The 72089-nt window shown below is 38.2% G+C and overlaps 3 protein-coding genes and 1 pseudogene across 3 annotated transcripts; 2 read left to right on the plus strand and 2 right to left on the minus strand.

Moving 5' to 3' along the window:
* Nucleotides 1-20709: 20709 nt before the first annotated feature.
* On the minus strand, nucleotides 20710-25226 carry LOC129527191 (unconventional myosin-Vb-like). The gene is given in 2 exon segments (XM_063697651.1): nucleotides 20710-21987; nucleotides 25173-25226. Coding segments are annotated over 2 exon segments (1332 nt in total).
* An 8718-nt stretch (nucleotides 25227-33944) lies between these two features.
* On the minus strand, nucleotides 33945-34565 carry LOC134757038 (cyclin-dependent kinase 2-associated protein 2-like). The gene has a single exon (XM_063697635.1). The coding sequence runs from the start codon at nucleotides 34383-34385 to the stop codon at nucleotides 34056-34058; it is 330 nt and encodes a 109-aa protein (XP_063553705.1). The 5' UTR covers nucleotides 34386-34565; the 3' UTR covers nucleotides 33945-34055.
* A 6553-nt stretch (nucleotides 34566-41118) lies between these two features.
* On the plus strand, nucleotides 41119-41926 carry LOC134757039 (uncharacterized). Its single transcript, XM_063697636.1, has one exon. The coding sequence runs from the start codon at nucleotides 41181-41183 to the stop codon at nucleotides 41901-41903; it is 723 nt and encodes a 240-aa protein (XP_063553706.1). The 5' UTR covers nucleotides 41119-41180; the 3' UTR covers nucleotides 41904-41926.
* A 3007-nt stretch (nucleotides 41927-44933) lies between these two features.
* On the plus strand, nucleotides 44934-48230 carry LOC134757057 (mucin-19-like; annotated as a pseudogene).
* The last annotated feature ends 23859 nt before the right edge of the window (nucleotides 48231-72089 follow it).

Consider the following 72089-nt stretch of genomic DNA (forward strand, 5'->3'; position numbering starts at 1 on the left):
GTCCATTCAGTATGATATTGGCTGTGGGTTTGTCATAGATAGCTCTTATTATTTTGAGATATGTCCCATCGACACCTAATTTATTGAGAGTTTTTAGCATGAAGCGTTGTTGAATTTTGTCAAAGGCCTTTTCTGCATCTATTGAGATAATCATGTGGTTTTTGTCTTTGGATCTGTTTATGTGCTGGATTATGTTTATCGATTTTATGCAAGAATAATCTAAATTTCTCTGGTGAAAGAACCTAAACATGCCTTTTAAAAATTTATATATCATTTGTTTTGTAAAACCTAATGAAAATAACAATTTTGTCTATTGTAAAAGGCAAGTGATTGCAACAGATGGAAATCACTTTATTTCCTATATCTTTGTAAAGATAATGACTGCTAATAAACAACATGAAGAATTTTCAGGTATAATTTTGATAAAAATTTAATGGTTTTGGGCTTCTAGGCCAAATCTGCAATACAATCCTTCATAAGATTGTACTTTGAAACTCTCGTTGTCATCTGACATATGCAGATAATATAGAAATATAATCCCCTTTCTAAATGTTTACATTGTCTCCCTGGTATGAATTAGCTTGCTGGAAACATCAGTAATCACTGACATAAAGATCCCACTATTAAATAAAACTGATACTTTTTAAAAACATGCAGCAAATAAGCAACATTTCATAAAGCAACACAGGATTTTATATGTTCCCCACTCCATTAGAGGCTATTATGCTGAATTGGATCCTCATTCCAACCTGTGTCCATATTTTAGGGTTGAAATAGTCTAAAACATAACATTTACTGTTCTCCTGTTGTGATATCTATATATCTAAGATGTTCACATTCTCTGTATTCATCTATGTTAATAATTTTAAAAAGGAAAAGAAAGGGGGCTTTAGGAAGAACTTTACATCACACGTCAGAGTAAACATCAAATCAAGTTGTCATCAATTTACTAATAAACCCATTTAAGAAAAAGTATTCAGCTACAGAGCAATGAACCTTATTGTCTTTGTGTCTGATCCATATTCCTCCACCTGATACATGGAAATAACCAGAGAGTTACTATAAAATACCTCAGGTGCATTGTTGAAAGTAATTTCCTGCTTTTGTGGGATAACTGAAACATAAACGTAAATAAGATAGTTTGAAAGTTCACTTTCCCATCAATGCTCAAATAATTTGTTCTAATAAAGCCCAGTAAAACTTAGCTTGTAATGCCATCAAGGTAAATATATTCATGAAGTACTCACTTGCTAAATTTTTAAACACAATACATTATCTCATCTTTAATCTTTAGTTGTTATTTCAATTATCCATTGCTGTGTAATTAGCAGTCATCAAACTTAGTTGCTTAAAACACAAACTCACAATTTGTTAACTTTGGTTGAGCTCAGGAGGATAATATTTGGAGTCTTGCCTAGGTTTCCTTATATGACTGACAAGGCCTACATAGTCCAAAGTGACATCACTCAAATATCTGGCAGTTCATTGGTGCTATCAGCTGGGTTCTCCTCCACTTAGTCTCTCTGGTAGAGTAGATCAGGTTCTCATTTGGCATTGGTGCCATTTTAATTTGGCAAGCCTAAATTTACTATCATTTATCAAGTGTCTATTAAGTCAGTGTCAGAGAGGGCTATATAAGGATATGGCTATGAGGAGACTTAATAAATCGAGGGTTCTTTGATATAGCAGGCTACCCAGTTACAATTCTTGTTCTAAAGATTTTTTCAGATACAACAAACAATATTTTACAATTTAACTTGTAGATGAATGAGCTTCCTGGGATATAATTTAACTAAGCAAACTCTTTCATACTAAAAATCTTATGACCTCTTTACCCATCTTAGGTTTTAAGACTGATATGAGAGGTATTCTGGAATAGAAATCCAAATTTAAGGCTAGAGTCAAGAGTGCCAAAGATAAGACTCTTATCCAAAGGAAAATCAAGCAATTGCTATGTCTTGCAAAGGCCAGTGAGCAGACAGAGGGGAGAGAATACAATTGCCCCAAATAAAGACTCACTTTGGAACTCAGTGATTATATGTGTGCATATATGTGTATATATATGTATATTATACATGTGTATGCATGTATATATGCATATTATACATGTGTATGCATGTATATATGTATATTATACATGTGTATGCATGTATATATGTATATTATACATATATATGCATGTATATATATGAATATATATAAAACTGAAAACTGCACACATCCCATATACACCATATACATGAAAGTGAACACACACACATACATAAACATATATATTCAGTTTCAAACAATTGTTAGGGAACCTGAAGAAGAAACTAAATGGAATATAATGGTTGCATCTATGATAGCCATGGTACTAGAACTAGTAGTAGTTCTACTAAGGTGAGAATTGACATAGTAAAAGAAATAAGATACAAAGCAGTAAGAGAGAGCTACATTTTCCTTAAGGCCAGGCTGAATATTCACTAACAAGGAAATTTCTACAGTCATTGTTTTAATCTGATTCATTCTGTTGGTGGGATATTGCAGAGTTACCACCTACAGAAATTCCACTTTTCCTTACCGAGGTTTTCTTTTTTTCTTTTCAGTCCAAATATTAGTCATTTTGGTAGAGAAGGTAGAAACAATTAACAATTGAGTAAGTCCTCAGGAATCATGTTAAAAGGTTTTCAAATCATGAATGTATAGTTATCTTTTGTTCACTAGATTTTAACCCACATACCTCACTTGTATAGAAGTTATGCTTATTTGGATATTCAGTATATTTCTTCACATAAAGACAAAATCTATAAAATGTACACACACACAGATGCTATGGATACATGCACACATGTGCACACACAAATATGTATACATGGTTTACCATTATTTTCTAGATCATTCAGAGGTCAGTATTAATTAAAACATCATAGATCTATGGCAAATTTTGGGCCACTTCTCCTAAGACAGGAATTTAAAAAACCTTCAATTGTCATAACAATGGGAAGAAGTCTGAGAGCTGGAGTAAGGGAAGTTGGTGCTCAGAAATATTAACTACCATTTATATAGGATATCCTTATGAGATAATCTTAAAGCCAAATGAGGCTAAAATATTAATATGAGTTATTTAGCCAAGTTTTCCAGCAGGAAGAAGGAAATAAGCAGTGAACTAAAAAGCATACAAGATACAGAGGAGCAGGTTAATTGAAGCCATTGCAGCAGAAATTGAGAAGAATAAACAGGAGTTAGAAGATGAGAGCAAGCAATTGCAAGTGGAGTGGGCTGAGCTGGAATTATGGTGTAGAAAATGACTGGTTGAGAAAAACCCAAACAAATATTTCTATAATGTCATGTGCATAAGGTACCTGTAGATGTTTTCAAGGTATATACATAAACTACCTGTCATTAGAGCTAATTTCTTAGCAAATTATTCATAAAAGTTTATAACTTTGTGAGGCATTACAGACACCAAAACTAACGATCTGGCATTTCCGTGGCCCAATTTGTCTAAAGAACTATCTTTTACACTTTACTGTTTTTTAATAGGCAATACAGAGCTCAAAAAGTCTTTTATACCAAGTCCAGTAGGTTGATAACATTGAGTATAACTGAGCATTGCTTTGTGTCTACCCACAGGCATATCTGGAGATTTTCTCAAGCCTCTTTGTGAAAATAGAGAGACCTCACAAGAGATGCTAATGGACAGCTGACCCTGCTCCCTGCTCCATCACAGGTTGTAGAGTATTAATTCCCAAGTTACCCAGACATTTAGTTCTGAATGTGCAAAAATGGTTTAGGTTCAAATGTTTTCAACTACTGACAAGCTCAAGAATTCAGAGGAGGTAGTACTAAGGGAAATGTAATTAATATATAATATCAAAACTTAAGCATAGCACCATAACACCTAATTTTTGATGATGTCAAATACTTAAAGTTCTCCCTTTATATTTTCTGGTGAAGGATGCATAGTATACAAACCTCTACTAACTTCTTGGGCTTCTGAATAAAGGAAAGGACTACCTAATGACAGCAATAGCTTGACTGCTGAAGAATTATGTCAATTAACAAAAATTGCTTCATAGGAAAAAGATGAATTGTCTCTTCAAAGTTTTTTTAAGCATGGGTGACCAAAGCCATCCCATACTTAGAAGAAAATATTGCATTGTTTTATACAAGATATGCTGTACACATTACAGAAGATTCATGTTTAATAATGCATCTTGTAAAAATCTTAGAGAGCTATAACCTTACAACATGACTTAACCCAAATACATTGAAAACCCCTTGGATTTAGACCTACAGGGAGGTGGTTTTGCTTTCTGTACCATACCACGCATAGTTGAAGCAAACATATTCCTTCAAACATAATACTCTTACATAATAGAAAGTGTTCTCTGTTTTCTGGATGAAAAGGCATGAGGTCTTTTGTATTAGCAAACTGAAATTGTTAACTATAAAAAGTCAAAAATCAAAGGTGCTCTCACATATTTATAAGGACCTTGAATGGCTCAGATTCATCAGGAAAAAAAAAAACATTCCTCAGAGAGTCTGATCTCAAGCTGATGTTTCTTTATTGAATTTGATTCTAAACCATCATTTTTGTTGAATCCTCTGTGCTTTCAGAATGCTGAAATGTAAAATATTTTTAACTTATGAAAGAGATAATTTATTTTTATTTTCTCCTATACATTTTTAAGTAGCACCTTAAAAAGTAGACAAATCTATCCAGGGTCAAAAGAACTCAACTCAATTCTCTATCACTGTGAAAATAGACTTCGTTCTTCATTACAAAAGCACTACAATAACTACAAAAATTATACCTCCTGGAGTATATATTTACATATCCATGCAAAAGGGGAATAGAATAAAAGATGTTTATGAATGTCTAAAACCTTAAGTCAGTTTAACGTAGTATTAAAAATCAGGTTTGTGGGTGATATTTTGTCTGCTTCTAGACTTGTGAGCAAGTTATTTTTAGGTTACTTATATTTAAAATTCAAAAAGGAAATGATTGTGATTGCATTCAAAAAAGAGAGGACATTTTGAAGCTTCTTTTTTTTACTAATATCAAAACATAATATCACATTTGTAAAACACATTGATGGCTTACAACCAAGTAAAATACCTCAATACCCCACTTTTCAAGATCAGTAATATTGGCCTAAGAGTATCACTCTATAGGAATTATAAAAAGTTGTATTTATGCCCTGAGATTATACCCTATAATGTGCAAACATTATAGGATAGACAAGTGGATATAAGGTTTCTTTCTAGGTTTCCTTATATACTCCAAATGGTAAAACTAGATGGAAGATTAAAATTCTAAATGTTGTTAATTTTAGAACCTTCAATGTCAGAGTTACTTTGTATGAATGAGTTTAGCTAATTTTCCACACTAGGCATATCTAATAGATATTACTATTGCACAGGTGAGAAAACTGCATCTCTGATTATTATTATTCACTCTAGTCACAGAGATAAGAAAGGGCAAAATATCATAATAGGAGCCCAAATAGGTCTTATTTTAATGGAATATTTTTCCACTGGACTTCAACTGGTTTATCTTATTTATCCATCCATCTAAGATCAGTTGAAAAAAGAGACTTGCAGATGCAATATTTTAGCTAATATATCCAATCTCCTATTTGAAATCTCCTGCGTATCTAACAGAAAACTCAAATTTAGTATGTCGGAAATCAAGCTGACTGCTGCACGTGTTCACACTGAAACAAAGCAAAACAAAATTCCTTCAACAGCTTTTCTCATCTCAATACATGGTACTACACTGTGCCTGTATGACTCATGCCCAAAGCCTAGAGGTCGACCTAGGTTCTTTTTTTCCCCATGACTCTCCATTTCCAAGATTTCCATTTCTTCCGTGAACACTTCTCAAAGCCACACCCATCTCTCTGTCAGAATACCACAATGCATTGCAAATCTGCCTCCCCACTTGTCATCTCCTCCCTAAATGCCCTATTTTCACAGTAGTCAGAGTGGCTTTTTTTTTTTTTTAAAGCACACAAGATCTTGACTCTTCATTCCCTACTTTCTGCTTTAACTCCTTGTTTGGCTTTCCTCTGCTAATATGAAGAAAAATTTCCAACTTCTTTTTAATGACCATAGATCCTGGCTTGATGTTTTCTACCTACCTCTCCAACCACATGTCATACACTTCCCTTCTTTTCTTATCACACCCAAAACATTCTTAATTATTTCCACTGTCTTTGTATATGCCAACCCTTTTTCTGCCTCTAGAATTTTGTGCGTGTTTCTCTTTCTTTCTAAAATAAGCTTTCTGTGGCTTTTTGTAAAATTAGATCATTGTTCTTTGAAATCTCGGCTAAGAAGTTTTCTGAAATACCTTAATTAAAGTTCCTTCCCTGGTTACTAGCAGTCTCCTCACTTTGTTTATTTTTATTGTAATCTTTAATGATTGCTTTCTATTTGTTTGACTTCTTGATCAACTCAAATTTGTATCCTCAGCTCTTATCAAAATACTAGGTAACTACACACCTATTAAAACAACTAAACATAAAAATAGTGACAACAAAAGCTGGCAATGATGAAGAAACTGTATCACTCATACATTATTTGAATTGTAAAATGTTATAATACTCTGGAAATAATTTATCAGTTTCTTTAAAAACTAAACATATATTTATAATAAGATCCAACAATTGCAGCCCTGGAAATTTATCTAAGAGAAACGAAAACCTATATGTGATCTTTAATATCTTTCATAGCACCTTTAATTCTAACAGAGAAAAACTGGAAACATCCAAGATGTTGGACAGGTGAATGGTTGAATAAACTGTGGTATATCCATATGATTAAATACTACCCAGAAATAAAAAAGAATATACTTTTGACACATGCAATAACTTGCATAGATCTGAAGGGCATTATGCTTAGTAAAAAAAAAGCAAATATCAAAAGGACACATGGCATATTATTTCATGTATATAACTTTAATAAAATAACATACATATAGAAAACAGATTAGTGATTTCCAGAGGTTAGTGATGGTATGGGAATGTGAGATGAATATGGCTATAAAATGTGAGGAAGACACTTCTAGTGATGGAAGAGTTCTGTAACTTAATTTTAATAATGGTCACATTAATCAACACGTGATAAAATTGGCATAGACCTATGAATTCACATTGTATAAATGTCAATGCCTGGTCTTGATATTGTACTAAATTATGCAAGATGTAACTCTTGAAATAAATTGTGTAGAATAGTACACGAGACCTCTCTGTATTTGAAACTCCCTGTGGATCTATGATCTTTTCAAAATAAAAAGCTAAAAAATGCTAAGTGTTCAATAAATAAAATAGTAACTGTATTTTATCCAATTCTTACCATATAAAAATGCTTCACATACATTAACTCATACAATTCAATCTATAGCAGGATCATATTGATGCCATTATTAGTCCTAATTTATAGCCTAGTAGCTTGTTCAAGGTCACATAGCTAATAGGAGGAAGGGTTATGATTTTAATCCAAGCAACCAGCTCCAGAGAATGTGCTACCAACTGACACATCACAGCGTTTCTCAAAAATAATTCTGGATGGAAGGAAAGAATGGAGTTAAGGAAGGAGAGAGAGAAGGAAGGAAGGAAGGAACGAACGAACGAAGGAAGGAAGGGAGGGAGGGAGGAAGGAAAGAAGGAAGGAAAGAAGGAAGGCTGGAAGGGAGGGAGGGAGGGAAGAAACAGGGAAAGAAGGAGGGAAGGAAGGAAGGAAGATACAATAAAGGAAGGAAGGAAGGAAGGGAGGAAGGAAGGAAGGAAGGAAAGAAGAAAGATACAATAGCCAGTGTATTTACTCAAAGAGAAGACATCATAAAACCCTTTTAACAAACACAGCCTGACGTCTCAAATTCCCTCTCCATTCAACTTCCTTGACTGTAGAGTCCTATTCAGGGTCAAGGGAAGGAGAAATCAAACTAAAGATCATAACGCTGCATGTATGTGGCATTGTATTGCCAGAGTTCTCTGAGTAAACCTTTCTAGAGATGCACATTTTGCACTCTATTGGAAAAGTTATCTTAGTTATAATGTTTCTGAAGATGCATTTGCCATATTGAAAGCAAGCAGTCACATACAATTTGATAGACACCAGCAAAAATGACAAGAAAAACTTGGTAAAGTTGAAGAGACTGCCTTTGTTATATCTAATATTCTATCACCCCAGATCTATCTTCTCAAATCTCCACATTACTTAGCCTAACCTGATTTTTCTATTTTCTAGAGGAACCCACCACATTGATCAGGTTGATTTATTCACATTTTCCCAAAAATGCTAGGTAGATTCCTTCCTAAATCCATTAGTAAGTTATAGTCTGTATTCCCCATGGATGAACTGTGTTCACCAGTTATGACTCTTAGGAGGAACTTCATAGAAGATCTTCAGTGGCATCTATTGGTACATGTTGGACATTAACTAAAAATGTATAGTTTTAGCAACCAACAGATTCTATTCTTATACCTGTTGGTCATGTCCAGGCAGTTATGTGTAAAATAATTACACAATGTTTCAAAATTTCAAGATGTTTGCCTACCTATATAGTGTCCTTCACTCTCCTCTCCAGCTCTGCAAATAATATCCATAATTCAAAGACCAGTTAAATCCTACAGGCATATTCACAGAATAACTGCCCTGAAAACATTGCTTAAATTAATGAAGACCATCTATGGGCAATGCATCTTCAAGAGTTCAAGATCTGGTGAAAAAACGGAAACAAAGAAGAAATTTCAATATAATGTGATGAAAATTTTAAATTATTTCTCTCTTGCAAATTTCCATTGCTTGTTTGAACATTCAGGAGAATAGTACTGCTTTCCCATTGAATATATAAATAAATTTAAGAATGAAGGTTGGCCCTCCCTCCAAATTCATTAAACATTAAATTTTTTAAGTAAAAGATAAGAGGGCTGTATGAAAATTAAAATTCATAATTACTTCCAATATAAAAAATAATTGAAATAGACAAAAACACAACCAAATAGAAATGGATATTGCTAAAAATCACCTTCTCAATTAAATTAGTAACAAAAGTGAAATTATTGTTCTATCCATATTGGTGACATTGCTTCTTAAATTATTCAAATTAAAATATATTCTACTGGTGAGTTCAGGAAAAATTGACAATAAAGGAATAGTATCATACACAAAGAAATATAACTCACTGTTTTAGCCTAGCAACTAGTGTTTACAGAACAAGCTACAGATTATTCTGCAATACAAAACAATCCTAAAGTGTTTTTAACCTTAAATCAAAATTCAAATTAGAATTAGAAATGAAATGATGTTCTCATTTCAGCAATGAATGCAGAAGTGAAATCACTTGATTTTTCTGAAGACTGTATTTTTCAGTGTTCATCTGGATTTAACACTTTAAAGAATACCTTTTATTCCTTAAATAACATTCAGTTTGTGAAAGTAAGCACACCTTTTCAGCTCCACTTATTCTGCAGAAGGATCCTTCCATATCAAGGATTAACACAATATGCATCATGGGTTCACAAAGTTCAGTTTGCAGCTATCCTTAGCAAATCATGAGAACCATCTGGGCTGACTGATGTGGAGATTGAAAGTAATTGATCCTGCCATTGAGAAGCTTTTTGAAACATGAAATTAAACAAGATGATATTAAGCATTCTGAAGTTCATCAGGGTGGCACATCAAATGTGTTACTAGCTGTTCATTTTCCTTTGTATTTTTATAAAGACCCTTGGCTGGCAGAATGGAACAGAAATAGAAGCTAAAAGATGTAGATATTGATGTAGTGATCAAAGGCATACAGCTGGTTTACTTTGTTATAATCATATTTTATGTGATACATGAAGACTTTGATCCCTTGACAAATGTCATTTGTAGGTGAGCAATTATTAATAGGATTGTAAGTCTTAATATGCAAGGATCACCATTAATAAAAGTAGACTATTGTAAAGTGAATTAGCAATAATTTTACTTATGAATAAAAACTTATACTATTTCAGGTCATTTTCTTATTGTTTCTTGAAAAAAGAAGTCCATATAAGTCCAGTTAAATATTACCTAATTTTTGCATCAAATTTCATGGTAAACAAGGCTTATTTTCTTACTTTACTGATGTCTAAAAGCTAAATTTCACTGGTGATATATCATTTGTTTACGACTAGGAAACTGATAACCTAAGCTGAGACTCAAAATTTGTTATTTTCTGTATTTCCAGCACAATATTTTCCATCATGGTATATTACGTCTTGCTAAAGAAGCTATGTTTCTTTAGCAAGACAATTGAAAAGCACAAACATTGGTTTACTAGAAAGATTTTTAATATTCCATATTATTTACAACTGTTTGCTTATTTCCATGTATAAAATGACATTGATTCAATAGACTTCTTCCACATTTGCGTGATATTCAGCTATAACACTAACTCAGGCAATATTCATATGGCTCCAGAATTAAACCGGTATCTGACCTCCCAATTGAATTAGAAGGTAGGCATTTTGTGATTTGAGGAAGACATCCTGTGAATTTACAAATGTCCAGAAAGTTATGCAAAATAAAAACAAACGACTTTAGTCTAGTTAAAAGTAGTGCTACTATTTCTTGAAATTCTGAAAGCTGTAATAAGTATCACTCTCAAATCTGGGGATAAAGTACAGAAAATGGCATCTCCCAATATAATCTTGGACATATTTGTCATTAAGAAGCACAATGTAATATGACAAATTGTACAGCAACTTTTAAAAATTGCTAATAACTCTTTGTTTATCTCAGTAGTAAAATTTAAATACTGATCCAACCTGACACATATGAACATAACATACCTATTCTGAAAGACAAAGAATATGTATCGATATTTATATTATATTTAATACAAATCATGGAATATAGAATTATAGAATTGTACCTATTTACCTAGAAAATATTACCCCAATTTTGTTTTTCTAAGCTTCAAGAGAGATTTCTTGGAGAAAATGAGATTTTTATAAGCAATGCTAGCAAAAAAAGACAACTTAAAAGATTATGGAGAAAAAGGTGTATTTTAGATACAAAACACAGATTGAGAAACGCTTAGGGACAAGAAGTAATGCATCACTGGCCAGTGTAAATGAACCGTTTTGGCAGTAAAATGTGTCCAAGCAAGTGGTGAGTATATCCTGTTCTCTTTTATATATCTAGACAAGTGATTTCAAACACCCACATGGAGCCCTGAGACCCTGGGTGTTCACCTAATGTAAGCCCCAATATAGGAGCTGAGGTCAAGTAATTGAGGGAATATGTCCACCAATCAATAAGCAAATTAGAATGAGCTAACTGTCACACATTCTTACCCTCATCCCTTTGCTGCATTAACTGAGCAAACAGCTCTCTCTAACTATGTAGGAAAAGTGTTAGTACTCAAATAAAAAGGTAAATTTAATAATCTGCTTAAGGCTGTATGAAAAAATGAAGCAATGTGTATCAGGTTTCTTCAAATATATGCATATTGCAATCCACCCTTATAAGTAGATATACCCTCGATTGTAAGAGCTAAAAGCAGGCCGGGCACGGTGGCTCATGCCTATAATCCCAGCACTTTGGGAGGCTGAGGTGGGCGGATCACGAGGTCAGGAGATCAAGACCATCCTGGCTAACACGGTGAACCCCGTCTCTACTAAAAATACAAAAAATTAGTTGGGTGTGGTGGCGGGCGCCTGCAGTCCCAGCTACTCAGGAGGCTGAGGCAGGAGAGTGGCGTGAACCCAGGAGGCAGAGGTTGCAGTGAGCCGAGATCACACCACTGTACTCCAGCCTGGGCGACAGAACAAGACTCTGTCTCAAGAAAAAAAAAAGAAAAAAGGAAACATTGTGCAAATGTTGAATTTAAATGCATATTTGTGCTTTCATATAGCTTATATGATATTAAAGCTATATGCACCAGCAGGTATATTAAGTTTTATATTATATAACATATTTTATATATTTTACACTGGATAATGGAAAAATGGTACCTATTATGTTGGTGACCACAATTTTGGCAGCCTTAGAAAAACTTCAGGGCCGGGCGCGGTGGCTCACGCCTGTAATCCCAGTACTTTGGGAGGCTGAGGCGAGCGGGTCACGAGGTCAGGAGATCGAGACAATCCTGGCAAACACGGTGAAACCCCCTCTGTACTAAAAATACAGAAAATTAGCCAGGTGTAGTGGCGGGCACCTGTAGTCCCAGCTACTCGGGAGGCCTAGGCAGGAGAATGGCGTTAACCTGGGAGGCAGAGCTTGCAGTGAGCCGAGATTGCGCCACTGCAATCCAGCCTGGGCGACAGAGTGAGACTCTGTCTCAAAAAAACAAAAAACAAAAAACAAACAAAAAAAAACTTCAGAGCATAAGCCAAAACAATTAGAAATAGCATGGCTTTAAATTAATTTTTTAAGAATCTAAAGGTGACAAATATTCTGTCATCTGTCATGCAAATCTAGTTCCACAGAAGGGCAAATTAGGAATCCATTACCTGGAATAACCATTCCTCATGCCTAGAAGAAGAATCTCTACAAGTAGGATTCTTGCTGTTCAACTTGCCCTTATAAATTGGAGTCAGACTGAATCATTTTTTCTTGGCAATGGACAAGAAAATCAGACTGCAACTGTAGCTTTGTCACTGAGAATTGGTCAACCATTTCAAAATAGGTAAGTTTTCTCCCTCTGATGTTTCTACTGGGGCTTGAAGGATTGATAAATATGCTTCTATTCTCTGTCAGAATTTTGAACTAAGGGAGAGATACGCAAAGATTCAGGCAGATGGAGATCAAGATGGCAGGTTTATTTTTAAAGGAGCTGTGGGGAATCTTTGTGGTAACAATAGATTTTTTCTGTTACTGTAGACACACATACCTTCCCAGCCACAAGTGGTGCTAGACAACTGCACACCTCTCCATCCCACCTCCCATCCCAACAGATACATAGGCATTTTCTTCAGATGTTGATGAAAATAATTATTTTGTCACTATATCCAGATAATTCCAACAAGCAATATGCTTGTTGAGGTGAAATAATTTTTCTAAGATACAAACAGAAAATATATACGATTGAAATAGACACTAGGTGATATTTCACATATGCAATATGAGCTCTGTTTCTTTGACAAGACAGATGAATGAAGAATTAATGTTTGAATGATTGGCATTAGTCTAAAGTATTAAATAATGAAATTGTCCATATTCTCTGCCCAGTGTGATCTTTTAAAATATCATCCACACAAATACAAGTGAGGTCATATTTTTTACAATGAGGCATCAAATTTAAAGGCAGCAAAAAAGTAATGAATATACCTCTTAGGCTAATTGTTTACCTTAGTGGCTTTAATGATATGGAAAGTTGAAGTTTAGAGTGAGAAAAGCACCAAAAAAGAAAATAATCAGTCTCCTGACTTTCATATCTGGTAGTCTTAGAATGAATGTCAGAACTGTCACAGGTCAAATAATGGCCCAGTGTGTTTTCAAATAAGTGACACTGAACACCATGTTTTAGAAGTAGATGATTGTCCTTCTTGATGTTAATCTCACAACTTAAGGACATGCTTGCCAAACATCATAATTTCTCTTAATAACTCAGATAAATCTCCAGTGGAGACCTATGCTCTGGACTCCAGACTTATGCCAAGTAGCCTAATTACTATCTCCACTTGCAGGCAAAATAGGCATCTCAAAGTGAACATACCTCAAAAAGAGCTCTTAATCTCCTTCTACTATTCTCCCCACTTACCCAGCATCTTCCCCATTCTCACCTTCTCTCATCATGTTCCTCATATCAGGAGGTAATAGACTCCATCCTTATAGTTATACAGTTATTAAGCCACAAAACACCCTGTTTATACCCTTGGCAGCCCTATTATTTTTTAAATTATACTTTAAGTTCTGTGATACAGGTGCAGAACATGCAGGTTTGTTACATAGGTATACATGTGCCATGGTGGTTTGCTGCACCTATCAACCTGTCATCTACATTAGGTATTTCTGCTAATGCTATCCCTCCCTTACCCCCACCCCCTGACAGGCCCTTGTGTGTAATATTCCCCTCCCTGTATCCATGTGTTCTTATTGTTCAACTCTCACTTATGAGTGAGAATATGCAGTGTTTGGTTTTCTGTTCCTGTGTTAGTTTGCTGAGACTGATGGTTTCCAGCTTCATCTATGTCCCTGCAAAGGACATGAACACATTCTTTTTTATGGCTGCATAATATTCCATGGTATATATGTGCCACATTTTCTTTATCCAGGCTATCATTGATGGGCATTTGGGTTGGTTCCAAGTCTTTGCTATTGTGAATAGTGCTGCAGTAAACATGCATGTGCTTGTGCCAACCCCATCAAAAAGTGGGCAAAGGATGTGAACAGACACTTATCAAAAGAAGAAATTTATGCGGCCAACAAACATATGAAAAAATGCTCATCATCACTGTGCCAGGTCCATCCTGCAGACCCTGGCTGAGCAACAGAAGAAAGGAGTACTCAGATGCAAATATACAGGGTAAGAGCAGGCTAGGAGGCTGCGAGCACTAGGGGCAGAGGAGAGTTAGCAGTTTCGATAAGCCAGAGCTGCTTGTATTTATTCAGTACTGGTATAACGTCCAAGGCCTAGAGTCAACACAATTGCTGGGTAATTAACATTTTTGCTCCCTCTTACAGGGAGCAGTCTCATGCTCAGAAGTTCAAAAGTCAGTTTCCTGATGACATAAGTAAACAAGCCTATTTAGATAAACTTCTTTACTTTTCCTTGCACCTACTTCTCACCCTTAGCCTCAGAGAAAGAGAATTTTCTTCCTTCACCTTTATTCTCTCATGAAGCTTTTGCAAGACCTTCCAACCTTTCAAGAAGGCTTGCGTCTTTCCTTATAGCTTCTCCCACCACCCTGACCAATCTCCCACATCACTGGTCATTAGAGAAATGCAAATCAAAACCACAGTGAGATACCATCCCACACCAGTTAGAATGGCGACCACTAAAAAGTCAGGAAACAATAGACACTGGAGAGGATATGGAGAAATAGTAATGCTTTTACACTGTTGATGGAAGTGTAAGTTAGTTCAACTATTGTGGAAGGCAGTGTGGTGATTTCTCAAGGTTCTAGAACCAGAAATACCATTTGACCCAGCAATCCCATTACTAGATTTCTACCCAAAGTATTATAAATCATTCTATGTTTTTTTTGACATGGAGTTTCACTCTCGTCATCCAGGTTGGAGTGCAATGGCATGACCTTGGCTCACTGCAACCACCACCTCCTGGGTTCAAGTGATTCCCTTGCCTCAGCTTCCTGAGGAGCTGGGATTACAGGCACCCGCCAACATGCCCGGCTAATGTTTGTATTTTTAGTAGAGACAGGGTTTCACCATGTTGGCCAGGCTGGTCTCAAACTCCTGACCTTAGGTAATCCACCCATCTCAGACTCCCAAAGTGCCATGATTACAGGAGTAAGCCACCATTCCCAGCCACCCTCATTTTTTTATAGCTCATACTATGTTAACAAATTTTATCAATAGCAATTCAAAACATCTTCAGATTTTGTTCCTGTCTCACCACCATCACTACCCCCCTGATTCAAACCACTATCTCTCCACTCTCCAGTTAGGTTTACTGCTATAGCCGCCTAACTGGTCTTCCTACTTCCCTGTAGCCCCTTGCCTTCAGTCTATTCTAGTTTCTGCAATTAGGGTGATTCTTTAAGAATAAGTCAGACTGAGCCATTCTTCTCTTAAAACCCTCCAATGACTTCACTCTCCATCCCACTCAAGGTATTAGTGTCCTCAGGCTACTGTAACAAATTACCACCAACTGAGTAGGTTAAAAGTACAGAAATTTATTCTCTCATGGTTCTGGAGGCTAGAAGTTGAAAGTAAGATGTCATCAGGGTCATGGTCTCTGAAGGCTCCAGGGGAGAATCCTTCCTTGTCTTTTCCTAGCTTCTCACAGTTGCCATCAATCCTTGGCATTCTCTGGCTTGTAGTTACATGACTCCAATCTCTTCCTTCGTCTTCACATACTTTATCCACTGTGTTTTTTTCTAAATATCCACGTTCTTACAAGCACACTAGTCATTTGATAAGGGCCCATCTGAATCCACTTAACTTGATTGACTAGGCAAGATTTTATTTCCAAGTAATGTCATATTTACAAGTACTGAGAGTTGGGATTTGAACATCTTTTTGGGGAAGACACAATTCAACCCACATTACTCACATCCCAAAGCTCCTTACCATGCATGCATTTCCAGTCCTTTGATATTCAAAGTGTGATACACAGGCCAGTAGCACCAGCATCCCCTGAAACTTGTAAGAAATATAAACTCTCCAGACCACCTGAATCAGAATCTTTATTTTAATGTGAAACCTAGGTGATTTATATGCAAATTAGAATTTGAGAAGCATACCCCTCAAAACGACCTGCCTACTTTTCTTATTATTTCATCTGCTCCTCACTCCATATCACTCTGTCATTACTCTGCTTGTGTCATATTGGCCTTTTTGATTTTCCTGTAGTGCCTGGACTATTCCTCCCCCAGATATTTGCATGGGTTATTTACTCACCTGCACCAGATATAAAGATATATTTATTATATATAGTGATATATAATTATACATATATTATCACACATATATAAAACACAGTGCAGTTGTTCCTGGATAATCTATTTTAAATATACATCCTATCAACCCCATTCTTCTTCCTTGCTTTTTCTAATTCAAAAGTATTTATTTTCACAAATTTTTATCCACAGCTAAATATTACAGTGACTATTCCAAGCATTTTTCTATAAAGAAAGGTGTAGTTTACAGATTTGTTCAAAGTGGAAAAATGTTTTCATCAGTAGTCTTTCTTCCCTGGTGTTAGGTTCACCCCTGAATATGTTCTGAACTCTTCCGGAGAGGCAGTCCTTCATCTAAATGTCAGTGGGTGGCAAAATGTTATATTGAAATCTGGATTATTCTGATACAGTGTCACTTCAGAAAGTAGGTGAGTTTCATTTCTGGTTGATCCCCTTTGTTAGAATTAGGAATTTTTTTTTTTAAAGAAAATCTTTTGTATGTAATGACCTTTATAATAATAATAAATCCTGCCCTGTGTTTGTCATTGGCATTAACCTCTGTCTACACCCTCTAATTCTCTAAGTATGCCTCCAGTGGGTACAAAAGGTGAATTATGGTTATTTGGCTCATGCAGCAAATTAATTGGAGAAACTGATGACAAATAGTCTGTGAAGAACTACAAGGTCTTGCCCCATGCTGTCCCATTTTAGTTACCATTTAGTTATGTAGGCATTATACAAATGCCTCAAATTAGGACACCTTTGCTGTCTCAGTAGGTCGAGTGTATGAAAATTTACTTTATGCAGAAGAAATAAATTCTAATGTATTGGTTACCAGAATCTTAATGTATGAAGGTTCTAAGTAAATATTTGATGAATTGATGGTAGCAGCGTTAATTTTTAAATGTTCCAAGCTCTTAGTTTTTTTTGTTTTGTTTTTACAAAAGCCTTAACGTTTGGTACTAAGGAAATCAAAGAATCAATTCCCACCATCATGCTTCAGGGAAAGGGAAAAATGTCTACCTTTGGGTCTAATCTGCCTCCCAGGCGAGCCTACAAGTACTGGAACTCTAACTGCAACTATGATGGCACAGGGAAAATGCATGTATGTAATATGCTTGTCGGCTTCAGCAACAACTCATGCATACATACACATTTACTATATGTAAACAGGTCCCGTATAATACTTAAAACACAAGTGTTTGATCTATAAATATTTGATTCTTAGTATTTAAAATGCTTCTAATGTTTTAGAAGACAAAACTCCACCATGATACCACATTGAACATTAAAATTATTCCCACGGCAACACTTATTTCAGAGAAACAATTGAGAAGTCAGTTATCTTAGTCACCACTAAAGGCACCTGGTGAGAAAAGCCTGAACTAAATTTTAAATATTAAAAAATTAAAGAGACATCTAGTGCAGAGTTCAAACCTTTATGTTGAATTGTTTAAGAGTCGTTACTGATTTCATGATGCTGATAAGTGTTTGAGTTGAAATGATTTTTAAAAATGCAGAGAAAATGCTAACAGAATATTATACAGTTCCCCTAAAGATGCTTCTTCTAACCTCCAAGTATTAAATAAGATTGATCTAAATGTTAAGTACATATAAAGTATATATTAGCTAGTCATCTATTAATTTTAAGTACAATTCCAGTGATATACCTGTATCTTTTGGAACAGAAGAACTAAACCTGCCATTTCTTAGGCTAAGTAGACGATTCATAAGGTCCTTCCCTCCCCGTTTATTCTGATTGCCAAGCTTTTGTTCAGTAAGCTCTTGGCATCTAGTGATTAACGATTGACAGCAGACAGTAGTGACCAAGAGACATGGAGAGAATGATGGTGTAAGACGGTATATAAGGACAGTAAGCCACTGTATTTGTGGAACCACTGCATGTCAAAACTCCTTAACACTCTAACAAGGCATTTTTGAGATTAAGGACAGTCCTTACATAAGGGACTCAGTTTCAAACTAAAGTGCATCAAAAAGCAAATTATACTTCACAAACAACTTTAAAGAGGTAGCCACAAACCCAGTTTTTTAGATTGGCCTTCTAAATGAAGTCAGCACATGGATCCATGTGTGAGTGTCATGGACGTCAGTGATTATGTAACTGTAACTGAAAGAAAAAGGCACAGCTCTGCAGACACCCAAGAGAAGCTGGCATGTTTAATGTGGATGTAGAAGGAATAATGTCCATGGCAACTGATTGGAACACAACTGTCAGCAGCCTCAACACAGGCTAAGACTGGGTTAAGCCCCAGGAGATGCAGAGAATGACTGAGGAAGCTGTGGTCTAAGGGCACAGTACAGAAGGTAGCTTGGAGTGTGCTGTGTTTCCGAGAGCCTTTTAAGTTGGGTGGTTGAGTAAAGGAGGGTGGAGGCAGGCTGTTCTACTCCCAATCCATGGATAAATCTCATTTTCTCAATGTAATACAGTGGCTGTTCTTCTATGATTGGCAAACCCTATTTGTTCTCATCATGGAAACAGCATACTGCTATCAAGAAATAGGGAAAAGACAGTAAAAAAAAATGTGTGGAAAGAATATGGAATACCATGCAGCCATAAAAAATGATGAGTTCATGTCCTTTGTAGGGACATGGATGAAGCTGGAAACCATCATTCTCAGCAAACTATCGCAAGGACAAGAAACCAAACGCCGCATGTTCTCACTCATAGGTGGGAATTGAACAATGAGAACACTTGGACACAGGAAGGCGAACATCACACACCAGGGCCTTCTGTGTGGTGGGGGGAGGGGGGAGGGATAGCATTAGGTGATATACCTAGTGGAAATGACGAGTTAGTGGGTGCAGCAAACCAACATGGCACATGTATACATATGCAACAAACCTGCACATTGTGCACATGTACCCTAGAACTTTAAGTATAATAAAAAAAGTGTGGAAAGAATAATATGGGTTTCTAACTGAATGCTTGCTTTTGAAGAGCCCAAAAACAAACAAAAAATTCTAAGAGCAGCAAACATCTATGTCTGTTATATTACTGAATTACTCTTTTTTAAAATCCTTATTTCATAGGAGAGATATTTATAATTTTGAATTACAACGTTTGAAAAACGTTGAAAATAACCTGAAAGGGGAAAGTTGACCTAAGCCATTTTATTCTCTTAAAAAACCCCAAACTTTTGTATAATAGTAATCCCTGAACTGAGTATTTTTGAAGGTTTTTCAGATAATCTGATGTGCTAGGTTAGTTTGTTTTACTATTCAGCTGTTTGGAATAGTAGAGCATTATATGACGCTCTTACTGGAGGGTTAATGGCATTAAGAGATTAAAAGCTTTCACATTGTTTGGTTTTTACATCTATAAATAAAACAAGTTATCATTTTCTAATATTTAGCTTATATACAGTTTTGTGAGAGTTTTGTGGGACTTGGAAAGTGTATGGACTAGCATCAGACACAAATTATTTTTCCATCTTTCTCACTTGGAGTTTCAGATAGCAGCATTTTAATCATCTCTTCCATTAAATCAAGATTACACAAAAGCTTTTGAGGACACTGAGGACTGGCACTTCTAATTTTGCTTCAGAATCCAGTACTCAAAATGTCTGGTTTGGAGGTCAGTAACACTGCTGTCTTTGTATAATCAGCCATTAAAAAATATTTTGGGGACATTTCTCAGAAGTCTCATCCCCATATTTTTGTTCTTAACACATCTCACCACAAACTCTACCACACCTATGGTTTGCAAACTTTGGGAAATGTCAGTATATGTCATTATCATGGTTATTAGTACTATTATTCCTTAAAAGCCCTTTGAAGGCAATTTATGTGACTTATATATAGTTAGTATTTTAATTTGGACATTCTCCAGTTATATGCAAAGATGAAAACTCGGCAGTTTCATTTTATAGAATTGGCATCTTTTATATGGCTATGGGGACTGCTTGGTGTCTATAAATTATTATGTGTATTTGCTGGACTGAAATCAAACTTAAAATCTTCCACATTTCAAGTGTTTTTATTCTGAGCAGTAAGTACAAAAAATAATGCCATAGTTGTGTCTAATTCTGTATAGTTCAGCACCCTCCACAGGCTGTCAATCTCTGATTTGATCTACTTTTACCAGATTTAACAGATCCTTGAATTTACTTTACTGTCTATACTTCCTTCTTGCTCACATTGGGAATCAGACTAAACATGCATCTACTTCACTGAGGAACTCCAGATTGAGACACGCTGGGATTGACTCCACGGTTAGGGAAGATGGATGAAATGGAAACAAAACAGGAAACATGTGCTTGGCATCTAATAGCAGTTGCTGAGGGTCATTCTGCTCTTGTAGTTGTGCCTGGATCGTTTGTATAAAGGCTGCTGTTACCTGTTCTTCAAATTCATTCAGGGGAGGCTAAAGGTTTAAAATTTTGACAATCTGCTGGGTGCTGAGAGAGGCACACAGGCAGCACATGGCCTCTGCATCCTCCTGGGTTTTCTTCTTTAATTGCAGGAGCTGGGCTGCTTGGATCAGAGGTTCCATGGTCTGAACTACTCCACTCCGGTGAAGGTTTCTTCCCCAAAGCCACTCCTCAAGCTCACTTATATTGTACCTGAGTTGCATGCCTGTGCTCCAAGAGCAGACGTCCTTCTGCAGGAGCAGGTCATTAAGAGTCACTGCGTTGATCATGTAGAAGAGCTGTTTGAATACCTGCAGGATGATCTCAGGGTCCAAGCCCTGGTCACACGTGACTGTATGAAAGGCATTCATCTGGCGGATGATAGCTTCCAGGCGGTATGAGTTATCCTCATCTGCCATGCTGCAGGAGTGCTTCTGGGAGCCAGTGGGCTTCACACCAGATAGACCCTGAATGCTCTCATTTTCCAACATGGCAGGAACTATCATCGGCTGTAACACACCCTCGGCAATTTTAAAGAGCTGCTGGTAGATCTGAATGGAAAGGTCGCTCAGTACCTGACGGTATTCGGTGAGGTCAAAGTTCTTAAGGCAGTGTTCGTTGTGCTTTGCAGTATTCTGAGTCATGAAGCCCTCATCCCCGCTGTACGGCTTCACACAGTGAAGAAGGTGGCAGGTGTTGGATAACAAGAATGACGTCATCTCAAAGTCATCACTGTGCTTCTTCAGGACTTTCTTAATGCCGTTGGTGGTGGAGGTCATCAGGGAGTGCACCTTGAGATCATCGTTGGTTTGGTCCGCGAGCCGGATGCACATGTAGAGGATGTAGGTGGGGAGACAAGGCACTGTGTCCAACAGCATCTGGGGCTTCAAGTCTGTCACCAGGTTGAGGATGAGGAGGGCCTCGCCCTCTTTGTGGCACTCCAATATGCCCTGGAAATCCTTTTCTTTCCACTGAACTGTGACCTGCCTGTTGAACTCATGGCGCTTCCTCTCACTCTGGGCCAATGCCTTGGCAGCTTCTTCATGTAAATCTTCAGTTGCTTTTAGAGCTTCCTCTCATTCTTTTCCTCTTACTTTATTTTTCACCACAGAACTTCCTATCAACTAGTATGTTGAATATTTTGCTTATTAACTTTGTTTATTGTCTTCTCCCTCGATTAGAATATTAGCTACTTGAGTACAAGGATTTGAGCCTGTTACGTTCACTGCTGAATTTTAGGCTCCTGGAAGATACCCAGCATTCAATAGAGACCACACAATAAATATATGTCAAATAAATGAGTCTGTAAGTTCATCAATTTATTTGCCCATATGCATTAACTTTTGCCCATATACATCCAATAACTCTTGTTATATGAAATCAACTGTACTATTTGCTTCATGTAATAGTTTAAAAATACATATGTGTGTATATAAATATATACAGAGATCATAGACCTAACTCCATCTATATATGTGTGTATGTGATATATATAAATATATACACACATATATATGACTGACATATATATATAAATATATAACACACATATATATAACTGACATATATAAATATATACACACACATAGATATGACTGATATATATATATCTATCTTGTGTAAGTGGAATCAGGCAGTATTCAAACATACTTTCAATTAGTAATGACTATAGTTTAAATAAGAGAAAGTTTAAAGATTCTGATAGTTTAAATAAGAGAAAGCAAACATCACTACTACTAGTATTTGGGGAAAAATATTACAAATAGAGATATTATGATAAAAGCGTACAATATTTTTTATGTTTGTGCACTTAGATCCATGTTCAAACTTTGGCTCACCTATACATGTATAGCACATTGGAATATGTGCTACAGTATGCCATTTATAAAGACTGAAAATAATAGTTTATAAACATTATTATTTATTTAGCAACATCATAAGCTTGGTTTCAAAAATACCTGAATTACATAGCATAATCCCAGTGCTGGAGAACAGAACAATAGCTGCCAAGGGTTAGGGTTGGCTGGAAGATGTGATTAGTGAGGGGTAACGTGAAAACATGTACTTTGTTTGTGGTGATAGAGCAGTTCTGCATCCAGATAATGGTAATGGTTACATAAATCCACACTTCATAGATCTATACACACACATCACACATACATTCGAACACATCTGTACATATAAAATCCTTAGAAATATGAATAGGGTCTGAACCTAAGTTAATGGTATGGAAACAATGTCAATTTCCTGATTTTGGCAACGTACTAGGTTAAGTTAGATATAATCATTGGGGAAAGTTGCCTGAAAATAGCATGGTCATTCATTTTACTTCTTTTTTTAACTTCTTGTGAGTCAAATTATTTTAAAACAAAAGGTATTAAGCAAAGACAAAAATTTGAAAGTTCAAAAATCAAAGCCCGTATGAATTTGGACATATTATTTGATTTCTTTTGTAGACATTGATTTCTTCACCTGTAAAAATGGAATAATAGTATGATTCCTATCTCATTATTGTCATGCTTAAATCATACCACTTAAGTAGGTGCCTGTATATATATATATATATGTATATATATATACATATATATACATGTATATATACATATATATGTATATATATACATATATATACACACATATATATACACTTATATATATACATATATATATATACACACACACACATATCTATATATATGACTGACTTTGACTGACTTAGGTCTATGATTTAAGATGTGGAAATTGGAATTTACCAGAACATTTGTGAATTGATTTGTTCTTATGCTTCACCAACTGTCATGGTAAAGGACACCTTAGCCCCAACTGATAGTATGAAAACACGTAAATGCTTCTATGTGCCCTAAATTTCTCTTGGTTAAGCTTTATACATTTTTTTTGTTTATGACACAGAAATATGATCACAAAGCACATGTGTACCACAATACAAATTTCATGTATTTTGTCTCTGTATTATGTTTTCTTTCCATTTATGTCTTTTCAAGCTAACAATTCCTAATCTCCTAATACAGTGGGCCTTTCAAGCACTTACTTCTTTAGATAGTCATGTTCTTTTAACTAGGATCTCACAGATAAAGTTATCAAAGCTTGGAAAAGGATGAAGAACCTTGACTCCTTCCCCTCTCCATCCCCCACTAAATTCAATTCGTCCCAACCTTGTATTTGTTTTATTCTTCTGGAAAAGAAAATATAGTCATCACCCTCAATAAATATACAATCTAGTTAGAGAGATATGACTTCAGAGTAGGATTTCTTAGTTTTGATTTTGTTTATCTTCCTTTAGATATTCGGAAAGACCAAAATGCTGTATGCTTATGGACTGCAAACAGTATGAGTCGAAAACAAAAGTAATAAATGTTACCTCTGACTTTATTATAATGTTAGGATTGTTAATAGTTAACAACTGCGTACTGAAGGAAGATTTAAATTGAATATTTCTAAATGGGAAAAATTTAAAAAGCAGTTGAGTCCATAAATTTTAGGACCCAGAATCTACTGAGCTAAAAACTCAATGGGAGTTAATTCTCTGTTGGTGTTGTAGCAATTCTTGAGGTTATTTGTGAAGACTCACATGAGAGCTAAACAATAAAAGAGGACTGAGACCATTTCAAGGGATGGAGAACACCTTCCTTTCTTGTTCAGATGATGCTCTGAGACATTGCTGTTTATTTTGACTGCCTCTTTTTAAACAAACTTCCACGTAGGAACTTAGAAACCACCTGTAAACCAACAGCCACAAAAAAGTGGGGAACTCAGTGTTTAAGCATTATTGTTCACCAGACACGGTACTGGGCACTTACATAAATGGTATGGTTTAAGCATGACAATAATGAGATAGAAATTCTACTATCATTCCATTTTTACAGGTGAAGAAATCAAGGTCTACAAAATAAATCAAATAATATGTTCAAATTCATAAGGGCTTTGATTTTAGAAATTTTAGATTTTTTGTCTTTGTTTAATACCAATTATTTTTAAATAATTTGACTCACAAGAAGTTAAAAAATAGTAGAAAGAATGACTGTGTTATTTTCAGCCAACTTTCCCCAATAATTATATCTAACTTAACCTAGTATGTTGCCAAAATCAGGAAATTGACATTGTTTCCATACCACTAACTCAGGTTCAGACCCTATTCATATTTCTAAGGATTTTACATGTACTCTTGTGTAGGTGTGTGTGAGTGTATGTGTGATGTGTGTGTATAGATCTATGAAGTGCGGATTTATGTAACCATCACCATAATCTGGATGCAGAACTGCTCTATCACCACAAAGAAAGTACATGTTTTCATGTTATCCCTCACTAATCACATCTTCCAACCAACACTAACCTTTGGCAGCCACTGATCTGTTCTCCAGCACTAGGATTATGCTTTGTAAATCAGGTATTTTTGAAGCCAAAGCTCATGAGGTTGCTAAATAAATAATAATATTTTATAAAATGTTATTTTCAGTCTTTATAAATGGCATACTGTAGCACATATTCAAATGTGCTATACATGTATAGGTGGCAAAGTTTGAACATGGATCTAAGTGCACAAACGTAAAAAATATTGTACACTTTTATCACAATATCCCTATTTGTAATATTTTCCCCCAAAAGCTAGTAGTAGTGATGTTTGCTTTCTCTTATTTAAATTATCTGAATTATAGTGATTACTAATTGAAAGTATGTTTTAATACTGCCTGATTCCACTTACGTAAGATATTTAAAATAGTTAAACTCCTAGAAATAGAGTAGAATACTGGTTGCCAGGGTCTAGAAGGAGGGGAAATGGGGGTTGCTGTTCAATGGGTATAAAATTCAGTTATAACAGATGAATACGTTCTAGAGATCTGCTGTCAACAGAGCACCTATAGTTAACAAGATGGTATTGCACAATTAAAAATTTATTAAGAGAATATATCTCATGTTAAACATACTTACTTCATTAACAGAAAAAAATGGAATATTTTACACATAAAATTACATATATGCCTGAATTTCACATTTCGTTTCACAAACTGTACTGGTGCTAAAAAGGTATTTTTGTATTAAAAAACATCTAACTGAAGGAAAAGTTACAAATGAGTGATCATTCATAAATAAAATATAATCCTAGGGACCGCTGTTTTCCATTTTGAATACCCTCCACAATTAGTCTTAATAATTATGTTGACTGAATGCAAAATAATGATTTCTCAAGAGGCAATAGAAAATAGAGAATAAGTCCATTCTTGAGAAAATTTATAATTAGTGAAAGTAATTTTTTCATCCTCTTTTCTTATTTAAATCTCAAGTACTCTCTGCCACTCTGCTCTTCTTTCTGGGGTAAAATATGCCAGCTATCCACAGTCAGGGCATTCTCTAACCACTCCTCCCTAGAGATGTCTACAGACTTTTACTCAGCTAGACTGTCTTGTTGCCTGTCTTCATATAAACTTCGCAAGAGGTGTGGACCATTCTCTTAGGCCCCTGCATGGCAGTGCATAATATATTCCATGCTAATTATCTAATGAGGTTCACTAAATTAATCTTTTATTATACCACATAAAATACTCTTAGATCTAACAGTACAAAAATTTCCAATTATGGGCCGGGCGCGGTGGTTCACGCCTGTAATCCCAGCACTTTGGGAGGCCGAGCTGGGCGGATCACGAGGTCAGGAGATCGAGGCCATCCTGGGTAACATGGTGAAACCCCGTCTCAACCAAACATACAAAGAAATTAGCCAGGTGCGGTGGCGGGCACCTGTAGTCTCAGCTACTCACAAGGCTGAGGCAGGAGAATGGCGTGAACCCAGGAGGCGGAGCTTGCGGTGCGCCCAGATTGCACCACTGCACTCCAACCTGGGCGACAGAGGGAAACTCTGTCTCAAAAAAAAAAAAAAAGAAGAAGAAAATTCCAATTACATCACTTCTTTGAATTACATCCTGACTAATTCAAAGAGGGTATCACAAAAATAGAAATGATAGCGACAGAAAATGGTCCCAATTTTCACTGCACTGTTGCTAAGACCACCTTGCCACTCATCATTATAGAATGCCTTTCAGGTAACATAATAAGAGCCATTTTTAAAATGGAACCTTACTATACCCATGTGTGACAGGCAGAGGGACTCTATTATTATTCATAGTTTACAGATGAAGCAGTTAGATTTGCCCCAGGTCACTGGCTTATTAAATGACAGGCTAAGACAGAACCAAGTTTTATTCTCAAATAAGACCATAAAGAAGAGGATTGATCCAAATGAATTATAAAATTTTCTTACAGCCCCAGTAACAATAATAGATAAGCTAATGATTTCTTTAATAAAAATCTGGTATGACAAGTAGAATGTGACAGAACAACATGATCAATTAATCAGATTTGGGTAGTAGTTTGGTAGCTAAATGTTGGATACTCTTGGACATAAAGATGACAGTATTTATGACGATAAAGATGACCATTCCACAGTTTGAGAATTTCTACAGAGAAAGAGATGAAGAAAATTTCTGAAGTTATTGAAACTGTGTGAAGATGAATTATTTGGTTGATGAACTGCTATCATTCTAAATGGACTTCACTTTCTGAAAAAATAACGCATAAGGATGAAATATGTATTGAATGAAAATTATATTTTGTTTTTCCATTTTTTACCTAATAAAAAATCAGAAAAACAGATTTTTTTTAAAAAAAGAAAAGATGACTATAATAGACAATGGAGACTAGTAGAGGCAGTAGGGAGGGCAGCCAGGGTTGAAAAGCTACAGGGTACTAAGCTTCGTATCTGCATGATGAGATCAGTCATAAACCAAACCTCAGCATGGCACAATATACCCGGGTAACAAACCTGCCTAGACATTTGTGTAAAATGAGATGATTGCAGGGTAGTTTTAAAAGTCATTCCCCTTATGAAAATATGGAACGTTGTGCACATTATTTCATAGACTTTGTGCTTAGTTAAAGGTCTTAACCAAAAATTCTAAATGATTTCTCCTATTAATAAATAAATATCAATAACATCATTTTAATGGGCTCTATGAAGACCTTATTGTGTGATTGTATCATAATTCAGCAAGTGCCCTATTGTTGAACACTTAGACTCTTTCTGATTATTTCCCTTTACAAAAAATGCTATATTATAAATTGTTGTATGTATTTTTAAGTTATGAACTTGTTAGGGCAAAAGGTGAATAAATGTAAGGTCTTTGATAAATACTGTCAGAATTCTCTCCATAGAGGATACGATAAAGCATCTTTTCATTTGAAGGAGCAAGAATAACTGCTAAATACTTCTGAGACTTCCAGTATTTTTTTGGTTTTAAGTTTTGTTGTTGTTTATTTGGTTTTTTGGAGGTTTTCTGTTTTGTTTTATAAGTAGGTTTCAGTATTACTAAGTATTCAGTCATGGTGGATATTCGAAGAATAATTTCTCTCTTTGGGATTATTCCTCTAACACTATGAGCAAGTATCACTGTGTTCTTTCTCTAAAGGAAAATATAAAGCATAGACAAATTAAATGCTGCTCAGATTCTAAAACTATGAAAATATAACAATGGAGAAACAAATAGCAAGTCTGTAGCTACTCAACGACTTTAGCATTGAGTGGATCCTAAAATGCCTATTTTTGCACAGAATGAAAAAGATACAGCAGGTTCCTTTGGAAGATCAAAGTGAGAAAATTGACTACAGCTTTAACAGCCTTAAAATAAATTTTTGGCAGAATGGAAAAGTATGCATAATTGAGAAAAGTACACTAATCTGTAGAATAAAATAGATATAAAAAGAGGCTAAACCGTAATGCTGCTGCCTGTTCTTTTGACAACAATCTTCCACCTGTCCCTGACTGCTGTGTTTAGGGAATCAAAGTTTAGAGCTGAAAAAAATAGGAGGTTGGAGAGTTTAGGACGAAGGCAGTGTAGGGCTGTGTAAATTGCAGAGAAGTCGGAGCCATAAGACTTGAGTGGCATGCGATTGTGGATCAGCTATGAAATCCGGCAGCCTGCCTTTAAATACCAACTCAGACATTTACTAATTCTATGATCCCAGGCAAATACCATATCCTCTCTTTGGCTCAGTTTCTACATTTTTAAATAGGGATAAAAATAGTGCCTTACTGCCGGGCGCGGTGGCTCACGCCTATAATCCCAGCACTTTGGCAGGCCGAGGCGGAAGGATCACGAAGTCAGGGGATCGAGACCATCCTGGCTAACAAGGTGAAAACCCATCTCTACTAAAAATGCAAAAAATTAGCCGGGCGTGGTGGTGGGCGCCTGTAGTCCCAGCTACTGGGGAGGCTGAGGCAGGAGAATGGCATGAACACGGGAGGCGGAGCTTGCAGTGAGTTGAGACCGAGCCACTGCACTCCAGCCTGTGCGACAGAAGGAGACTCCGTCTCAAAAAAAAAAAAAAGTGCCTTATTTTCCCAGTGCCTGACTCATATTATTTATTAAATATTAGCCATTCTTTTATTATATTGGATTGGAACTGGGCAGGTCACCTTACCTTGTGTCTCAATTTCTTAACTGTAAAATGAAGTAGTTAGACAATGTGAGCATGTGATATCACAACTAGATGTGAAAGTCTATGGTCCTATCAGAACAGCAACAACAACAAACTCACTGGATGCTATCATGCTACCATTAGAGTAGGTTTGGAAATGATCCGAAGCCAGCAAAGTGAATATGAAAATAAAGAATTCAAAGCACAGTAGGGGACGAAAGGAGAGAGGAGAAATAAGAAAAGTCACTTTTACAGATAGATTTTTTACATCTACATTTATCATCTGATACTATAATTATATCAAATACGTGATTGATTGCATAGGCAATAAAGTTACTATAAAACAGTCATTTGTGCATTGCAAGAAGAGTGGTTGTTTCCAACTTCCTTTTGTAAACCAATAAGTGAATGAGGCAGATCTCAAGTGATTTAGAGATTTTGCTTTGCAAGGTGGAGGATACACCTGAGAAAAAGAATCACAAGTCACAAGTAGGCAATGTCCTGTGCTTTTTCTAAAGAGGGTTTTGGGAACTTCAATATTTAAAGGAGAAAGAGGAAGCAGGCAGGAAATTAAACCAGGGGAGGAAAAGAAGGAGAGAGGGAAGGCAAGGAAGCTAACGGCTACATTCTTGTGAGGCTCTGGTTAGTGCTCAGTGAATCTATATGTTACATGTGGCAAAAACAGGAGGAAGGAGTCAGTTGTGCATTCATCCTCTCTCTCAGTAAATCTACATTTTACATAAGTTAAAGTAAGCATATGAAATTACAGCTGTTTGGGAACAAAAGGATGGCAGTTTTTGCATGACTCAGGTTCCAAGCTTAATTTTCCTTTGTCATAGTGAGTTTGGGGTCCTGAGATTTTATTTTCCTTTCACACTTTCTACCAATATAAAGCTTCCTCATAGATGCCTTCTTTTTTCAAACATTAACAATCCTCGTGGTTTTCTCTCATTTTAAGTACAGAAAATATAATACTGTACAATAATTTTATCTGTCTTAAATACAAGACTGCTTATGATTCACTTAAAATAAAAAAAAATGGCTCCACATTTCTGGCTTTTAGTTGGATTATGATTTCAACCAAAAATCAGAGCTTTTTAACGTTGAGTTTGAGTTTCACAGACCCAGTAAAGTGGAAATATAGACATTTTCTTAGGACAGTGTTATGACACTCAAAAGAATCGTGGCCAAACTTAATTATCTGTTGCAGACATCATTGCAGTTTTTTACTGAACTATCAGAGACTTTCTTGTGCCTATCACAGTGTATACGCTAAACACATATTACAGGGCCAGGCACGGTGGCCCATGCCTATAATCCCAATGCTTCGACAGGCCAAAGCAGGAGCATTGCTTGAGGCCAAGATTTTGACACCTGCCTGGGCAACATAGCACAGCCCCATCTCTAATAGTTTTTTTTTTTTTAATTAGCCAAGCATGGTGGCAGGTGCCTGTAGACCAAGATACTTGGGAGGCTGAGATGGGAGGATCTACTGAGCCCAGGAGTAAGGTTACAGTGAACTATGATCACACCCCTGCACTTCAGCCTGGGTGACAGAGTAAGACCCTGATTCTAAAAATAAAAAATAAATTAAAAATACATAAATACATAAATAAGTATTATGGAATCAACAAATAAATAAATTGAAAAAAGGATTGAGTAAAATTACTTAGTAATGAGGCCTTTGTTGTCTATCCTTATATAAAATAAATCCCCAGGTCCCCACATGCCCCTTACTGTTCTTATTTTTCTCCATACCATTCATAGTCATGTTATACTACATATGTATTTGTTGATGGTCTTTCTCTTACTGGTAGAATGTAAGCTCCATGATAGAAGAGATGTTGTTGATGTTTTCCTTTGTATTTTTTTCACTGCTTAATTCCCAATGCACACAGTAACCACACAATAAATATTTACTGTATGGATATTTAAGCAAGTCACTTCCCTCAATTTCTTCAAATTATTTATGTCACTTTGAAGGTAAAATCTCTCTTCTATACATCATTTTTCCTTCAATCTCCACTTTTAATATCTGTCACTGACAAACTTAATAAGTATACTCATTGTTCAGGTCAATAATGAGAAATTTTAAGCACTTTATTAAATATTTATTGAGTGTTCCTCTATAATGGATACTCTACTATACATTTCTGCCTTATTTGTGGAATGTATTCAATGTAATTATGCCACACACGTAGACTTCCAGATCCTTGTGTCAAACTTACTTTCCTTGGCTTTGTTGGAGAACACATACTGTTATGAAGCTCACTTTAAGGCAAATATTTCTTGAAAATACAAAACTGATAGATATATGTATGTAGGTTTCCTTCTTATATGTCTTTTACAAGCAATGAAGTTGTATATCTCCTTTAGTGTTTAATGTGTTTCATCAGATAATGACCTAGAAGTTTTATCAAATTTTTCTCTCCACCTTTTGAAGGTGTATGAGAGTGAAAAAATGCAGTCTGCTGCTTCACTAATAAAACTAGGACAAATGCCATTCCAACTGAAATATGTAAAACACTTGGTTTTATTAATGTGAAGCATTTTAAACCTCTAAATTTGGAATCGAGTAAAGACATTTCATAGAAAAACTGAATTTTTTTTTGTTTATTTTTTAATCTTGATAACTTGTAATAGTTTACAGCCACAGTGGCAGCTTTTATATGTGTACATGCATTTAAATACAGTTTCATAAATAGCCATGTGACAAAATATCTGCCTCTAGGCAAAAAAAAAAATATTTGCCACTAAATGAACATCTTTAAGTAATATTGAAAATAGATGTGAAGTAATTTTTTATCTAAAGTGACTGTAGCCTATATTAAGACATACTCACTGTAACAATTCAAGTTTTAAAATCCTTGTTTTATAACTCAAAAATGTGTCCTTTCCAAAAAACACATCTTTACATTTATTGCTATTGTACATTCATTTGGCAGGAAACAGGGATGTTTGATGTCTTGCGATGATAAAACAATCATATTCAATAGAAAATTATCTCACATTCTGCATGACTTTTGAACATTCTATAAGATAATTACATAAGTGAAAAACCAATTTGTAGATATTTGAGTGAGTACAACCATTTAATAAATGTGAATAAAGCATTTCAGAACATTTTAATGTACACTGCATTTTCTGATAGTAAGATTTTAGGTTAAAATAAGATTATACTTTAAAAAGCTTACCATTTTGAAAAAAAATCATATCACTGTTGGCAATGCCTTTTTCATATTTGAGATGCTAGTCCAACATATTGCATATCCACTTGTTTTTGTTTGATTTTATTGTTATTACATTCATGGTAATACTAAAATACACACACACACAATTACTTAGGTTTTTTTTCAATAAAAAGCCCAAAGAAAAATGCTGACAACGTTGAGTTGAAATTTTGAAATTGGGTTTTATAATTCTGCCCACATAGCAAAAGCTGAAATGATCTATGAAGATGTAGTTTTTGAAAGAATGAAGCAAGTAGTAAAACCAACAAAACCAAGTGAAAATTATACAAGGAAACACAATAATAAGTTAACAAAAAATACACTTTTTCTTCATGTTGACAAGACATGATTTATTCCTTTCTAATATTTTCCCATCTCTTATAAATATATAAGCTTGCTTGTTAATACTTTGTCTAACTCTAATTTTTATTCTGTTACCAATGTCATTAATACTTTATTTTTCTTTATTTCTCTTGTAAAGTGACTTCTGAACTTCCTAGTTTGTTTAAACTATCGCAAGGTCAGAAAACCAAACACTGCATATTCTCACTCATAGGTGGGAATTAAACAATGAGAATACTTGGACACAGGCAGGGGAACATCACACACTGGGGCCTGTCATGGGGTGGGGGGCTGGGGGAGGGAGAGCATTAGGAGAAATACCTAATGTAAATGACAAGTTAATGGGTGCAGCAAACCAACACAGCACATGTACACATATGTAACAAACCTGCACGTTGTGCACATGTACCCTAGAACTTAAAGTATAATAAAAATAAATAAATACATAAATAAAATAAAATGAATAAAAAATAAATACAAACATATTAATCATAAGTAAATGAAACATCTGATAATCTCATTATGTCTGGTAGTAATGTCACCTCTGAGTATTTAAATATTCATCTATATATTTCTTTGCTAAATTTCCTTTTATTTCTCCTTTATATTAAACTTTTTTTTAGAGAGCACAACTCCAAAGCATCTTTTATTAATATAGAAAGGTCATATTTAGCAAAAGACACAAGGCAGGGAAGTGTCAGGCCTGAGGCCTGAGCTGTGCTGAGGGAGAAGGAGGCTCCGGACAAGTGTGGAAAGGGCTGAGTGGTGGGGGCCACAGAAAGTTCCAGTGGGCAACACTGTCGGCAGGTCATGGGTGGGACTCACGGGGACCTCGCTGCTAACTCTTGTTGCGTTGGCGGGGTGGGATGGGGTGGGGGGTCCTTAGTGCTGCCACCTGGAGTGAGAACCGCCCCTTGATTCCTGGAGGGCACCCATCAAGGGACACAGGACAGGAAGTCCAGGATGGTTAGTGCAACTAGGGATGAAGGCCAGGGAGAAGCAGGTGCTCTGAAGTCCAGACACAGAGGCCTAGGAGCTTCCTGTTAAGTGTGGGCGTTCCTCTCTGTCTCTACCAGGCACTCTGACTAGGGATGGATGATACCTCTCTTCAGGCGCTCCGCGGCGCTCTTGCTGCCAGCATAGGTGGGCTGGATCCCTTTGCCCATCTCCCCTGTGACCAACAGCAGTTCCGTGTAGGTGCTCTGGGAGCCCTGGGCACCAGGTGGTTTCATGGCCTGCACACAACTAACGGTAGGCGGTCCAAAGTCTTTAAACAGCGGTCTGCAAGGGGCAGTGGCTCCCGGCCCTGAGCCCGACGGCGACAGGACGCTTCCTGTAGGGACCGGAGTGCCTGGCCCAGGGGTGCTGGAGCCAGGGGTGCTGCTGGGGGCAGGGGTGGTAGGTTTGTAGGACATCCCCAACTCCTGGGCGCTGGGGAAGCCAGCAGGCTGCTCTTCGGGGGTTGGCTGCGGGACCGCTCCGCAGCGATCTGATTGGCAAGCGGGCTGCACGCCCCCTGGTAAATCTATATTAAACTTTTTAACTGCAATTTGTATTAATCTAAATACAGTTCAAATATTCTCCATGAAAATTTCACATTTGAGTTGAGACATCCTAAAATGTAAAATACACAATGGATTTCAAAGATTTCGTATGAAAAAAGAATGCAAACTATCTCTAATAATTTTTATATTGATTACATATTGACCCATTATTTTGGATATATATTGGGTTAAATAAAATATACAATTTAAAAAAATTATGCTACATTTTTGTTAAAAAATTTAAATAAACTATATATGAAATTATTTCTTGGGATAGAAAAGGGGACATGATTAAATATTTACTTAAACTTTTTTCAAAAACATATCTTTAAAACACATTTTCAAACACAACAAAAGTATTTTAACTTTGAATAGGTAAAATAAACTTATTCCTGCTGAAATTCAATCATGGCATGATTTCCTTTGTATGCATTTGAGGACTCTGTTTATAACCCAGATAAAAACATAAAACTTTTGAAACTCTTCTAAGAATGTCTAACACAAATTACCTGTATAGATATCACAGCACAGACGATGCTGAGGCCGGACTGACTGAAGAAGAACAGGCTGAAGATGCTGTACTCACACAGCAGCTGGCCCCCAGGTTACCTGCCCTTCATGTACATGGCGATGGTCACCTGGCTCACCAGCAAAGTGAACAATAGGTCGGTGGCGGCCAGCCGCATAACTGTGTAGAAGGTGGTCTCCTTCTGCTCCTTGCGCGACTTGCACAGCACCACGATGGCCACCAGGTTGCCCACCATCCCGAAAATGGACGGTCCCAGGCTGTCCAGCAGATTGGGCTCCAGGCCGAGGACACATTGGCCTGGGAAGGGGTTAACATGACAGTGGCTGGTGGTACGCAGCCCTGGAGTGCGAAGCTGAGTCTGGAGATGGCAGAAGAGAGACAAAGCCACCATGAGTGAAATGACCACCTGCAGGGCGTTAGACCTGCGCCCAGGAAATGGGATGCTAACATGACAAGGGAGGAACTCAATCCCACTCTCTGGATTGCAACCACTTACCAACGGCAGCCACCCAAATCTCCAGACTCCCTCTGCTCCTGCCAGCAGCACACCCTTTCTGATCTTAATATTTATAAACTGAGCCTCCCATTCCTCTTCCTCCCCCCAGCCTATCTCACTCCACTGACAAGACCCATCTCCAGGGAAAGGTAGCTCCCTAGTATTATTCCCGACAGATTCTGAGATAATAAAATGCACATTGAAACCCTGGAAGACAATTTGGAAAGTGCTCTCTTTCCTCCTTGGCTCCCCTGGCAGCGCCCCATCTCTGCGCCCTTTGACCGATGGCCCACATCCCATGTCATGTGTAGCCTCCCCAGTGGTGGGGCCTAAGACAATGAAACCTAAGACTAATTGGTGTACCTGAGGAAGAAGTGAATTCTAAAAGCTAGGAAAACATATTTGGGGGAATAATCAAGGAAAACTTCCGTGGCCTTGTGAGAGACCTAGACATCCAAATAAAAGAAGCACAAATAACACCTGGGAAATTCAACACAAAAAGATCTTAGCCTAGGCACATTGTCATTGGGTTATCCAAAGTTAAGACAAAAGAAAGAATCTTAAGAGCTGTGAGACAGAAGCACTAGGTAACATATAAAGGAAAACCTATCAAACTAACAGCAGATTTTGCAGCAGAAACCTTAAAAGCTAGATGGGATTGGGGCCCTTTCTTCAGCCTCCTCAAACAAAACCATTATCAGCCAAGAATTCTGTACCCAGCAAAACTAAACATCATATATGAAAGAAAGATACAGTCATTTTCAGACAAACAAATGCTGACAGAATTTGCCATTACCAAACCAGCACTGTAAGAACTGCTAAAAGGAGCTCTAAATCATGAAACAAACCCTGGAAGCACATCAAAACAGAACTTCATTAAAGCATAAATCACACAAGACCTATAAAACAAAAATACAAGTTAAAAAGCAAAAACAAAAAACAAAAACAAAGTACAGAGGCAACAGAGAGCATGATGAAAGCAATGGTACCTCACTTTTTAATACTAATGTTGGTTGTAAATGGCTTCAATGCTCCACTTACAAGATACAGAACCACAGAATGGATAAGAGCTCACCAACTAACTATCTGCTGCCTTCAGGAGACTCACCTAACACATAACGACCTACATAAACTTAAGGAAAGTGGTAGAAAAAGGCATTTCATGCAAATGGACACCAAAAGCGAGCAGCGGTAGCTATTCTCATATGAGACAAAACAAACTTTAAAGCAACAGTAGCTAAAAGAGACAAAGACAGACAGTATCTAATGGTAAAGGTCTCATTCAACAGAAAAACATGACAATCCTAAACATACATGAACCTAACACTGGAGCTCCCAAATTTATAAAACAATTACTAGTAAACATAAGAAATAAGATAGACAGCAACACAATAATAGTGGGGGACTTCATTACTCCACTGACAGCACTAGACAGGTCATCAAGACAGAAAGTCAACAAAGAAACACTGGATTTAAACTATACTTTGGAACAAAAGGACTTAACAGATATATAAGAACATTTCATCCAACAACTACAGAATATACATTCTATTCAACAGCACATGGAATTTTCTCCAAGATAGACCATATGATAGGCCATAAAACGAGTCTCAATAAATTTAAGAAAATTGAAATTGTATCACGCACTCTCTCAGATCACAGTGGAATAAAACTGAAAATCAACTCCAAAAGGAATCTTCAAAACCATGCAAATACATGGAAGTTAAATAACCTGCTCCTGAATGAGCACTGGGTGAAAAACAAAATCAAGATGGAAATGGAAAAAATTTCTTCGAACTGGATGACACAACCTATCAAGACCTCTGGGATACAGCAAAGGCAGTGCTAAGAGGAAAGTTTGTAGCCCTAAACACCTATGTCAAAAAGTATGAAAGAGCACAAACAGACAATCTAAGTTCACATCTCAGGGAACTGGAGAAGCAGGAACAAGCCAAACCCAATCCCAGCAAACAAAGGAAATAACCAACATCAGAGCAGAACTAAATGAAATTGACACAGCAACAACAACAACAACAAATACAAAACATGAATAAAACAGAAAATTGGTTGTTTGAAAAGATAAACAAAATCGATAGACCATTATAAGATTAACCAAGAAAAAAAGAGAGGAAATCCAAATAACCTCACTAAGAAATGAAACAGGGGATATTACAACTGACACCACTGAAATATTAAAGATTATTCAAGGGTACTATGAACAGCTTTTGGCATATAAACTAGAAAACCCAGAAGAGTTGCATCAATTCCTGGAAAAATACAACCCTCCTAGCTTAAATCAGGAAGAAGTAGATACCCCAAGCAGACCAATAAAACAAGCAGAAAGATTGAAATGGTAATTTTAAAATTACCAACAAAAAAAGCCGAGGACCAGACAGATTCACAGCAGAATTCTACCAGACATTCAAAGAATATTTTCTTTCATTCAGAGAAGAAATGATACCAATCCTTTCACATTATTCCACAACACAGAGAAAGAAGAAACACTCCCTGATTCATTCTATGAAGCCAGCATCATCCTAATACCAAAACCATGAAAGGACATAACCAAAAAAGAAAACTACAGACCAATATCCATGATGAACACAGATGCCAAAATCCTTAACAAAATACTATCTAACTGAATCCAACAACATATCAAAAAGATAATCCACCATGATCAAGTGAGTTTCATACCAGTGACACAGGAATGGTTTAACATATGCAAGTCAATAAATGTAATACACCAAATAAACAGAATTAAAAAAATAACACATGATTTTATCAACAGATGCAGAAAAAGCATTCGACAAAGTCTAGCATTGCTTTATGATTAGAGCTCTCAGCAAAATAGGCATACAAGGGACATACCTTAATGTAATAAAAGCCATCTATGACAGACCCACAGCCAACATAATACTGAATGGGGAAAAGGTGAAAGCATTCCCTTTGAGAATTGGAACAAGACGAAGAGCCTACTCTCACCACTCCTCTTCAACATAGTACTGGAAGTCCTAGCCAGAGCAATCAGACAAAAGAAGGAAATAGAGGAAATCCAAATCGGTAAAGAGGAAGTCAAACTGTTACTGGTTGCTGACGATATGATCTTTCACCTTGAAAACCCTACAGACTCCTCTAGAAAGCTCCTAGAACTGATAAAAGAATTCAGCAAAGTTTCCAGATACGAGATTAATGTACACAAATCAGTAGCTCTTCTATACATCAACAGCTACCAAGCTGAGAATCACATCAAGAACTCAACCCCTTTTACAATAGCTGCAACAAACAAACAAAAACAAACAAACAAACAAAACTTAGGAATATACCTAGCAAAGTAATCAAACGACCTCTACAATGAAAGTTACAAAACACTGCTGAAAGAAATCATAGATGGAGCCAAGCACGTTGGCGCATGCCTATAATCCCAGCTACTCGGGAAACTGAGGCAGGAGAATCGCTTGAACCCGGGAGGCAGAAGTTGTAGTGAGCCGAGATCACACCACTGCACTCCCACCTCAGCGACAAGAGCGAAACTACCTCTGAAAAAAAAAAAAAAACAAGAAAGAAAAGAAATCATAGATGACACAAACAAATGGAAACACATCCCCATGCTCATGGATGGGTAGAACCAATATTGTGAAAATTACCATTCTGTTAAAGGCAATCTACGAATTCAATGCAATCCCCATCTGAATACCACCATCATCCCTCACAGAATTACAAAAACAATTCTAAAATTAATATGGAACCAAAAGGGTGTCATGTAGCCAAACCAAGGCTAAGCAAAAAGAACAAACCTGGAGGCATCACACTACTTGATTTCAAACTGTACAATAAGGCCATAGTTACCAAAACAGCAAGGTACTGGTTTAAAAATAGGCACATAGACCAATGGAACAGAAGAGAGAACCCAGAAATTAACCCAAGTACTTACAGCCAACTGATCTTTGACAAAGCAAACAAAAACATAAAGTGGGGAAAGGACACCCTTTTCAACACATGACGTTGGGATAATTGGCGAGCCACATGTAGGGGAATAAAACTGGATTCTCATCTCTCATCTTATACAAAAATCTACTCAAGATGGATTAAGAACTTAAACCTAATTCCTGAACTGTAAAAATTCTAGAAGATAACACTGGATAAAACCTTCTAGACATTGGCATAGGCAAGGATTTCATGACCAAGAACCCAAATGCAAATGCAATAAAAACAAAGATAAATAGCTGGGACTTAATTAAACTAAAGAGCTTTTGCATGGCAAAGGGAACAGTCAGCAGAGTAAATAGACAAATCACAGAGTGGGACCCCTGACCCTGACCCCTGACCCTGACCCCTAACCCCTGACCCAAACCCTAACCACTATCCCTAACCCTAACGCCTAACCCCAACCCTCACCCTAACCCAACCCTAACCCCTAACCCCTAACATCTCTTAAACCCTAACTCTAAACGTTGACTCCTAACCCCTAACTTTGACCCCAATCCCTATCTCCAACCCCTAACCCTAAACTTAACCCCTAACCCTAACACCAACCTTAACCCTAGGTTCATTACTACGTTTGTATTGACTATGTCAATGTTGATTATTATGATCGCTGTCTTTGGACTGCACGGCAGCGAGGGGATTGCGGATCTTATATTAATATTTTTGTATTGAGGCAGTGCATTAGCATTACAGGTGCTTGTTACATGAGCAATGGGGGTGTCATACTTTGGGTGTCATGTCTGCATTAGGAATGCCGCATTTGTCTTCCGAGGCTCCGGTGTGGATCTCGCACTGCGGCCGCCTCACCTTGGCTGGGGAGAACCTCGGTGGGCAGGATTCAGAGGGGCTTTTGGTTTCCCGTTTTCCACACTGAACCCTTCTAACTGGTCTCTAACCCTGATTATTCAGGGCTGCAAACAGGAAGGATTTTATTCACCGTTGATGCGGCCCCGAGTTGTCCCAAAGCGAGGCAGTGCCCCCAAGGTCTGTGCTGAGCAGAACGCAGCTCTGCCCTCGCGGTGCCCCCCGCCCGCCCGCCCGAGTCTGTGCTGAGGAGAACATGCTCCGCTTCGCTGTATCTCCGAAGTCTGTGCAGAGGAGAACTCAGCTCCGCCCTCACGATGCTCTCCCGGTCTGTGCTGAGGAGAAGGCAGCTCCGCTCTCGCAAAGGCAGAGCGCCGTTTGCAAAGGCAGAGAGGTGCAGAGCGCCGGCGCAGGCGTGGAGGGGGCGCAGGGCGCCGGCGCAGGTGCGGAGAGGTGCAGAGCGGGGCAGGTGGCACCAACAGCGCGTCCCTCAGGCCTCGAGCGCAGGCATTCCAGCGGCCACCCAGACCATGCTCCGCCGACTGGGCGCCCAAGCTGCAGTCGCCCTCTGTGTGCAGGCAGCAGCTGCCTGGCAACCCCTGAGCCCGCTCGCGCTGCCAGCATCGCAGAACCAGGGCCAGGTGTCCCAGTGGCTGCAGCCAAGCCAGGCATTCTGACCGGCGGCGGCTGCACAGGAGCGAGAACTGAGAACCCGCCGCTCAATGCCACACGGGGTGACTGCTGAGGACCCATACCAACAGCCCCGATCTCCCTCAGGTGGAGGACTGGGCGGGAGGCACAGCCTGGGGGCCCTCAGGCTGGGCGCGCTGGCAATCCCGAGGCCGACCAGGCCATGCACCTCCAGCCCGCCTGGGCACCCAAGCTGCAGCCGCCTTCTTTGTGCAGGCAGCAACCTCCAGGCAACTCCCGAGTCCGCCCTCACTTCCCACATCTCGGAACGAGGGCCAGATGTCCCTGTGGCTGCGGCCAAGCCAGGCGGTCTGCCCTGCAGCAGCTGCACGGGGGCGGGAACCGGCCCTCAGCCCTATCCCCCGTGGCTGCAGAGGGCCCTTGGCTAGAGGTGTCGAGCTCTGGCAGAGGAGGAGCCGGGCGGGGGCAGGGTCTGGCGGGCTCTCAGGCCAGGGGCACTCGCGATCCAGAGGCCGCCCAGGCCATGCTCCACCACCTGGGTGCCCAGCTACAGGCGCCAGGCAACTCCCAAGCTGGCTGGCGCGCCCAGCCTCGCAGACCCGGGTCTGGATGTCGCCGTGGCTGCGGCCAAGCCAGGCGGTCTGCCCGGCGGCGGCTGCACCCGGGCAGGAACCGACCATCAGCCCCATCCCCGGTGGCTGCAGACGGCCCCTGGAGCGGCCCCGACCTCTCTTCCGAGGAGAAGAGGGGCGGGAGTCATGGCCAGGCAGGCCCTCAGGTGGGAAGTGATGCGCGCCTGCGATTCCCGGACGTACCGCGCCAGCCCAGGAGAACCCGGAAGCCAGCAGCTCCTGTTTCTCTGTGTGATTCTGTGAGGAACCACCAAATTGTTTGCCACGGCAAGTGCATCATTTTCTATTCCTAGCAGCCAGTTCATGAGGGCTCCAATTTCTCCACCTCCTTAGCAACACTGATTTTCTGTGTCGTTGTTATGAAAGCCTTACTAGTGGATGCAAAGTGGCATCTCATTTGGGTTTTGTCTTGCATTTTATTAATGAATAACGGTGTTTAGCATCTTTTCTTGTGCGTCTTAGACATTTGTGTATCTTCTTCGGAGAAATGTCTATTCAAGTCCTTTCCCTACTTTTTAATTGGGATGTTAGAAATTCTGATGTTGAGTTGTGGGATATTAAGCTTTTATCAGATACACACTTTGATTTTATCAGATACGTATTTTCTCACATACTATGGGTTGTCTTTTAACTCCCTTGATAGTATCGTTTGATGCATAAAGGTTTTTTATTTTGATTAAATCTAATTTACGTGTATTTTCTTTTGTTATCTGTGCTTTTCTGTCATATTTCAAAATACACTTAAAACTCAAAGGTCATAAAGGTTTACCTTGTGTTTTCTTCTAAGAGTTACATACTTTAGTCCTTACATTTAAGTCTTTTATTAATTTAGAATTAATTTTTGTGTATACAGCAAGGTAGGGGTCTAACTTCTCTCTTGTGCACTGACATCCAGCTGTTGAAGAGACTGTTCTTTCCTCCCTTGACTAGACTTGGACAGCTTGTTGAACAGTCATTGACCATATATGTGAGCACTAATTTGTAGGATCTCAAATCTGTTCTATTGTATTGGTCTAAAAGTTTATTAGTCTTATGCAAGTACCACACTCTCTTGATTACTGTAGATTTGTAGTAGGCTGTGAAACTGAAAAATGTGAGTTTTCTAATATTCTTTTTCAAGACTGTTTTGTCTGTCAGATCCTTTGAATTTTTGTATGAATTGTAGAATGAGTTTCTTTCTTTCTACAGAAATGCCTTTGGGATTTTGATGGTATTGCATTGAATCTGTAGATTACTTTAGATGGTATCGTCATCTTAACAATATTGTCTTACAACCCGTGAACACAGAATGTCTTTCCAGTTATTTCCACTCTCTTTCGTTTTTTTCAGCAAAGTTTTGTGTATACCACCATGGTTAGATTTATGCCTGAATAACTTATTCTTTGATGCTATTATAAATGGAATTTTTAAAATGTTTTCATAGTTCTTTACAACTATATAGAAATATAGCTCATTTGCCTATGTTTGTTTTGCATCCTGCCTCTTTTATTAGTTATAATCGGTTTTGTGTTTTATTTGGAGCTTTATACACATAAGATCATGTGTAGATATAATTTTACTTCTCTTTTTTATTTCTAATTTAGATGCCTTTTATTTATTTGTCTTGCCTAATTGCTCTGGCTAAAATTGCCAGTGCTACGTTGAATACAAGTGGCAAATGCACCATGCTTGTCTTGTTCTAGATGTTAGGAAAACAGCTTTCAGTGTTTCATCATTGATCATGATATTAACTGTTGGGTTTTTGTACATCCTATTGTCATGTTGCAGAAAATCCCTTCTATGCCTAGTTTATTGAGTATTTTTATTATAGAAGGGTGTTGTATTTCATCAATGTTTTCTCTGCATCAATTGAAATAATCACGTGCTTATTCATTTTACTGTTAGAGTATATTACACTGATTGATTTTTTATATGTTGAGCCACCCTTGCATTTTCGGGATAAATCTCACAGGGTGAAAGTTTACAATCCTTTGATTATACAGTATTGCTGCTAGTATTTTGCTAGTATTGCTAGTATTTTGCTGAGATTTTTGCTTATATATTCATAAGGGATATTGTGCTGTAGTTCTCTTTTTTGTGCTCTCTTTGGCTTTGGTATAAGGATAATGCTGTTATCAAAAAATGAATTAGCAAGTATTCCTTCTTCATATATTATGTCAGAAGAGTTTGAGAAGAAATGGTATTAATTCTTCTTTAAATGTTAGGTTGACTCACCAGTTAATGCAGCTATTTGGTCATAAATGTTTCTTTGTTAATCACTTTCGATTACTAATTCAATCTCCTAGGTTATAGGTCTATTCAGATTTTCTCTTTCTTCTTGAGCCACTTTGGTAGTTTGTGTCTTTCGTCCATTTCATCCAGGGCAGCTGATTTGTTGTTAGACAGTTGTTCACAGTATACTCCTGTAATCCTTTTGTATTTCTGTAAAGTTGGTAGTAATGGCTCTGCTTTCATTTATTATTTTAATAATTAGTCTTCCATCTTTTGCTCAGTCAATATAGTGAAAGGCTTGATCATTCAAATAATCTATGTTTATTCATTCTACTGCTCTCCAAACTTCTATTTTATTGATTTATGCTCTAATTATACCCTCTATTATTTCTTTCATACTGCTAGCTTTGGATTTAGTCTTCTTTTGTCTTCTTCCACTGCCTTTAGGTATAGAGTGAGGATGTTGATTTGAGATTTTTCTTAAATGTAGTTGTTTATATCCATACATTTTCCTTTGAACTCTACTTTCACTGCATTCAATAAGTTTTGGTATGTTTTGTTTTTATTTTAATTTATCTCAAGATATTTTATAATTTTGCTTGTGATTTATTTTTTTCACTCACTGGTAGTTGAAGACTGTATTGTTTAATTTCCACATTTTCGTGAATTTTCCAGTTTTCACTTATTTATCTGTTGTTTCTTCCATTGTGGGTGTAAATTATATTTTGTATGATTTCAAACTTTTAAAAATGATTAGGACATATTTTGTGGACGAAGATATGGCCCATCCTAGAGAACTTCCATATACACTTGAAAGGAATGTATATTCTGCTGTTGTTGGATGGACTGTCCTGTATATGCGTATTAGCTCTCAGTGGCTTATACTGTTGTTTAACTCTTGTATTTCTCATGAAGCTTCTGTCTGGTTTTTCTATCCATTAATTAAAATGAGGTATTGAAGTGTCCAACTGTGACTATGGAACTGTGGGTTTATCCTTTCAATCCTGTTAATTATTTCAGCTTTACTGAGGTGTAATAGAGAAATAAAAATTGTACATGTGATGCGTTTATATGCACATTCTGAAATTATTACAAAAACGAAGTCAATGAACATGTTAATTACCTCACAGAATAGTTACGTTTTTGTGTGCATGTGTGGGATAAGAAAACTTAACTCTATCCCCTGTGACTGCAGAGTGGCCATTCCAGCTGCTCCAGGCTCCAGCAGAGGAAGACTGGGGCAGGTGGCACCACCAGGGAGGCCCTCAGGCCTGGCGCGCACGCATTCCAGAGGCCACCCAGACCATGCTCCGCCGCCTGGGCGCACAAGCTGCAGTCGCCCTCTGTGTGCAGGCAGCAGCTACCTGGCAACCCCTGAGCCCGCTTGCGCTCCCAGTCTCGCAGAACCAGGGCCAGGTGTCCCTGTGGCTGTGGCCAAGCCAGGCATTCTGCCCGGCGGTGGCGGCTGCATAGGGGCGAGAACTGAGAACCCGCCGCTCAACCCCACACGGGGTGACTGCAGAGTGCCCATGACAGCGGCCCCGATCTCTCTTAGGTGGAGGAGTGGGTGGGAGGCACGGCCTGGGGGCCCTCAGGCTGGGCGCGCTGGCGATCCTGAGGCCGACCAGGCCATGCACCTCCAGCCCGCCTGGGCTCCCAAGCTGCAGCCGCCTTCTGTGTGCAGGCAGCAGCCTCCAGGCAACTCCTGAGCCTGCCCGCACTCCCCACATCTCGGAAGCAGGGCCAGATGTCCCTGTGGCTGCGGCCAAGCCAGGTGATTTGCCCTGCAGCAGCTGCATGGGGGCGGGAAGCGGCCCTCAGCCCCATCCCCAGTGGCTCTAGAGGCCCCCTGGGTAGAGGTGTCCAGCTCTGGCAGAGGAGGAGCTGGGTGGGGGCAGGGTCTGGCTTGAGCATTTGGAATTACAATACACTTCACTCATCAACCACAGAACATACACTGGAGTATCATCTGCGTGCAGATGAGTATACTGCTCAAAGCGATTTACAGATTCAGTGCTTTTCCTATCAAACTACTAATGTCATTTTGCACAAAATAGAAAACATCTAAAATTTATATGGAACCTAAAAGGAGTCTGAATAGCCAAGCCAAAGCAATACTAAGGCTAGAGACATAGGCTAGAGACATCATATTACATGACTTCAAACTATACTAGAAGACTATGGTAATCATAACAACATGGTACTGGTAGAAAAACAGACACATAGACCAATGGAACAGACTAGAGTACTAGAAACTAAGGCCACATGCCTGCAACCATCACATCTTTAACAAAGTTGACAAAAGTAAGCAATGGGAAAAAGACTTTATTTAATAAATAATGCGGGGATAACTGGCTAGTCATATGCAGAAGAATAAAACTAGACCCCCATATTTCACCAAATACAAAAATTAGCTTAAGATGGATTAAAGAGTTAAATGAAAAATCTCAAGCTATAAAATGCCTAGAAAAAACCTAGGAAATACTTTTCTTGATAACGGCCTTGGCAAATAATTTATGGCTAAGTCCTCAAAAGCAATTGCAACTAAAACAAAAAATGACAAGTGGGATTTAATTAAACTGAAAAACTTTTGCACAACAAGAGAAACTATCAAGGTAGTAAAGAGATAACCCACAGAATGAAAGAAAATATTCACAAACTACGCATCTAACAGAGGTCTATTATGCAGAACCTATAAGGAACTTAAACAAATCAACAAGCAAGCAGCAAGTAACTCCATTAAAAAGTGGGCAACAGGACATGAACAGACACTTTTCAAAAGAAGACATACACACAAGCACCCAACAAACATATGTAAAAGTGCTCATAGTCATTATTTATTAGAGAAATGCAAATCAAAACAGAAATGAAATACCATTTCATACTGGTCAGAATGGCCTTTTTTGAAAAGTCAAAAGAAAAACACATATCGGTGAAGATTTAGAGAATAGAGAACACTTATACACTTTCTGAAGGAATGTAAATTAGTTCAGCCACTGTGGAAAGCAGGTTGGGGATTTCTTAAAGAACTGAGAGTTGATCTACCATTCAATCCAGTAACCCCATTACTGGGTATATACCCGAAAGAAAATAAATATCCTATCAAAAAGACACATGTAGCTATATTTTTATCACAGCAGTATTCACAATCACAAAGACATAGGCTTAATCCAGACATCCATCAGTGGTGGTCTGGATAAAGACTCATGGAATACTATACAGCCAGAAAAAACTCAAAATTATGCCATTTGAAGCAACATGGATGCATTGTTTCCAGCAAACTAATGCTAAAGCGCATGTTCTCTTTCGTAAGTGGGAGCTAAATGCTGGGTACACATGGTCATAATACAGAGGGGTGGGAGGGTCCGGGACTGGTGGCTCACGCCTATAATCCCAACACTTTGAGAAGCCAAGGTGAGCGGATCACCCGAGGTCAGGAGTTTGAGACCACCCTGCCCAACGTGGTGAAACCCCGCCTCTAATGAAAACACAAAAATTAACTGGGCATGGTGGCTGGCGCCTGTAATCCCAGCTACTCGGGGGTCTGAGGCGGAGAGTCGCTTGAACCCGGGGGGCGGAGGTTGTAGTGAGCCAAGATCGCTCCACATCACTCCAGCCTGGGCGACGGAGCAAAACTCTGTCTCAAAAACAAACAAACAAACAAAAAACAAAGAGGGAGGGGGGAGGGAATACAGATTGATTAAAACTACCGATTGGTTAGTGTCCTCTCTACCTTGCTAATGAATTCATTCATTTAATTCAGAATTCATTCATTCAATTCATAATTCAGTTCCCCCTGAGAAAAAAATATTCACTTGTCATTAAAATCTTTCTGTATCTTACTGATTTCAGATAGAAGTTAAATTTCCCCTTAATAGACACAAAAGAACTAGTTAAACTGACAAAAACTAACAAACGTTTGCTCAAATTTACTGAGAGAGTCATGGGTACTTCATATAATAGTGACATTCTACAAGTTTTAAGTAAAATAAATAAGGAAACAATCTTAACTCCATCGCCTACCGGAAGAGACGTGCCCCCGCTCCTAGGTGAGTGGGACCCTGCTCTCTGGGCGGGTTGCGCCGCTGTCTCTGGCACCTCTTGTTGGCAGCGTCGCCGTTGCAGGCACAGGGCAGGCATTGGGGAGCGGGCAGCGGGCCAGGCCCAGGCGACTCCTTTGCCAGGGGCTGGGCAGGTGTGGAGAGGGGCGGAGCGGTGCTGCCCTGGGCGAAGGAGCCTCCCGTTCTGGACGGTTCGCCGCCCCTGGCCCAGAAAGGCGCTGCAGGATCTGGGTGGGGAAGGGGAGGGACGAGGGAAAACAGGCCAGGCCAGGTGGCCCCTTAGACCTGGGTGATGCAGGAGGGGCTGTGGGAGACCAGAAAGGACCAGAAGCAGAAACCGGGAACTGATACCTCTGGCTGAATATTTGCCCTCTTGCTGAAGTTTGAAAGTCAGTTATTTCATTAAAGTTTAACTTTATTATAAAAATAACAACTATTAAAAATTCCCTGTAGTCACTGGAATGATAAATTTTGGTGCAGTTTCAGCATAACACTCTAATTATTCAAATTGCGGCCATGTTTCAAAATATATGCCATATATTTTTATGGCATCCACCCCTGTGTCCCTGTGTCCCGCATCCGCCTCTGTGTCCCTGCTGGCTCAGGAAACGAGCTTCTTCCTCCTTCCGCAGACTCGAATCAGGCCATCCTGCCTCCTGCACCTGAGGCTGTCATGGGGACAGCCTGCCCTCGAATAGCCGGAGAACGCCCGGCCTGTGCCCTTTGCTCGGCCTGGTGTCCTGGCTCGTGCCCCTCAGAGCTCCGCACAAAGCAGTGTGACAGGTGTGGAAGGACCCAGCACCAGGCAGCGGTGAGCGGATGGATGCTCCAGGGATGTGGGGCCGCTGGCAGTCAAGAACCCATTGCCAAATTCCATGGCATAATTTTGGATATTTTTCCCTTATATTTTTGTGTAAGGCTTTCAGACTTACACATTTTGAGTTTTAAAAAATATATAGTATAAACTACAATTCTGACTTCTATATTTTACATGTTGATAGCAAATCTTCATACCGTTTTTGTGTTAAAGGGGGCTATTATTCCCTCTCCATAGTTTGGCCTTTGCACCCTTGTTGAAGATCATTTTGACCATATATACAAGGTTTTGTGGAGAGAGGGGTCTCTATTATTTTCTATGTCTACACGTCTTGATTTAATACATTTCTTTTTAGAATTTCTCCTTTTTACTTTTTGAGACAGGTTCTCTGTCATCCAGGCTGGGGTGCACTGGTGTGACCATGGCTCACTGCAGCCTTGCTCTCCCAGGCTTAAAGAATCCTCTCGCTTCAGCCTCTGGAATAGCTGAGACTACAGGTTCATGTCACATTGCCAGGTTAATTTTAATTTTAATTTTTTTTTAGCGATGGATGTTCTCACTAGGATGTCCAGTGTGGTTTGAACTCCTGGGTTCAAGCAATCCTCCTACCTGAGCCTCACAAAGTGCTGAGGTTACAGGTGTAAGCCATAGAACCTGGCCTCAAAATACCACATTTGAAAAGAGTTCAACAGCACTGCAATTAGTTTTTGATTTAAAAATTGTGAGGGCTCCACAATTGACATTATTTTACAAGTTTAATTGGCTATTTTCAATCTTGAGATTTCATATGTTTTAGAGTTTTGTATTTCTGCAAGTAAATATTGTTATGATTTATATAGCTATTGCATTTAATCTGTTGTTGATTTCATTAGTATAGACTTAAGAATATTGTTTTCTAATTTATGAATATGGGATATCTTTTCAATTGTCTAATCTATAAATATAGAATATCTTCCCCATTGTTTGTGACTTTTCTTCAGCAACATCTTGTAACTTCTAGTATACTAGTCTTACATCTCTTTGCTTGTTTATTCCAAAGTATATTCTTCTTAATGCTATTTTCAATGGAATTTTGAAAACTTGGATTGTACCGTGTAATGAAGAGAAATACACTTAATTTTGTATTCTGCAATTTTGCTAAATGTAACTATTAGTTCTAACAGGTATTGTTTTCAGAGTATAGGATTTTTTTGTATACAACATCATATCATAAGTAACAGGTAATTTTACTTCTTCCTTTAGAATGTGGATCTTTTCTTTTTTTCATTGCCTAGTTGTTTTGCCAGGACTTTCACTGCTATTTTTGAATAGATGTGGCAACAGTGAATATCTTGCCTTATTATTAATCTTAGAGGATAAACTTTCCACACTTCAGAATTCACTATAATATTAGTGATGATTGTTTTTGTTTTTTTGTTTTTGTTGTTGTTTTTGTTTTTCTGAGATAGGATCTTGCGCTGTCAACCAGGCTGGAGTGCAGTGGCATGATCTGGGCTCACTGCAACCTCCACCTCCCAAGTTCAAGCTATTCTCATGCCTCAGCCTCCCTGGTAGCTGGGACTACAGACACACACCACAACGTCAAGCTAATGTTAATATTTTTTGTAAAGACAGGGATTCACCATGTTGGTCAGGCTGGTCTGGAACTCCTGACCTAAAATCATCCACCCACCTCAGCCACCCAAACTGCTGGGACTATAGGCATGAGCTGTTGAACCCAGTTGGTGATGAGTTATTTACATATCTTTTGCTATGTTAGTTTCCTTTTATTTCTAGTTTATTGAGTGTTTTTTTAACCTTGAAAAGATGATTAATACTGTCAGTTGACTTTTCTGCATTATTTGAGATGATTGTGTGGTTTATATCTTTTACTCTGTTAATATGATATATTAAATTGATTGATTTAAACTCTCATTCCAATATAGCCAAATAGGAAGAGCTCTGGTCTACAGCTCCCAGTGTGATCAATGCAAGATGGGTGATTTCTGCATTTCCAACTGAGCTACATGATTCATCTCATTGGGACTGATTGGACAGTGAGTTCATCCCATGGAGGGTGAGCTGAAGCAGGGCAGGGCATCAACTCACCCAGGAAGTGCAAGGAGTTGGGGGATTTTCCTTTCCTAGCCAAGGGAAGGCATGACAGACTGTACCTGCCAAAACAGGACACTCTTGCCCAAATACTGCACTTTTCGCACAGTCTTAGCAACTGGCAGACCAGGAGATTCTCTCCTGTGCCTGATTCATTGGGTCCCACACCCATAGAGCCTTGCTTACTGCCAGTGCAGCAGTCTGAGATTAACCTTCATGCTGCAGCTGAGCAGATGGAGGTGAATCCACAATTTTTGAGGTTTGAGAAGGTAAACAAAGTGGCCAGGAAGCTTGAACAGGGTAGAGCCACTCACAGCTCAGCAAGGCCTACTGCCTTTATAAACTCCACCTCTGTGGGCAGGGCATAGCTGAATAAAAGGCAGCAGAAACTTCTGCAGACTTAAACCTCCCATCTGACAGCTCTGAAGAGAGCAGTGGTTCTCCTGGCATGGTGTTTGTGCTCTGAGAATGGACATACTGCCTCCTCAAATGGGTCCCTGAACCCCGTGTAGCCTAACTGGGAGACACCTCATAGTAAGGGCCAACAGACACCTCATACAGGTGGGAGACCCTCTTCAACGAAGCTTCCAGGGAAGGATCAAGCAGCAACATTTGCTGTTCTGCAGCCTTCTCTGTTGATACCCAGGCAAACAGGGTCTGGAGTGGACCTCCAGCAAACTCCAACAGACCTGCAGCTGAGGGACCTGACTGTTAGAAGGAAAACTAACAAACAGAAAGGAATAGCATCAACAAAAACAAAAAGGACATCCACACCAAAACTCCATCTGTAGGTTACCAACACCAGATACCAAAGGTAGATAAAACCACAAAGATGGGAAGAAACCAGAGCAGAAAAGCTGAAAATCCTAAAAACCAGAGCACCTCTTTTCTTCCAAAGGATTGCAGCTCCTCACCAGCAATGGAACAAAGCTGGAGGGAGAGTGACTTTGACGAGTTGACAGAAGGAGGCTTCAGAAGGCTGGTAATAACAAACTTCTCCAAGCTAAAAGAGCATGTTCAAACACATCGCAAGGAAGCTAAAAACCTTGAAAAAAGGTCAGACAATGGCTAACTAGAATAAACAGTGTAGAGAATACCTTAAATGAACTTATGGAGCTGATAACCATGGCACGAGAACTTTGTGACACATGCACAAGCTTCAATAGCTGATTCAATCCAGTGGAAGAAAGGATATCAGTGATCGAAGATCAAATTAATAAAATAGAGTGAGAAGACAAGTTTAGAGTAAAAAGAGTGAAAAGAAATGAACAAAGCCTCCAGAAAAAATGGGACTATGTGAAAAGACCAAATCTACGTTTGCTTGGTGTACCTAAATGTGACAGAGAGAATGGAACCAAGTTGGAAAACACTCCTTAGGATGTTATTCAGGAGAATTTTCCCAATGTAGCAAGGCAGGCCAGCATTCAAATTCAGGAAATACAGACAACACCACAAAGATACTTCTGGATAAGAGCAACCCCAAGATACTAATTGTCAGATTCACCAGGGTTGAAATGAAGGAAAAAATGTTAAGGGCAGCCAGAGAGAAAAGTCGGGTTACCCACAAGGGAAACCCAACAGACTAATAGCAGATCTCTCAGCAGAAACCCGAGAAGCCAGAAGAGAGTGGGGGTCAATATTCAACATTCTTAAAGATAAGAATTTTCAGCCCAGAATTTCATATCCAGCTAAACTAAGCTTCATAAGTGAGGGAGAAATAAAATCCTTTACAGACAAGCAAATGCTGAGAGATTTTGAGACCACCTGGCCTGCCTTAAAAGAGCTCCTGAAGGAAGCACTAAGCATGGAAAGGAACTACCGGTACCAGCCACTGCAAAAAATATGCCAAATTGTAAAGACCATCGATACTATGAAGAAGCTGCATCAATTAACAGGAAAAACAGTGAGCTAACATAACAATGACAGGATCAAATTCACACATAACAGTATTGACCTTAAATGTAAATGGGCTAAATGACTCAATAAAAAGACATAGACTGTCAAATTGGATAAAGAGTCAAGACCCATCAGTGTGCTGTACTCAGGAGACCCATCTCACATGCAGAGACACATATAGGCTCAAAATAAAGGGATGGAGGAAGATCTACCAAGCAAATGGAAAGCAAAAAAAATTAAAAATTAAAAAAAGCATGGGTTGCAATCCTAGTCTCTGATAAAACAGAATTTAAACCAACAAAGATCAAAAGACACAAAGAAGGCCATTACATAATGGTAAAAGGATCAATTCAGCAAGAAGCGCTAACTACCCTAAATATATATGCACTCAATACAGGAGCACCCAGATTCATAAAGTAAGTCCTTAGATACCTACAAACAGACTTAGACTCCCACACAATAATAATGGGAGACTTTAACACTCCACTGTCAATATTAGACAGATCAACAAGACAGAAGGTTAACAAGGATATCCAGGACTTGAACTCAGCTCTGCACCAAGTGGACCTAATAGAAATTTACAGAATTCTCCACCCCATATCACCAGAATAAACATTCTTCTCAGCACCACATCACACTTATTCTAAAATTGATCACATAATTGGAAGTAAGCACTCCTCATCAAATGTGAAAGAACAGACATCACAACAAACTGTCTCTCAGATCACAGTGCAATCAAATTAGAACTTAGAATTAAGAAACTCACTCAAAATGGCACAAACACATGGAAACAGAACAACCTGCTCCTGAATGGCTACTGGGCAAATAACGAAATGAAGGCAAAAATAAAGATGTTCTTTGAAACGAGTGAGAACAAAGACAAAAAACACCAGAATCTCTGGGACACATCTAAAGCAGGATGCAGAGGGAAATTTATAGCACTAAATGCCCACAAGAGAAAGGAGGAAAGGTCTAAAATCGACAACCCCACATCACAATTAAAAGAACTAGAGAAACAGGAGCAAACAAATTCAAAAACAAGCAAAAGGCAAGAAAGATCAGAGCAGAACTAAAGGAGATAGAGACACAAAAAACCCTTAAAAATCAATGAATTTAGGAGCTGATTTTTTGAAAAGATCAACAAAATTGATAGACCACTAGCAAGACTAATAAAGAAGAAAAAAGACAGGAATCAAATAGACACAATAAAAAATGATAAATGGTATATCATCACTGATCCCACAGAAATACAAACTACCATCAGAGAATACTATAAACTCCTCTACACAAATAAACTAGAAAATCTAGAAGAAATGGATAAATTCCTGGACACATACACCCTCCCAAGATTAAACCAGGAAGAAGTTGAATCTCTGAATAGACCAATAACAGGCTCTGAAAATTGAGGCAATAATTAATAGCATACCAACAAAAAAATATCCAGGACCAGATGGATTCACAGCTGAATCCTACCAGAGGTACAAAAAGGAGCTGGTACCATTCCTTCTGAAACTATTCCAATCAATAGAAAAAGAGGAAATCCTCCCTAATTCATTTTATGGGACCAGTATCATCCTGATACCAAACCCTGGCAGAGACAAAACAAAAAAAGAAAATTTTAGACCAATATCCTTGATGAACATCAATGTGAAAATCCTCAATAAAATACTGGCAAATGGAATCCAGCAGCACATCAAAAAGATTATCCACCACGATCAAGTAGTCTTCATCCCTGGAATGCAAGGCTGGTACAACATACACAAATTAATAAATGTAATCCATCATATAAACAGAATCAATGACAAAAACCACATGACTATCTCCATAGATATAGAAAAGGCCTTTGACAAAATTCAACAGTCTTTCCTGTAAAAACTCTCAATAAACTACATATTGATGAAATGTATCTCAAAATAATAACAGCTATTTATGACAAACCCACAGCCAATATCATACTAAATCAGTAAAACTGGAACCATTCCCTTTCAAAACTGACACAAAACAAGAATGCCCTCTCTCACCTCTCCTATTCAAAATAGTGTTGGAAATCTTGGCCAGGGCAATCAGGCAAGAGAAAGAAACAAAGGTATTCAATTAGGAAGTCAAATTATCTCTGTTTGCAGATGACATGATTGTATATTTAGAAAACCCCATCGTCTCAGCCCAAAATCTCCTTAAGCTGATAAGCAACTTTAGCAAAGTCTCAGGATAAGAAATCAATATGCAAAAATCACAAGAATTTCTATACACCAATAACAGACAAACAGAGAGACAAATCATGAGTGAGCTTCCATTGACAATTGCTACAAAAAGAATAAAATGCCTTGGAATATATCTTACAAGGGATGTGAAGGACCTCTTCAAGGAAAACTACAAATCACTGCTCCACGCAATAAAAGAGGACACAAACAAATGGAAGAACATTCCATGCTCATGGATAGGAATAACCAATATTGTGAAAATGGTCATACTGCTCTAGGAAATTTACAGATTAAATGCCATCCCCATCAAGCTACGAATGACTTTCTTACAGAATTGGAAAATACTACTTTAAAGTTCATATGGAACCAAAAAAGAGCCCATATCGCCAAGACAATCTAAGCAAAAAGAACAAAGTCAGAGGCATCACACTATCTGACTTCAATCTATACTACAAGGCTACAGTAACCAAACAGCATAGTACTGATATCAAAACAGATCTATAGACCAATGGAACAGAACAGAGGCCTCAGAAATAACACCACACATCTACAACCATCTGATCTTTGAAAAACCTGACAAAAACGAGCAATGGAGAAAGGATTCCCTATTTAATAAATGGTGCTGGGAAAACTGGCTAGCCATAGGTAGAAAGCTGAAACTGGATCCCTTCCTTACACCTTATACACAAATTAATTCAACAGGGATTAAAGACTTAAATGTTAGGCCTAAAACCATAAAAACCCTAGAAGAAATCCTAGGCTACATCATTCAGGTCATAGGCATGGACAAATATTTCATGACTAAAATACCAAAAGCAATGGCAACAAAAGCCAGAATAGACAAATCAGATCTAATTAAACTAAAGCGCTTCTGCACAGTAAGAGAAACTACCAACAGCGTGAATAGACAACCTACAGAATGGGAGAAAATTGTTGGCAATCTATCCATCTGACAAAGGGCTAATATCCAGAATCTACAAAAAACTTAAACAAATTTACAAGAAAAAAACACCATCAAAAATTGGGCAAAGGATATGGACAGACACTTCTGAAAAGAAGACATCTATGCAGCCAACAGACACATGAGAAAATGCTCATCATCACTGGTCATCAGAGAAATGCAAATCAAAACCACAGTGAGACACAATCTCATGCCAGTTAGAATGGTGATTATTTGAAAGTCAGGAAACAACAGATGCTGGAGAGGATGTGGAAAAATAGGAAGGCTTTTACACTGTTGGTGGGATTGCAAATTAGTTCCACCATTGTGGAAGACACTGTGGCCATTCCTCCAGGATCTAGAACTAGAAATACCATCTGACCCAGCAATCCCATTACTGGGCATATACCCAAAGGATTATAAATCATGCCACTATAAAGACACATGCACACGTATGTTTATTGCAGCACTATTCACAATAGCAAAGACTTGGAACCAACCCAAATGTCCATCAATGATATAACTGATTAAGAAAATGCAGTACATATACACCATGGAATAGTACGCAGCCATAAAAAAGATGAGTTTTTGTCCTTTGCGGGGACTTGGATGAAGCCAGAAACCATCATTTTCAGCAAACTATCACAAGGACAGATAACCAAACACCTCGTGTTCTCACTCATAGGTGGGAATTTACCAATGAGAACACTTGGACACAAGGCAGGTAACATCACACAATGGGGCCTGTCAGAGGCTGGAGGGCTAGAGGAGTGATAGCAGTAGGAGAAATATCTAATGTAAATGCTGAGTTGATGGGTGCAGCAAAACAACATGGCACATGTAAACCTATGTAACAAACCTGCATGTTGTCCACATGTATCCTAGAACTTAAAGTATAATAAAAAATAAAAAACAAATAGATTGATTTACACGTGTTGAACAGTACTTTCATTGGAGAGATAACTCCTTCTTCGTCATGGTGTATAATCCTTGCAATATGTTATTGAATTTGGTGTTCTAATGTTCCAAGGAGAATTTTTACATCAATAGTCAACAGGAAAATTGATTTGTAGTTGTATTTTTTTTCTCCTTAGTGTCTTTGTGGGGTTTGGTGTTGTGTTAATGCTGGGCTCATAAAATAAGTTGGAAATTGTTTTATCTTTTTCATTTTTCTGAAGTAGTTTAAGAAGGGTTGGTGTTAACCCTGCTTTAACATTTTGAAAAAAAAATATGTATTTAATGAAGTGATCCGGGCCTGGGCTTTTTGAGGGGAGGTTGTTGTTACTACTTATATGCCTATTCAGAATTTTTTATGGTTTATTTTTAGTATAATCTGTATTTCTAGACATTTGTCTATTTCTCTTAGCTTATCATATTTTTTGGCATATACTTGGAATTAAACTTTTATAATCTCTTCTTTTCCTACTTTTGTGGCATCAGTAGTAATAGCTCCTCTTTTATTTATGAATTTAATTATTTGAGGTATCTTCTTTTTTCTTTTAATCTGTTTGTCGGTTTTCTTAATCTTTTCAATAAAACCAAACTTTAATTGATTTTTCCATGGCTTTTAATTTTTATTTATTTTTAACAGCTGAAATTCTTTTTCTTTACTGATGTGTGGTTACATTTACTAGTTGATTTAGATGGATTTTTTAAATGCACACATTTACTACTACAATTGAATACAAGCTTTAGATGCATTCAATTATTTTGTTATGCTGTCTCCAGTTATGTTGAAATTTTCACTGTGATTTCTTCTTTAACCCATAATGTTGTTTAGGAGTTTGTTACTTGATTTTTATGTATTTGCAAATTTTTAAATTTTTCTTCTTGTATTCACTCCTAGTTCCATTCCATTTTAGTTGTAAATGATACTTCGTATGATTTTAATTTTCTTGAATTGATTTCTTTGTGGTCCGATTTGTGATATAGTCTCAAGAATGTTCCATGTGCGCACCAGGAGCATGTGCATTCTGTTGTTGAGAAGACCTTTTCTAAAAGTCTGTTGGATTTGGTTGAATCACTCCTTGCTCAATCCTCTGTCTTCATTTGTTCTGCCAGGTTGTCCTCTCCATTATTAAAGTCTCCTATCATTTTGGTGGTGATCTCTATTCCTCCCTTTATTTTTATTTATAATTTTGTTTTTTACACAGACGAACTGTTGCTATCTTGCCCAGGTTACTCTCAACTCCTGGGCTCAAGCCATCCTCCTGCCTCAGCCCCAGCCAAGATGCAGGGATTACAAGCAGGCAAGAGCCACGGTACTCAGCCTATTTCTCGTTTTAATTCTGTCATTATTTGTGTTATGTGTTTGGAATAGTTGCTGATACATGTGCATATTTTAATTATGATATCTTCTTGGAGATTTATTTTTATGATATAATGTCCTTGTTTGTCTTTATGACAGTTTTTTGCTTAAATTCTAATCATCTAATGTAAATGTGACCCACTTTGTTCTATTTTGGTTGCTATTTAGGATGATTTGGTTACCATATAGAATATAATTTTCCGTCTCTGCACTTTCAGTCCATATTTATCCTTAAACAAACAGAATTTATTTGATTTTATATTTTTATTTTTTCAGGGACCTTGTGTCTGTTATTGGAGAATTTAACATTGTTACATATAAGGTTATTATTTGCAGTTAAGGAGTTACTACTGCCATTTTGTTAATTGTATTGTGTTTCTTTTGTAGTTCTTTTATTTCTTGCTATCTTCCTTTTTGTCTAATTAGTTTTTTTACTAATATGTTTTTATTTCTTTTTCTTTTGTATACATTCTACATGTATTATCTTTGTGATTACTATACAGATTACATGAAACGTCTCAAAGTTATAACAATCTAGTTTAATCTGATGTTATCTCCAGTAGCATATAAAAACTCCAGTCTTTTACGTGACTGTCTTTCCCAACACACAAGTTGTTCTTGATGTTACAAATTAGGCCTCTTTATATAATGTATTCTTTAACATATATGTAAAATATTTTTGTATATTTTGTGTCAAATTCTATAAGGGAATTAAAATTACTTACCAACATCACAATAATACAGGATGCTATATTTCTCTATATATTTGCTTTACAACAGAGCTTTATAGTATTGTATGGCTTTTTTGGTACTCTCATTTTTTAATCTCAGAGGACTTTCTAGCATTTCTTGAAGAACAAACTTAGTGGTCATAAACTCCTTCATAGTGGTCATAATAAAGGGTATTCAACTAGGGAAAGAAGAAGTAAAATTGTCCCTGTTTGCAGATGATATGATTGTATATCTAGAAAACCCCATGGTCTCAGCCCAAAATCTCCTTAAGCTGATAAGCAACTTCAGCAAAGTCTCAGGATACAAAATCAATGTACAAAAATCACAAACATTCTTATACACCAATAACAGTCAAACAGAGAGCCAAATCATGAGTGAATTCCCATTCACAATTGCTTCAGAGAGAATAAAATACTTAGGAATCCAACTTACAAGGTGTGTGAAGGACCTCTTCAAGGATAACTACAAACCACTGCTCAATGAAATAAAAGAGGATACAAACAAATGGAAGAATATTCCATGCTCATTGATAGGAAGAATCAATATCATGAAAATGGCCATACTGCCCAAGGTAATTGATAGATTCAATGCCATCCCCATCAAGCTACCAATGACTTTCTTCACAGAAATGGGGAAAAAATACTTTAAAGTTCATATGGAACCAAAAAAGGGCCCACATCGCCAAGTCAATCCTAAGCAAAAAGAACAAAGCTGGAGGCATCACGTTACCTGACTTCAAACTATACTCCAAGGCTACAGTAACCAAAACAGCATGTTACTGGTACCAAAACAGAGATACAGACCAATGGAACAGAACAGAGCCCTCAGAAATAATGCTGCTTATCTACAACTATCTGATCTTTGACATACCTGACAAAAACAAGCAATGGGGAAAGTATTCCCTATTTAATAAAAGATGTTGGGAAAACTGGCTAGCCACATGTAGAAAGCTGAAACTGGGTCCCTTCCTTACATCTTATAAAAAAATTAATTCAAGATGGATTAAAGACTTAAATATTAGATCTAAAGCCATAAAAACCATAGTAGAAAACCTAGGCAATACCATTCAGGACATAGGCATTGGCAAGGACTTTATGTGTAAAACACCAAAAGCAATGGCAACAAAAGCCAAAATTGACAAATAGGTTCTAATTAAACTAAAGAGCTTCTGCACAGCAAAATAAACTACCATCAGAGTGAACAGGCAACCTACAGAATGGGGGAAAAATTTTCCAATCTACTCATCTGACAAAGGGCTAATATCCAGAATCTACAATGAACTCAAACAAATTTACAAGAAAACCCAAACAACCCCATCAAAATTGGGCGAAGGATGTGAACAGACACTTCTCAAAAGAAGACATTTATGCAGCCAAAAGACACATGAAAAAATGCTCATCAACACTGGCCATCAGAGAAATGCAAATCAAAACCACAATGAGATACCATCTCACACCTGTTAGAATGGTGATCATTAAAAAGTCAGGAAACAACAGGTGCTGGAGAGGATGTGGAGAAATAGGAACACTTTTCCACTGTTGGTGGGACTGTAAACTAGTTCAACCATTGTGGAAGTCACTGTGGCGATTCCTCAGGGATCTAGAACTAGAAATACCGTTTGACCCAGCCATCCCATTACTGGGTATATACCCAAAGGACTACAAAACATGCTGCTATAAGGTCACATGCACACATATGTTTATTGCAGCACTATTCACAATAGCAAAGACTTGGAACCAACGCAAATGTCCAACAATGATAGACTGGATTAAGAAAATGTGGCACATATACACCATGGAATACTATGCAACCATAAAAAATGATGAGTTCATGTCCTTTGCAGGGATTTGGAGGAAGCTGGAAACCATCATTCTCAGCAAACTATCACAAAGACAAAAACCAAACACCACATGTTCTCACTCATAGGTGGGAATTGAGCAATGAGAACACATGGACACAGGAAGGGGAGCATCACACACCAGGGCCTGTTGTGGGGTGGAGGGATGGGGGAGGGATAGCATTAGGAGATATACCTAATGCTAAATGACGAGTTAATGGGTGCAGCACAACAACATGGCACGTGTATACATATGTAACCAACCTGCGCGTTGTGCACATGTACCCTATAAATTAAAGTATAATAAAAAAAAAGAAACAAGGAAAACAACTAATAAAAACTCCATACTGCCATTATTTTCAACTTTTTGTTGTTTCTCTTCATTCCCTATTTTACAGTCTATGTCTTGGAAATATGTTGTAGTTTTTATTGGTTTATTGTTTACTCTTTCTATTTGAGATTTTTGCACCCCATAATTACCATATTATAATATTCAGTGTTTTTACATGTGCTATTGCTAGTGAGTTCTGTACCTTCAGATGATTTCTTATTGCTCAATAACTTTTTTATTTTAGGTTAAGATATCCCTTTAGCATTTCTTGTAGGACAGGTCTGGTGTTAATGAAATCCCTCAGTTTTTGTTTGTTGGAAAAAGTTCTTTTTTTTCCATCAGGTTTAAAGGACGTTTTTGCCAGATATACTATTCTAAAGTAAAAGTCTTTTTTTTTCCTTCAGCTTTTTTAATATGTCATGCCAATCTCACAGCCTGTAAATTTTCCCCTGAAAAGTCTGCTGTCAGATGTATTGGAGTTCCACTGAATGTTATTTGTTTCTCTTCTCTCGATGCTTTTAAAATCATTTCTTTACCCTTAACCTTTGGGAGTTCAGTTAAGTGCCTTGAAGTGGTCTTCTTTGGGTTAAATCTGCTTTATGTTCTGTAACTTTCTGTGACTCGAATGTTGATATCAAATGTTGAGGAATTGCTTAATATTATTTAATATCATTTATTTAAATAAATGTTCAACTCGTCTCTTTTTCTACCTCCTCTTTAAGGCCAATAACTCTTAGATTTGCTATTTTGAGGCTATTTTTTAAATTCTATAGGCATGCTTTACTTTTTATTCTTTTTTTTCTCCTCTGACTTTGTGTTTTTAAATAGTCTGGCTTCAAGTTCACTAAATCTATCTTCTCCTTGGTCAATTCTTTTAAGTAATTCTGATCCATTCTTCAGTATGACAATAGCATTTTAACTTCAGAATTTCTGCTTTATTCTTTTTATTTCAATCTCATTGTTAAATTTATCTGATAGAATTTTGAATTCCTTCTCTGTCCTATATTGTACATTTCTCTGAATTACCTCAACCAGCTATTTTGGATTTCCTGTATGAAATGTCACATATCTCTGTTTTTCCAGGATTTGTCCCTGGTGCTTTATTTAGCTTGTTTGGTGAGGTAATGTTTTCCTGGATGGCCTTGATACTTGTACATGTTCATCTGTATCTGGGCATTGAAGAGTTCGGTCTTTATTGTAGCTTTATTGTAGTCTTCACAGTCTGGGCTTGTTAGTGCCCATTATCTTTGGGAACACTTTCCAGGTATTCAAAGAAACTTGGGTCCCAAACCCAATAGCAAAGTTGTTTATGCAAACACATAGAGGTACTGCCTTGGTTGCCTTGGATTAACATCAAGAAAAGTTCTCGTGATTTATCAAGTAAAGACTCTTGTTCCCTTCCCTTACATTCTCTCAAATCAGCAGTCTTTCTTTCTGTGCTGAGACCTGTGAAGCTGGGGTTGGGGTAACATAAGCACTCCTGTGGCCACCACCACTGAGACTGTGCTGGTTCACACCTGAAGTAGGCACAGAACTTGGTCTCACGCAAGGCCCACTGCAAGCACTACTTGGCTACCATATAAGTTTATTCAAAGCCCTAGGACTCTGTGATTAATAGTTGGCAAAGACAGCCAGGTTTGTGTCTCCGCCTATAGGGTGGCAAGTTCCCCCAGCCATGAGTGGGTCCACAGATGCTACCTGGGAGCCGGAGATTAAAGCATAGGATCTTCAAAATTTTCCTGCTCTTCTATTTTATTGTAGCTAACCTGGCACTTAGGGAATAAGACAAAGTGTTTTCTACTCTTCCTTCCCCTGTCTGCAGGCAGAAGAGCCTCTTCTATGACTTCCAACACTACTGGCCCATGGGGGGTTTCCACCAAATCATCATCATTTTCTCACTTAAAGCCCAAGGACTCTTTAATTAGCTTGTGATAAATTCTGCAATGCCTGGGACTAGACATTTGGCCCAGGGCAAGTGCAGAAATGCTGACGAAGAAGACTCTAGGCCTGGACTCAGGGACTCTAAGAATCCGCTTGGTGCTCTACCCCACTGTGGTTGAGCTGGCATATCAGGTGCAACGCAGAGGGCCCTTTACTTTCCCCCCTGCTTTTCTCAAACAGAAGGCTTTCACCATAGCTACCACAGCTAGAAATGTACTGGGTCACACCTGAAGTTAGCGCTTCTCAGAGTCCAATGCCCATGGTGTATTACCTGGTTGTCACTGTTTTTTATTCTGGGTACAGGGGTTCTTTAGTCAGCAGGTGATGAATTCTGCCAGGTCTTTACTGACATGGCAGCACTGAGTTTAATGAAAAGTCCTCCAGTCACTGTGCTCTCCCTCTCCCAAATTCACAGGTTTCTCTGTGTTTTGTGGCTGCTGCTAGGAGGGAGTGGAGGAGTGGTATTGTGAGCACTCCCTTAGCTTTTCTGGCTGCTGTCTCAGTAGACCCCATTCTCCCCACCCTCCACATTCCACTGGCTCTGAGCCCAGCTTGGAATATGAATTGCCTAATAATTGAAGTCCTTGTGGCCTAGACTGCCCTTAAGTTCTCTTAGAGTCCAATAGCATGTCAACTCATGATGGCAAGACTTGTAAAAACTCAAGCTCCCAACACTAGGATGGGAGGTTTTCCTCTTTCTAAGGCCAATACAAGTGCTCCCCCCATTGGCAGATGTCAGCTGAGTACAGTCTGGTTCTGCTTTTCACTGTGACAGGGTAGTACTGAGTTTATTGCAAAGCCTCACAAACTATGCTCTCCCTCTCCCAAACATACTATCTCTGCACGATGTAGCCGCTACTGGTGGTTGAAAAAGAGGTGGCATCCGTGCTTCTAGACCATCTTTTATTTGTTTGTCTTCTCCAATGTCTGTTTCAGTGATATGAAGTTAATACCAGGTACTGTGATTGCTCACCCAATTTTTGGTCCCTTTGACAGTGCTTCTTGAATGTAGTGAGTTGTGAAAATTTGGTGTTTTTGTGTGGTGGATGAGAATGTAGGCTTCTATTCTGCCCTCTTATTCTGTCTCTGCCTTAAATTTTTTTAGATTCAGGGATTATATTTGCAGGTTTATTACATGGATATATTGTGTGATGCTGAACAATGTGGGATATAATAGATCCCATCACCTAGGCAGTAAGCATAGCACTCATAGTTTCTCACCCCCTGCCCTCCTCCTTCCCTCCTTCATCTAGTAGTTCTCAGTGTCTATTGCTGTCATCTTTATATTCATGAGTACCCCATGTTTAGATCCTTCTTATAGGCAAGAGCGTGTGGTATTTGGTTTTCTCTTCCTGTATTAATTTCCCTAGGATAATGGCCTCCAGACATATGCATGTTGCTGCACAGGACATGATTGTATTCTTTTTAATGTGTGCATAGTATTTTATGGTGTATATGTGGCACATATTTCTATTCAATTTATTGATTCACACATAAGTTAATTCCATGCCTTCCCTATTGTGAATAGCAATATGACGCATATACAAGTGCATGTGGGGTTTCTTTTTGTAGAATTTTTAATTTTCTTTTGGATATATACTCAGCAATGGAATTGCTGGTTGAATAGTACTTCTGTTTTAAATTCTTTGAAAAATCTCCAAACTGCTTTTCACAGTGGCTGAACTATTTACATTCTCACCAACAGTGTATAAGCATTTCATTTTCTCTGAAGTCTAACCAGAATTTGTTATTTTTTTTTTACTTTTTAATAGTAGACATTCTGACTAATATGAGATGGTATCTCACATTGATTTGCATTTCTCTGATGATTAGTGATGTTGAACATTAAGAAAACAACCCCATTAAAACATTGACAAGGGACATAAGCAGACACTTCTCAAAAGAAGACAAGCCGGGCACAGTGGCTCACGCCTGTAATCCCAGCACTTTGGGAGGCTGGGGTGGGAGGATCACAAGGTCAGGAGATCGAGACCATCCTGGCTAACATGGTGAAACCCTGTCTCTACAAAAAATACAAAAAATTAGCCGGGCGTGGTGGCGGGTGCCTGTAGTCCCAGCTACTCGGGAGGCTGAGGCAGGAGAATGGCGTGAACCCAGGAGGCAGAGCTTGCAGTGAGCCAAGATTGCACCACTGCACTCCAGCCTGCGCGACAGAGCGAGACTCCATCTCAAAAAAAAAATGTATATATCTATATATATAGAAGTGGGATTCTTATTCTATCACAATAAGCTGCCTTTCCTTTGCAAATACAAAATCAAACCATTCGAAAAATCACTTTAATTGTAGGGATTGACAGTGTGTTTCCCCTTCTCTATCTCCTTCCCTCTTTTGTGATTTTTTTTTTCTGATCACTATGAATCCACTCAGCAGAGTAATCTCCATTCTTAATCTGTGTGAACTGTGGTGATGAGCTAGTCAGCTCTCTTAAAATCACTAACAAAAAAGTTTTAAATTTCCTAGTTAGTAATACATTTTTAGCATGCCACAAGATACTCTTAGAACAAGGACTTCTGGTCCAGGCATTACGGACTATGATGATTAGTTCTCTGGATTTCTATAAGCTTTGAAATTAAAAGGTAAAAATCTAAAATAAATTGGACTTCATACTATTTATACATTTATTGGGTTTGTTAATTATTCCATAGGAAAACAGATGAAAGGCTTTTGTAGAATTCAATTCTGCTTCACCTTATTTAGGGTTACAAGAAGGGAATTATATTGATGTCATTGACAGACTGAATTAACCTCAGTCATCACATGTGATTTTTCTAGAGTTTTTTTAATGGTGCTGACATTCTCTTCAATATGTCCATGCTTAGCTTGGGTTTCTGGGGGAGAGACGAGTAGCTAGTACTACCCATCTAAAACATAATGTTCATTAGTTGGAATAATAATGTGATATGATAGTTTTCAAGATGATGCCCTCAATTTCTTTCCTCCCTGCATGCACATGCTGCTCTTTACATTGACAGCTGGAGTCGAATCTCCAATTTCTTGAATCTGTGCTGGTCACAATGACTTGCTTTACCAATAGGATGGAGCAGAAGTTGTATTCTAGGACCTCCAAGGCTAGGTCTTAAGAAGCTTTGTAGTATTTGCCTGTGTGTCTTGGGACCAACTACCAAGTTGTGAGCACTCCAGATAGCATGGAGAGGTCAGATAGGCATCACACTCAGCAGCCAATATGCACTGCCAGCCATATGAGTGACCTGTCTAGGCTCTTTAGTCTAGTGGAGCTTTCAGGTGAGTTCAGCAGCAGCCAACCAACAGCAACTGCAAGAAAGACTCCAAAAGAGAACTTTTGTAGTGCCCATCAACCCACAAAACCATGAGAAATAACATTATTTAAAATCACTGAACAAATAATAACAATAAACAATATTAAACAATAAATAATTCCTTAAGTTTTGGAATGGCTTACTATTCAGCAAGAGATAGCTAGAACAAGTACTAAATATTGCACAATACTGAATAAGTGTAAGTTTAGTTGTATAATATACTTCTACATTTTAAAGCCATTGACATTTCTGGAAAGAGTGCAAAAGTGAGCACTGATTAAATGGTTTCCAAGAGAAGTTGTCTGTAGTACCTCAACATCATCATTTACCAATGGGAGCTGCATTTTGTTTTTGGAAAATATATATTTTAATGTTCATTGTAAAAAATATACTAACAATTTTTTAGAAAGGCATATGCTATTTTGAAAAAAATTTGAGCAAACCAGAGAAGTGTAAACTTTAAGGCTCTAATCATATTTATATGCTATTTAACCCACAAATCCAAAGTCTGATGACAAACATGTTTATCTAATACTGATATTTGGATAAATAAGTTAAACTAACAGTTTTCTATTTAAATGATAGGCCTTATAATTGGTATGATGTTGAGATGGCTGCAGTGGATGGGCTCATCACCATAATAATATTTTCTCTTTAACAGTTTTTTAGAATATTAAGAGAGAACCAGAGAGTCTAAAACTGGGTTACACAGCAGTAATAAAATCAGAGTGACACTTACTTTGCAGGAGCAGGACTGGAATTCTTGCTGTTGGGATTGGTGGCAGCAAACTCAATTATGGGTGTCTCCTGCTTTATGTTTGGATGGTGTGTTGGAACATTTCCTGTTTAGAACTTTCTAACACTTCCTGACTAGAGCTGTTTAAAATAGAAAGAAACCCCTCTGATTTTGAATTTAGCCTATGTATTGTTATAATTTGTTCGTATGTTTCTACTTTTTAGACTGTGGCTTTCTTGTAGACAGAAGTCGTATCTTACACCTCTTTTTCTTCAGCAGCAGTGTGCTTGGCACCGAGTTGAATTGTCAGGTTCGTTGAGTAAGTAAAGTAAAATTATACTAGAATTAAACTATTAAATTTATCAATTTTTCTCAGAAAATATATAGCTAAGTATGACGTATGAATCAATTCACTCACTGACTCAACAAACATTTTTTAAGTGACTACAGTATGCTATGAGCTAGGAATATGGCAGTAAACAAATCTCACCTTGTCTCAAACTTCAGTGGATCCAGGAGTCTCTAGAAGTTTAATTCTTGCTCAATCAGCAATTCCTTTTCACTGAAGACTTGACAAGAAGGTTTGAGAAGGCAAGAGTGTGTGAACTCAGCAGATGTTTGTGATGCACCTACTGTGTGCCAGAAGCTGTAGTGTCACAGGGTCAGCCTGTGTCTCCTAGGAAAGGTGAAATCTAAGGACAATATTTTAAACAACAAATAATGTCATGTATGCATTGTGATGGAGAGGGAAAGCGCTGGGTCCCAAGAGTATAAAAGGCACTAAGCCTAGCGTGGGGTCCAGGCGTCTCTGGCACAGTGCCTTCCTAGGTCATGGTTGTCCCTCCTTGTTGCTCCTGCTGTCTTCTTCAGTTAGATCTGCTTCTCTGCATTTCCTCATTTTACAGTGTGTGAGATGCAGTCATCTCTGAACAGGAATAGGCAACTGTGCACCTGTTACGCCATGCTTGATGCTCTGCATTGATGTACACTGGGCCCAGGTTTCCCTAGTGGACTGCTTGGGCCGTTCTTGTCATCTGGCTCTGAAGTATTTGTTCACAGAGGTGCACTTGCCAGATGGGGAAGCCAGAGATCTGGGGTCCTCTGATGAGGCCACTCTCACCCTGCTTATATTCCCTGACATACCTAACAGATGAAGCTCAGGTGGGCGATGCACCTCAGGCCACAGTGTGGACTGTTGTAACCAAGCGAGTTATAGAGGAACGCCACACTTTGAGACAAATTAAGGAGTCCTTTATTAGCCGGCGACCGAGGGCAGCTAACGCTCAAAATTCTCTTGGCCCTGAGGAAGGGGCTGGTTTTGTTTTTATTCTGTGGTCTAAATATGGGAGGGGAAGTTTAACTGAAACAATTTTTACAGAAGCAGAGCTGGCAAATAGTTAAAAAATTAATTGGTTACAAAAGCAGTTACAAAACAAATAAACAGTTCCAGGTGCAGGGGCTTAAACTATCACAAAAAGAGACATGCAGGGGTTTTGCGTGACATTCACCGAGCGCATCCCCAGGAGCTGCTGGTGCAGCTTGCCTCAATATCTTATCAGTAAGTGCATTCCTGGACGTGCTTTGAGTCAGTTTACACTAGTTATGCCCTTAAGGGAGGGAGGTAATGGGGGCTGCACTTGAAGAAACTAAAATGGAGTCTCTCCGGCTCTCTCTCCTCTAAGAGAGAGTCACTCAGGTTAAAACAAGGTAGGGGATCACAGGACCATGTACAATTCTTCAAACTCCAGCTTCAACTCTTTCTAATTGCTCTCTTAGGACAGTATATTTAGATCAGAGTAAATGAAAGTAATGTTATTAGGAGATAAGATAAAAATCGATCCCATTTGTAAAAAGGGAAGTAGATTATTTGTGAACTGTAATACTTTCTTTAGTGAAGAATCACCTTAAAACTTGGAACCTGGATACAAGATAATTCCTTCATTCTGCAAAAGTTTAGTAGCAAACTATATGCCAGGACTGTGCTAGGTACTAGGGATACATGGTTGACTATATAGTATAAGATGCCTTGGAGTGTCAGATAGTTTCATATAAATGGCTTATGCAGTATATAGACAGTGTGGCAAAAAGAGACTATTGAGATGCACAGAGGACAGACAATAAAGCGTCTTCGAATGGTAGATAAATGTGTTTGGACTTTTCACTCAGGGCTGTTGAAGTTTTTGAAGGTCAGTGGTCTCAGAGTTTTGGTGTTTTCAAGTCCTGCTAAGTACTTTGTTTCTAGCTGATGATTGGCCACCATTACTGATCATCTATTGGCTCTGTCTGATTCAGCAATCCCACCACTGAGTATTTATGCAAAGGAAAAGAAATCAATGTATCAGAAAGATAACTGTACTTGTGTATTTGTTGCAACACTATTCACAGTAGCACAGATATAAAATCAACCTAATGTCCATCAACAAATGACTGGAGAAAGAAAATGTAGAAAATATACACAATGAAATACTATTCAGGCATAAAAAACAATAGAATCATAACTTTTGCAGACACATGGATGGAACTGGAGGCCATTGTTGTAAGTGAAGAAAGCCAGACACAGAGTAAACATCGTATTTTATCACTCATAAGCGGGTGCTAAAAGATGTGTAGATATTGACGTAGAGAGTGTAATGATAAGGGAGACTCAGCAGGGTGAGGGGATGGAAGGGGTGAACAGTGAGAAATTACTTAATGGGTACAATGTGCGTTATTCTGGTGATGGATACCTAAAAGCCCTGACTTCACCACTATGCCATCCAAGCTTACAGCAAAATTGTACTTGGAACCCTTAAATTTATACACAAAAAGTCTTAGACCTCTCTCTCTTCCCTCATAAGACTCAGAGCTCAGTGATCCCCTTCGATCTCCTCAGCCTGCTGAGTTTTGATTTTCCTACCTAAAACGATTTTGGGCAGAGGCAAGGGAGTGTTTCAGGAAGATGTTCCCAGGCACACACTTCTAAAGAAACATAGGAGGCTCTTCTAGTGGCCTTTGTCTAGTCACTGCTTTAAGCAAGGAATAAAACATCTGTGGCTAAAATTCATAAAACTGTGTTTCCCACCCACCCTTCAGACCTGACAGAAGAGATTTTAGGACTTTAAGGGAACAGCTTTTTCCTGACCCAAAAGGGCACAGTAGTGCAAAGGCCAACGTCACGTAAGTACCTTTTCCCCATCTGTAAAATAACTTTCAGGTAGTATTCCCACAGCTGGAATCAGTACAATGTTTTGACTGAGGTATTGGAAAAGCCTATGAGCTCATTATCATTTGAACATATGAGTAATGGAAAATTTAGGCAGAATTTTATTTGAAAGGATTATTTATGCAATTTTTAATTAACTGATTTATATTGCGGTTATTTCAAACAATAAAAATCAGGTCATTGTGTTGTAAGCTAGAAATATGTACAATAACACATGGTATTGATTATCTCACATAACGAATTGAAGATTAAAGCAAAATAATTTATCTTAGGAAATTTTGTGACAGTTTCTCTTTCACTTTGCTTTAATAATGACTTCAAACTGTTGCACATATATAGAGAACTCCTGACTAAAGAGAATTTTTTTGACTATTGTGCTATGTTTCTGTAACTTTTTAAGATCTAGAGGAACATACATTTAGTCTCAGTTGGCCAGCTAAATGTTATGGAGTCAGCTTCCGTGTTATGTGCTGAGCGTTGAAGGAATGGTGGAGACAAGGCTGCTGCCCTCGCAGAGTCTACGGAGAAAACCTGATGAAGTGTGGCAGGGAACATGCTGGGAGCATCCCAGGATGCTAAAAGCCCACACAGATGGAACACCTGCCTTAGAACCGGGGAGGGTCAGACAAGGAGAGGTGTCAGGAAAAACAAGGGAAGTTTAATCTGCAGGAATAGAAACACACTTGAGAAATCCATGGGGAATGAAAAGAGAATGGCTGAGCAGCAGCAGATTGTCAAAAAGGAAATCAAGAAGGAGCAGCCAAAGAGGTTGATGGAGAACCAGGAGAAAGAAGGTGACACTGAAGCCAAGGGAAGGAAAGTGTTTCAACTTTTCTGGGAAAAAATGACATGCTCTGTCTTAACCTTGCTGTTTCATGAGTCATATAGCCACATTCCAGGTTCTGAGAAGTCCAGCACAAAAGATGTTTCTTTTAGTTTGCTTAACCCAGCATTTGCCAGAATAATCTGGGCTCAGTGTGAGTGTGTGTGCGTGTGTGTGCAAGTGTGTTCTACTAATATCTCACTGAGGGTAGTGCTCTATACAACATAATTTTTAAAATACTGGTTATATCCATCTTTTTGTTCAGCTGCAGCACTTACAAAGGTCAACTTTGATCATGTGCCTTCGTTACTAAAGGAAACAAAACAAACTAATGAATAAATCCCACCCGGCAGTGGCTCCTCACTACCTGTAGGATGGAGCCCACCTGGCTTGGCCTGAGTGCCCTGTGCTGACCTGGCCGTGCTGTCTTCTGCCTGCTGCTTTGCCTCCCCTTTCCTCCTGAAGAAGGTAGAGATCCTCTGAGCTTTGGCCTGTCTGGAACATGTGTCCTTCCCCTCATGTGGCCCATGTTTTCCTGAGTCCACTTTAATCTCGTTTAAGGGTATAGAACTTCCCTTAAAGCTTTTGGTCCGGTCTCACTCTGTGTGCTGTCTTCCTGCCCCTTCTACAATGTACATACTTTACTGATACATTAATTATGCTATACCAGCCGAGGTTTTTACTTCTATATCATTTTATATCATCATCTTTTTTCTTAGAGCTTAGTTCACTTATTTCTTCAGTCTTTCCACAATATAATTGCATGTCATATAATTTCATATTTATTTTCATTGGTGTTTATATATCTTTTCTGTAAAAATGGAGGCTTTCTAAATAGATCTTCATTAGTGTTGGAAGAACAAGGTTTTAAGTCTCGGTCTCAGCCAAAAGGTGTTTCCCGCATTACCAGGAGGGAAAGAAACACTTGCATTGTTGCATTAGATATTCTTACAGAGAAAGAGAACCATGTGTAATGGAAAATTGTGAACTTTGCCTCAGGGAGAACAGGTTGATTCACTGAGAAAGTTTGAATTGGTTTAGAAAGCATAGTT

The sequence above is a fragment of the Gorilla gorilla genome, chromosome 14 (assembly GCF_029281585.2).
Source record: "Gorilla gorilla gorilla isolate KB3781 chromosome 14, NHGRI_mGorGor1-v2.1_pri, whole genome shotgun sequence".
NCBI classification, from domain to species: domain Eukaryota; kingdom Metazoa; phylum Chordata; class Mammalia; order Primates; family Hominidae; genus Gorilla; species Gorilla gorilla.

Excerpts from the sequence above, each read along its gene's own strand:
- LOC134757038 (XM_063697635.1), bottom strand. The coding sequence starts at position 34,385 with ATGTCCTACAAACCTACCACCCCTGCCCCCAGCAGCACCCCTGGCTCC.
- LOC134757039 (XM_063697636.1), top strand. The coding sequence starts at position 41,181 with ATGCACCTCCAGCCCGCCTGGGCACCCAAGCTGCAGCCGCCTTCTTTG.